This window comes from Neomonachus schauinslandi, chromosome 11 (genome assembly GCF_002201575.2).
Source record: "Neomonachus schauinslandi chromosome 11, ASM220157v2, whole genome shotgun sequence".
NCBI lineage: Eukaryota > Metazoa > Chordata > Mammalia > Carnivora > Phocidae > Neomonachus > Neomonachus schauinslandi.
In genome coordinates, this window is record NC_058413.1 from 100,609,102 (window position 1) to 100,680,532 (window position 71,431).

Consider the following 71,431-nt stretch of genomic DNA (forward strand, 5'->3'; position numbering starts at 1 on the left):
GAACCGGAGGCAAGGCCTGAATGGAGACTGATGAAGCAGAGCTGGGATAGAAGGGGCGATTCACTGTATCTTAGTTTAGCCATTTTCATTGCTTGTTACTGTTCTTTCTTTGTATGACTGTACCTTACAATTTATTCTGCTAATTGTCGTTTGAACTCTTTCCAGTTTTTGGCTACTACCCATAATGCTGCTAGGAGCATTCATGTGCGTGCGTTTCGATGCTCATGCGAGTGCATTTCTGTTGGCATGGAACTGTGAGCAGGATTGCTGGGTCACAGGGATAGAGGGCTGTGTTTTTACTAGGCACTGCCTCAGTTTCCCAATGCAGTTATACCAACTGAACCAGCCCCGCCCCGCCCGGGGCAGTTTATGAGCTCCAGTTGCCCCTTATCCTTGTCAAGATTTGGTTTTGTCAGTATTTTTAATCTTAGCCATTATGGCTGATGCGTGATACTGTTTTAATTTGGACTTGCCCACTAATGACGTGGAGCATCTCTTCATATGCTTATTGGCTTGGGCTATTCTCTTTTGTGAAATACCTACTTAAGTCTTTTGCTGACTCTTTTGTTGGATTTACTGTCTTGCTATGTATTGATATGTAAGGGTTCTAAAAAATAGCCGGTTTCGGAAACTTTTTTGGTTATAGGCATTGCATAGATCTTCTCGCCCTCTGGCTTTTCGCTCCTGATGGCTTGATGAAAACAATTTTTTAATGTTAATGTAGTCTAATTGACTCGTTCTTTTCCTTCACGGGTAGTGCTTATTGTGCCCTGTTGAAGAGATCATTATCCAAGGTCAAGAAGACATTCTGTGTAATCTCCCAGAAGCTTTGCTTTTTGACCCTTCCTGTTGAGCTGATGGACCCAGCACCATTTACTGTCTTTTTCCCAGTGCTGTTCCTTTGGCATAAATCGAGTGTCTATGTAGGGGTCTACTTCTGGGCCCTTTTGTTTGTTCCATGAGTATGTTTGTCTACTCTTACCAATATCACACTGTCTTAATTCATGTAGCTTTATCAGTCTTGATTTCCAGTACAATAAATCTGTCCAGTTTTGAACGTCCTCAAGATCATCTTGTCTAGGGGTACCTGGGTGGCTCGGTTGGTTAAGCGACTGCCTTCGGCTCAGGTCATGATCCTGGAGTCCCAGGATCGAGTCCCGCATCGGGCTCCCTGCTCAGCAGGGAGTCTGCTTCTCCCTCTGACCCTCCCCCCTCTCATGTGCTCTCTCTATCTCATTCTCTCTCTCAAATAAAATCTTAAAAAAAAAAAAGATCATCTTGTCTATTCTTAATCTTTTGTATTGTCCTATAAATTTTGGAATCAGTTCATCAGTTTCACCCACACACAGATTTCTGGGGATTTTGATTAGGTTTACAGTGACTATAGATAATTTGGAGAGAATTGACATCTTCTAATTTAGGAACACAATATAGCCTGTTTATGTAGGTTTTCTTTAATTTCTTTACAAAATTCTTCCATATCGTTCATAAATCGATTCCTAGATCCTTTGATGTTTTTCAAGCTATTGTAAATGTTGTCATTTTTGGAATTACACTTTTGTTTGTTGCTGGTATCTAGAAAAATGTGCTCACTTCAGCAGCACATACACTAAAATTGGAACAATACAGAGAAGAATATCATGGCCCCTGCACAAGGATGAGACAAATTTGAGAAAGAAATCGATGTTTTTATATCAACTCTGTATCCAATGACATTGATAAGTTCACTTACTAATTCTAATAGTTGATCAGTAGTTTTTAATATTTTCTCTATGCATAATTATGTTATCTGTGAATGATGACTTTTAGTTCTTTATTGCAAGTCCTTGCAACATTTATTTTTCGTGCCTGATCACACTCAAGGGCCTCTGATACAATGCTGAATAGAAGTGGTGATGGTGGGCATCTTTGTCCCCTAATATCAGGGAGGAAAGTTTTCAATATTTCACCATTAAGTATGCTGTAGGCTTTTTGTAAATTCCATTTATTATATAAGTGAAGATTCTATTCCTATTCTGCAAAGAGTTTTTTAAAAATTATGAATGGATGTTGAAATTTATCAAATACTTTTTCTATATCTATTAGAATGATTACATAGGTCTTCCCTTTTTTCTGTTCATGTGTGAATTACATTTATTAATTTTAAATGTTAAGCCAACCATGTGTTGCCAAAATACACTGATCATGGTATTTTTATATGTACATGGAATTTTTCATATTTTTAGGATTTTTGCATGTATATTTATGAGAGAGATTGGCCTTTTCTTATTATGTCCTTATCATGGTTTTGGTATTAAGGTTATTCTGGCCTTAGTGAATGAATTGGGAAATATTCTCTCATTTTCTGTGCTCTGGAAGAGTTTGGATAAGAGAGGAATATTTCTTCCTTAATGTCTGGAAGAATTCATTTTTGAAATCATCTGAGCTTAGAATTGTGTGTTTTGTAGGCATGCTTTTCATTATGAATTCAGTTTCTTTCATACAGCATTTTCATATTTGGGTGGGTTACTTATGTGAATTTTGGAAATTATTGGACATTTGTCCATTTCATCTAAAACTTAAATTTTACTGGCAGAAAGTTCATAAGACCTCATGATTTTTCTTTTCTTTTCTTTCTTTCTTCTTCTTTTTTTTTAATGACCTTAGGATCTCCGATGTTCTAGTGATGTCTCTTTTCATTACTGATACTGGGTGACATGAATCTTTTTTCTGGTTAGTATTATCAGGGGTTTATCCGTCTTTTCAAAGAACTATATTTTGCTTTTGTTTGTTTGTCTTTTGTAAGATTTTATGGGTTTCTTTTCCTGCTTTTTTTAATCCAAAGCTCTTCAGCAGTGGTTCTTAACCTTGGCTGCCAATCCAGAGTCAGCTGTGTCATTTAAAGAAAAAAAAACCAGCCACTGGGCTTCAACCCTGCAGATACTGACTTGTTAGATTTGAGCTGGGGCCCTGTTGTTCATGCTTAGAAGGTATCACAGGTGGATTTTGATGTACAGTCACAGCTGAGAGCTAGTCCTTCAAAGGACTTCTGTGCCTGCTAAGAAAGTGGCTTTTACAACACACCCGAATTTGTGGGTTCACAAAAAGGCTGTAGAACCTCCTTCAGTGAGACTTCACAGGATTTCATCCTTTTTGAACTGCTATATTTTAATATTCCTCATCTAGCACTTGACTTTGATAGAGCTATAGAATAATGTATTTCTATATAATTCACCTTTAATTCCCATAAATACATCAGTTCCTTAAAGTCTGCACAAGCTGAACTCAGCTACTTGTCATTAAGTTACTTTTTTCTGAACCTTGAAAAAAATTCTCCACATTCTTCCTAAGTTGTGGAACAATCCACTGACCTATTACTCTCCTGCCAGTCGGAGTAGAGCTGACTTAAGAGATTTTCAGGACATTTCCATGTCTTCCTCCTTTCAATTCTCTTGCTTGTTGCTTTGCCCATTAGGTTGTTGGCTAATTATGAGGATACCTCAACCTCCTATTGACCATTTACAGACAGGTGAATGGGTCCTATAGGACAGAGACCTGGTCTCTTCCCTTCTCACAATAAGATCAGCCTGATTGCTCCTATGACACCAGGAGGACGAGAAATTGTGTTAATAAGCGATGAACAGGAATATTAACTTTGAGTAGAAGTAGGGGAGAGACCTTGTATAGAATGTAGGTGACTTGGAATTGATAGGCTCGCACAAAAGTGGCCCAGGAACTACCAGTGGTGAGCTTTGAAAATTAAATGTGTGCTAGTCCTAGTGTTAATCATATTCATGTCTAGAGTCCTGATAGTGGGCTAGAGGTATCGTTGCATGCCAGAGATGGTCTTCCCAAATTAGCATTCAGATGTTAACAGTAAGGACAGATTTCCCAGTGATGACCTGGCAGTGGCATGGTCATTCACTAAGTCATCTTGACTGTCCCTGCTTAAGGAATAGCCATGAGGCCGAACAGGTCCCCAGCTTTCCTGATTTATAAGTCACTGCTGAACCAATGTCTCTTATAAGAAGAAATGGACCCTCAACTCTATGGTCAACTAATCTTCGACAAAGCAGGAAAGAATGTCCAATGGAAAAAGGACAATCTCTTCAATAAATGGTGCTGGGAAAATTGGACAGCCACATGTAGAAGAATGAAACTGGACCATTTCCTTACACCATATACAAAAATAGACTCAAAATGGATGAAAAAACTAAATGTGAGACGGGAATCCATCAAAATCCTAGAGGAAAACACAGGCAGCAACCACTTCGACCTTGGCCGCAGCAACTTCTTGCTAGACATGTCTCCAAAGGCAAGGGAAACAAAAGCAAAAATGAACTACTGGGACTTGATCAATCTGAAAAGCTTCTGCACAGCAAAGGAAACAGTCAACAAAACTAAAAGGCAGCCTAGGGAATGGGAGAAGATATTTGCAAATGACATATCAGATAAAGGGCTAGTATCCAAGATCTATAAAGAACTTATCAAACTCAGCACCCAAAAACAAATAATCCAGTCAAGAAGTGGGCAGAAGACATGAACAGACATTTTTCCAAAGACATCCAAATGGCTAACAGACACATGAAAAAATGCTCCACATCACTTGGCATCAGGGAAATAGATATCAAAACCACAATGAGATATCACCAGTCAGAATGGCTAAAATTAACAAGGCAGGAAAAAACAGATGTTGGCCTGGATGTGGAGAAAGGGGAACCCTCTTACACTGTTGGTGGGAATGCAAGCTGGTGCAGCCACTCTGGAAAACAGTAAGGAGGTTCCTCAGAAAGTTGAAAATAGAGCTACCCTACGACCCAGCAATTGCACTACTAGGTATTTACCCCAAAGATACAGATGTAGTGAAAAGAAGGGGCACCTGCACCCCAATGTTCATAGCAGAAATGTCCACAATAGCCAAACTGTGGGAAGAGCTGAGATGGCCATCGACAGATAAATGGATAAAGATGTGGTTCATATATACAATGGAATATTACTCAGCCATCAGAAAGGATGAAGACCTGCCATTTATGTCGACGTGGATGGAACTGGAGGGTATTATGCTGAGTGAAATAAGTCAATCAGAGAAAGAAGTGTATGGTTTCACTCATATGTGGAATATAAGAAGCAGCACAGAGGATCATAGAGGAAGGGAGGGAAAACTGAATGGGAAGTCATCAGAGAGAGAGAAAAACCATGAGAGACTCTTAACTCTAGGAAACAAACTGAGGGTTGTTGGAGGGGAGGTGGGTAGACGGATGGGGTAATTGGGTGACAGGCATGAAGGAGGGCACGTGATGTGATGAGTGCTGGGTGTTACACACAACTGATGACTTATTGAACACTACATCTGAAACTAATGATGTACTGTATGTTGGCTAATAGAATTTAAATTAAAAAAAAAAAAAAAAGATGTTCCATGGAAAGAATATTGACATCAGAATCCTACCCGTCTGAGTTCAAATGCTGGCTGAACCTGTTTTCCCGGTCTATAAAACTGGAAAATACTTACCTTGTAGTTATGTTTTAAGAGTCAAGGAGAAAAGAGAAGTAGCAATGACTCAATGTGAGTAGAGCCCCACATGCAGTTCTCAGGGGGAAATTTGTCACAGGGTGAGAATTTTAAGGATTGGCCTGGCCTGTGCAGGGCCCATAGGTGGGTTCTAAGTATGTGGGGCATAGGTAGGTATCTAGAGGGTTATGGGCTTCTGGCAAATAGAAGTGTTAGTATTGGCCAATCTGACTGGGAGAGAGAAATGTTGAAGGGATCAGAGCTTATGCTGGATAGAAGAATCACGGCATCTTCTATCTGATTCTTCTCCTGTTTTAGAAACATTTTTTCCTTTAATCATGTTATTGAAAAGCTTGGACTCGATAAGGTACAGCAAGTCAATGGCTTTCTTTTTGTTTCCACTGCCACCTTCCAATATGATCCTGTGGATCCTCTTCTTCCCTGCCCCTGACAACATCTCAGGAAGACAGCGTGGCTTTCTTGTCATGTGGGAGTGTTAAAACAATGATTTTCATGTATTGCAGAGCCCAGACCAATCTAGATCAAAAGTTTACTCATTCGCTTTTAGGTGCTTCTCCTCTCGCCTGAGCTCAGGCCGAGGCCTGAAGGTCAGGGACTAGCAGTGAGGAAGGAGCCGCAGGATGTCCTCGCATTTGCCCTGCTCTGTGCCCCTCCTCACCCCCAACTCCTGGCTCCCCAGCTCCAGGCTTTGCAAGAGAAGACAAAGGATGTTGTCTACTTTTTAAATAAAAACAGTAATACCCTCTTGGTTCTCAAACATCCTTTATTATGTCAGGAATGCAATTATTAGCTCTTGTGTGGGATATTTTATGGGTTCTCCAGAGAACCCCGTAGAAAACCTCCACACTGTCCTTTGATGTGGCTTTTGGACTTCCTGGCTGACCTCTTACAGACCTTCTAAGCCCCTAGTTAGGTCATTCACCCCTCCCAGCAGTGCTCTGGGACAGTGTCACCCAGACTGCCTCCCCTGCATCCACTTGGGCTGTGCAGAGCTCAGTACCCTGGCCCCACAAAGGCCAAGGGCACCTGCTGCCGCCGTGCCCCTCTCTGGCCAGCCTCCTGCCGCAGACGGCCTCGGTGGGCATCAGGCACCCTTCTCTTGTACCTCCACAACACAGATCAGGTTTTCTCAAGAACTTTCTTGGGCACCATCCTAAGGGCAGCAGGCGTGGGCCTACAGAGTTTCCGGAGCTCAGCAGGTGTGGGATGGGTATGTTTCAGATATTGTCTTCCTTCTTAGAAAGAACTCCTGTCTCTGCGTGGTTCTCTTGAGGTCCACCTCCACCCTATTCTTCACATGGAAGGGTAGGGAATATCACCATACCCACCAACTGCTATGAATTCCCTTCCAAGAATCCTCCCTAATGAATCTGTGTGCTTCTCTTATGTAGGCTGTTGGGTGTGGGCCTGGCCAGCTTGGCCCCTTCTGAGAAGCAGTGTGTTGAGCCTCTCTCTTTAGAATAGGGGGCACATAGCACCCATGGGCCTTGGCTTTGAGGCCTTATTAAAAATTCTGGGCAACAGAGAAGTCCATTCTACATTCTATAAACATGGATGAAGTAGCAAGAAGAATGGCTTAAAAAATAAATCCATCAAACAGAGTGGAAAGTGACCTCTGGGGTCTTTCATTCTATGTTCAAGGCCAGTGACTACAAACATTTTCCTAACTCTGTCATATTGTCTTAGTCCTGGCTGCTAAGACACATCTCCTGTCCAGAAGCTCATGAAACTATTTCTGACTTCTGTCCCATCCCCAAATGTGTCTAATCCACATCGGCTTCCCTTAGGACCTTTTCTCTAGATCTAGTCTCGGAGGCTCACAAGGGTAACAGATGAGTATTTTCATAGGGGCCTTCTGGAATGCCTTAGCTGCTAATGGTGAAGTTTTCAGACCCTGTTGAGAGAAGATGGCACCGAGACACGTCCAATTCCAAGGGCATCAAATTTGGGGAGTCCCTGAGTTCTTTTCTTATAACACTTTGCCCATAATGAACGCTTTTGACTTGGAATTCTGATTGACTGGTATTCTTTGCTGTTTCTAGTACACATGACAACACACAGCTCTCCCTGGGTAACCACAATAAAGAAATGTTCCTAATGTTAGGATAATTTGCTGCACGTCTTTAGGAGAAAAGGCTGAGTTGAAGCTAAGATTTAATTAGTTCTATTTTATTTCTCATTATTTTCCCTACAAAGCAGATAGATGAAAAGTGGTGGTTTTAAGTGAAACGCATCTTCTTCCTCAGACTCTTTCTCAAAACGTGGGTTCACACTCCCTTCTGGGAGTGACATGCTGTTGATTACTTGGGAATCAATCAACAATCCCCATCCCATCCCCATTTTTTTAAAAAAAGCCTTCGTGTCCTTTATAAGAAGAATTAGGAAGAGAAAATATTTTCTTAACAAATCTTTAGTTTGGAGTTTGTGTTCTCTCTCTTTTTTTTTGGCAGTGGAAGCCATAATCACATGCTGATGATAAGTATCCCATTAGCACCTGCAAACATGGGATTAGGCTGAGCTGTGAGCCCCCAGCAGGCACAGGTGAGCCGCCTGGCAACAGGAACCCTGTTTAGGCCTCAACAAAAACACGAAGGACAAGATTTTTCTTTGTAGGTCTTTGATTTTTTTTTTTCTTCTGCTTCAGTGCTAGTTTTTCCTTTGGTCTGGCAGATTGTCTCAGCTTCCCGTCTTCATGAAGCGACAGGATGGGATGAAGAAAGAATGCCCTGGCATCTCCACAGCCCTGGATTCTAGTCCGGAGCAGCTAATGACTCACAGTGGGCATGTTGCCCAAGGTTTCTGAATCTCAAATTCCTCCTTAGCAAAACAAAGACTATCGGTTCTCGCGACCTCAAAAAAAAAAAAAACCACTAAAAAAAAAACCTCTCAAGATGTGTTAAGTAAAACTACCAAGATACATGGAGGTATTTTGTAAACTCTGAAACCCTGCACAACCATGTCATCGGGAAACCTCATGGGGATGAGGTGTGAGAGGAGGAGAGCAGGTACAGCGGGGGTAACCTGGGGCTGAGTTCCCACTCCTGGCCACATGCTGGGCCTCCTGTGGTCCTGAAAATGGAGACAATGCTCCGTAAGGTGAAGGACAGACTCTGCAAGATCTGGCTTCTTCCTATGTCACTACACTTTTCTCTCTTCATCCAGAACTGCTCTCCGTCCTTCACCTTTTAGCCAGTTATCACTTCCTTAGGGTATCCATCCATGACTCCTTGACTAGGTTACAATTTCTCCTATTGCATGATCTTGTAGAAGCACGTAGCTTTCCGAATTTGTCACATGTGTCATGGTTACAATTTCCCTTTATCTAGGTGATTTCACATTAATATTTGTCTCCCCTATCTGCCTCTATGAGGGGCAGAGATAAATTTTGTCTTTTACTATTTTATTCCCAGTTCCTAGCAGAATGCCGGGGGTATGGTAGGTGCTTAGTGCATATTTGTTAAATGAATGAATAAGTGACCAGGTGGATGAATGATGAGATGGGCCCATCTTGGAGATCCTGTGGGATCCAAGGTTAACTCTTGGATATTTGAGCCTCACTCCTGAGAAGGAATAGTTGACGAAATGGGCATTGGAACCCTAGAAAGCCAGAATATGACTTTGGTGCAAACTGCCCCTTTATGCTCAGAAATTTATTTACCTAACTAAGGTCATTTGGATGTGTGGACATTGAGTGGGCATACACAAAAGGACATGCATAAAAGGGAAAGGAGCTTTCTGGAGAAAGCATGACTCCTAGAGAGAACCCCACTCTGGGTAAGAAGGTAAACGTTGCCAGAGATGAAGTTGCACCTGGGCAGACTTGTTTCCTCAGGAAAACAAACAAACCAAAAAACCCATATTATTTCTCTAAGGAGGGAACTGGCCTGGGCTATGCTGGCAAACTTGTTTATACTCGTGTTGGGGTGTGCATTCTTGCTTGAGCAGCGGCTATCTGAAGACGCCAGGGCTACTCGGTGGAGGTGCAAGAGGCGAAGGAGCACAAGCAGAGGACGCCTCACAGCTCATCAGGCGAAGTGCAGCACCAGCCTGGGGGGCGTGACTCTCCTCAGCTCTGCAAGCCATCCGGCCTGCCTCTGAGCTTGGGGAAGTGACCCGCTTGGGGACATTGGGAGCCAGCACCTTTATTCTCCTGCAGGAATCATCGACTCTTTCAACTGATTAAGGGAGTGGGGGACAGATGGCAGTGAGAGGAACAGGGTGGGTAACGCGTGGTGATTTCTGCCGACACACAGGCTTATGAGTAAGCGTGAGGCTCCTCCTTGAGGACTTGCACAAATGCCTGAGGAAGACCTGGGAGCGGGGTAGTCAGGCTGAGGGCCTGCCAGGGCAGGTGGGACAAGCAAAGGAACTGGGGTTAATTGTTGTGAAGGGGACTTTTATTTGTAGCCACAGCCTGGGTAGATCTGCTGACATTGGGGTTCCATTTTAAAGGATGCATAAAGTGAATTTGCCTGTGGTAGAAGACGTTTCTGAGAAGCTGCTAGTTCCCTCCACATCCATGCCCACGTTGGGCAGTTCCTGGGCATAGCCACTCTGTGGTAATCAATTTGTGCCAGTGTGCCTGGGACTCTCCTAGCTTTAGCACCGAAAGTGCCCAGTTCTGGGCAACCTGGGACGGTTGTTCACCCTATGACTCATTCACACTATTTCTTAACTTCACGCTGAGAAGACAGAGCCGACCACACACAGCCTCACAATATAGCAAAAACAAGAATATGTCTTCTTCTGGGATATTAAGAATCTACAGAACCAATAGATACTGTAAAGTCCCCTTCAAATTGTGTACCTGAGAAGGAAAATGAACACAAGGAATCTTCCTATGTTAAGGTGCTATCCTGAGCCAATAATTCATTTTACATTCTCCAGCATTTCTTTCTTTTTTTTTTTTAAGATTTTATTTATTAGAGAGAGAGAGATAGAGAGAGAGCGCCTGCACACAAGCCGGGGTGGAGTGGGGGGCAGACAGAGAGGGAGAAGCAGACTCCCGGCTGAGCAAGGAGCCTGATGCGGGGCTTGATCCCAGCACTCTGGGATCATGACCTGAGCTGAAGGCAGAGGCTTAACCCTGAGCCACCCAGGCACCCCCACAACATTTCTATTTATATCTACAGTGGCTATTCATACTAGATTTTCTGTGATAGATGTAATTTTGCAATATATTTAGTAATGAATCAAGTATATAATTAATGTTATGAGTTTAAAAGCATTTTAAACAAGTAAAATCTAAATCAGAAAAACATGTTTGTTAGAAATTCTGCCTTGATTTTTCATTCTGAAATTATGGATCACCATATCACCAAGACAGTCAAATCCTTAACAAATGGGACAGTGACTACCACCCCCATATAGGCAAATAAATAGAGCGATGAAAGATAAGGAAGAGAAAGGATTCTACTGACATTCCTTTGTTCCAGAGATTCCTTGGCAGAAGCAGTTCCTAGATTAATAGGTTCCTAGGTCTTGTTGTTAGATAGAAGGAATCATTGGACTCGTCTGCTGGGGCATAGAATGGTGGGGCTGTAGGGCCAGCCATCTGGAGAGAGGGCACATCTTCTTTTCCCAGACAGGCTGAGAAGATGAGGAATAATCCGCCGAGGGCCAGGAAAATCCCAGCAGCCCAGCCCAGGTAGAGGGCATCTCCAAACTCCCAGCGAGGCACAATCTCAGGGATGCTGTTATCCCAGAAGTCTTGGATTGTAGCATAGGCCACCCAAGAGACTGGAAAGAGGGTAGTGGCTGAAGCTGATGCTTCCAAAGTCCCTCCCAGAAGGCAAAGCCGCCTCTTAAAGACCCATCTGATCCTGGGAAACTGGAAGCATTCGGACCCAAAGCCAGAGAGCAGAAGCCCCAGTAGCCCCAGCCCATGGGAGGCTACCATGAGAATGCGGGATACCTGGAGCTCCTGGGGCAGAGACAAGAAGGACTCAAAGGCCTTGCACACGGCAACGTCCTCCTGATTCACGCAGACCTCCCAAAGCCCCATAATCCAGGTCTCCATTTCGTTCAGTTCCAGATTGAGAGTTTTCCACTGAGGCAGGATGGTGGTGACACAGGAGCAGACCCAGCCAAGGAGAGAGAGGAGCAGTCCTCCAAGCTGGGCTTTCCTGCGGAAACTCCAGGCCATGGCTGCTCCCACTGCAGAGGCAGAAAGCAAAGGACAGGCGGCTCGGTGACTGGTTAGCAAGGAGTACTTTTGGGGATGCCCAGTGGAAGGTCTTTCACATTTGGACAGGGCTCTTGTTTTAGTTCTTAGGCAGCAGCTGAAGCAGGTGCCAGGAACTTGGCAACGTGAGGTTCAGGGGGTGTGCCCAAGATTGGATGTGGGCGTGGGTTCTGGGGGAGGGCCCCATGAGAGGCAAAAAAAGCCAGATGGTAAACCATCAATATCTATTTGATGAGTAAATTCATAAACTTGAAGGTAAAATCACTCCCCTGTTCCGAGATGATGAGAATGGTGTTCTGGGAATATACATTGATGTAATCTTTCTGGAGGACAACATGACTTCATATTTCATACTTTTATTTTTTTATTATTATTTTTTTTAAGATTTTATTTATTTATTTGACAGAGAAAGACACAGCGAGAGAGGGAACACAAATGAGAGGGAACACAAACGGGGAGTGGGAGAGGGAGAAGCAGACTCCCTGCCGAACAGGGAGCCCGATGCGGGACTCGATCCCGGGACTCCAGGATCATGACCTGAGCCGTAGGCAGTCGCTTAACCAACTGAGCCACCCAGGCGCCCCATACTTTTATTTTTTTAAAGATTTATTTATTTATTTGAGAGAGAGAGAGAGAGGAGGGGCAGAGGGAGAGGGAAAGAAATCCTCAAGCAGACTCCCTGCTGAGCATGGACCCCCCCCCCCATGCAGGACTCGATCCTAAGACCCTGACATCATAACCTGAGCGGAAACCAAGAGTTGGACACTTAACCCACTGAGCCACCCAGGCATCCCTCGTATTTCATACTTTTAAATATGCACATACTTTGATCCAGCACCTTACCTCCAGGAACTGACCCTAATTTATTGTGAGTATATACAAAGATTATGAAAATGTCCATTGAAATATTGGTTAGTACTGGGCAGCCATTTTAAAATGATGTAGAAGAAATTTCAATGACATGAAAAATATTTTTGATTTGTCGTTAAGTGAGACAGGCAAGTGACTGACCAATCAGTATATAGAGCATGTAGAGTACAATTTCACTTTCAAAAAAGAGTGTACATCTATATCTACGTATATACATAGCATATATCACAAAATGTTAACCATGGTTATTTTAGTGGAAGGATTATGGATAGTTTTTATTTCCTTATTTGTGATTATCCACGTATTTTATATATTTTACAAGTGAATCAGTTAATATTTTTGTAAGCAGGAAACAAATAGAAAATGCCTCACCCGTGGGGCGCCTGGGTGGCTCAGTCGTTAAGCGTCTGCCTCCGGCTCAGGTCATGATCTCAGGGTCCTGGGATCGAGCCCCACATCGGGCTCCCTGCTCCGCGGGAAGCCTGCTTCTCCCTCTCCCACTCCCCCTGCTTGTGTTCCCTGTCTCACTGTCTCTCTCTCTGTCAAATAAATAAATAAAATCTTTAAAAAAAAAAGAAAGAAAAGAAAATGCCTCACCCGAAGAAGCAATCCAGACCCTGAATCCGCCAGGAGGGAAGCGCTCCCTCCCTCCCCCACCCCGCCCAAGCTCGCCGCTGTAGGACAGTAGCTGTTAAGAGGTGGTACCCATGTCAGCTTTCATTCCGATGTGTTGCTGTTGCCAAAAGGCAGGTTCTGACAGCAAAGGAAATAGTTTGCATTTACTGAGTATGGCTAAATGCCAGACTTTTGACCAGATACTTTATCCGTATTTAATTTTCACCCCACTGCTGTGAGAAACATGTTAGATAACGTACCAGGGTGCCCCAGCTGGTAAGCAACGGATCTAGCTCCTGAGCCATGTGGTTTCAGCCCGTGTCACTTCAGGTCCCTGTCTCCAGGCCGCCACGGTGACTCCCCCTGCCCTGCGTCTGCACACCAATGACATAGCATTTGGGCAAGGTTAATCTTTATGGCAAAACACCGAAGAAAATTGGGATTTCTTATAATGAAGACACACATGTTGACCAATGTATTCCCCTATTCATATTTTAAGCTACTGATTGTCCTATGGTGCACTAGGAAGGGGAAGCGGGGGGGGGGGGGGGGAAGGATCTAAGAAAACACTACCTTGACTTTATCTGAATGATGTCTCAATACAGTCTGATCAGATTATCAGTGGTGTGGGGATGGAGGGAGGGGACCAGAATCATCTCGCAGGCCCTTTTTTTTCTTTTATGTTTTATTATAGAACATTTCTTTTTTTTTTTTTTTAAAGATTTTATTTATTTATTTCACAGAGAGAGACACAGCGAGAGAGGGAACACAAGCAGGGGGAGTGGGAGAGGAAGAAGCAGGCTTCCCACTGTGCAGGACGTGGGGCTCGATCCCAGGACCCTGGGCTCATGACCTGAGCCGAAGGCAGACACTTAATGACTGAGCCCCCCAGGCGCCCCAATTATAGAACATTTCAAATACATACACAAGTAGAGCAAATGGAAAAAGAAATTTCATATACCCAGCTTCAGAAATTATCCACACATACTGATCTTATTTCATACATGCCCACATCCACCATCCGCATCCCTCCCTTCACACTGTTTTGAAGCAAATGGGGTGCTCTCTCAAATTGTAGGCTCCTTCTGCTGTTTTTGTAACAACCACATGTTCTAATCAACACAATGGCAAAATATTATGCATCCCTGGAAATGCTGTCTGCTTGCACCATATTCATCCAGGTTTGTATTTGATATTTTCCTTCTTGAACACAGCCATGCCACATGTATATGAGCTCTGATAAGTCAGGAGGAATTCTTTCAGACAACACTCCTTATTCCCTCGCCTTTTCTTCAGAGCCCTTTCTTTCCTTTTTCTTTTTTTTTTTTTTAAGATTTATTTTTCTGGGTGCTTGGGTGGCTCAGTCAGTTAAGCGTCTGCCTTTGGCTCAGGTCATGATCCCAGTGTCCTGGAATTGAGCCCTGCATCGGGCTCCCTGCTTCTCTCTCTCCCTCTGCTCCTCCCCTGGCTTTTATTTGAGAGAGTGTGCATGGTGGGGGGGAGGGGCAAGGGAGAGACAGAGAGAGAGAGAAGGAGAGAGAACCTTAAGCACACTCCCTGCTGAGCGCAGAGCCTGACACGGGACTCGATCCCATGACCCTGAGATCATGACCTGAGCAGAAAACAAGAGTTGAAAGCTTAACTGACTGAGCCACCCAGTCGCCCCTTTCAGAGCCCTTTCTTGACAATTTGTGAAAATCTGTGAGTTGGGAGACATATAAACCATGATAACTGTGAACTGTGGAGGAGGTCAGGTTAGTGAGGGAAAACAAAACCCACTCATTTTATTAATTTCTTTTTATTTATTCAGGTAGTCATTCATGCCTGTCTGCACTGTGTGTAGCAATCCCACTCCATTCCTTCTTTCTTCTCCTTCCTCAGTCTAACTCTGGCTCTTCCTGGCCTTTCCCTGCAAACTTGAGGGGCAGTCTGCCGCTTATCCGGTGCCCTCTCTGCCCAGGGAGGGGCAGAGCTCTGCAGTTGCATTTGTGGGTCTGACCCACGGATTGACTTCCTGGAGAAGATTCTAGAACCTCAACCTCAAAGTGGCATCTCCTTCCATTCTCAGTTCAGATTCCTTCTTCTTCGCTCTCTCTCTCTTTTTTTTAAGATTTTATTTATTTGACAGAGAGAGACATGGCAAGAGAGAGAGACACGGCAAGCAGGGGGAGTGGGAGAGGGAGAAGCAGGCTTCCCGCAGAGCAGGGAGCCCGATCTGGGGCTTGATCCCATGACCCTGGGATCATGACCTGAGCCGAAGGCAGACGCTTAATGACTGAGTCACCCAGGAGCCCCAGTTCAGATTCCTTCTTACTGTGAAACTTTTCTGGTTGAATCAGGGACTGGGTGCTCCTCCTCCATTATTTCCTCTGCCCTTTGTATCTTCCTCAGAGGTGGCTTCAGTTTTGGGGCCTGTTACTTGCACAGGCCCCTTCTCAGGCCTGCACCTAATTTTGTATTTATTTTCTATTCTTTTCCTTAAAGAGTCCTCCCCTTCCCAGCAACTGGATAAGACTTAGGCCCTGGACTGATCTGGATTGATCTCTCAATAATCCCATTTCCTGGGATTATTTATTCACACATTTGGATTTCCAGCCTAGCCCAGTGTCTGTCATACGTAGTTGCTCAATAAATATATAAGTTTTCAGGAATGTCCCCTGCAGGTCCTTCTTTCTCACTGGGCATTTAGTAGTAGTACCATTTAGAATTCAAAGTGAGGCTGACAGGTGTACTGAACAGAAGTTGATTTGGTTTTCTAGGGAGAGATGGCTTCCCAGCACGTTATGGCTGTTGTTTGTGCTTCCTGTCTCAATCCCAGTTTCATTTCCTTTGCTCATGTCACAGAAAGCTGCCCTTGCCTCACTGGGATAAGCAGATAGTCCCGTAGGCACTCAAAATTGACAAGGACTTTAGGGTCAGCATCTACGTGGGGTCAACCTTCACCAAATACCTTTTTAAAAAATTAAAGATGACATTTTAATCAAAGCAGTACAGAAAAATAGGAAAACAGGGCAAAAAAGAGAAAAAATACCATAAGTCTGCCACTCAGATAATTTGGTGTATATCCTTTACCACTCTATATGTATCTATATCTATTTATTTTAAAAAACAATCATTGTGTACATAGTATGTTGTGAACATCTTTCAGTATGTAACACATGCAAATAATGAAACAATTTTTTAAAACTTTTGATAAAGTTAATTTGTAACCTCTGATAGAAAGTGTTAAGTATCTTGCTCTAGTCTACACAATACTAATGTTATTTATGCTTGGGTAATATGAATAATATAAAAAATATAAATATGTAATGGGGGCACCTGGGCCTCAGTTGGTTCAGCCTTTGCCTTCAGCTCAGGTCATAATCTCAGGGTCCTGGGATTGGGAACCCACCTTGATCTTTTTTCGTTAAATATTCACCCTCAAGGTGACATTTTAATCAAAGCAGTACAGAAAAATAAGAAAACAGGGCAAAAAAGAGAAAAAAATACCGTAAGTCTGCCACTCAGATAATTGCCCCCCCCCCGCCCCCCAAATCAGGCTCTCTGCTCAGCAGGGAGTCTGCTTCTCCTCTCCCTCTGTGCCCCTGGGTGCGCTCTCTCACAAATAAATAAATAAAAATATATATAAAAATGTAATGTATTACAAAAAAGAAACACATGTGTATTTGTTACACAGATGTAGTATGTATGTACATAGATTGCATTGTAAACCATGCAACATAAAAGGAGTGCAATTTAGTCAGACTTTATGAGGTGACGCCACTTCGTTTGCACAACTCCAGAGGGCACTATTCATATAGATTCTGACGGCCGCTGCAGCCCTTGAGGGTGAATATTTAACGAAAAAAGATCAAGGTGGGTTCCTCGGGTATTCCAGCTCAATGAATTTCACAGTTAAGCGTTTTGAAGTTGAGAAAGGTTCATTTAGGACTGGTTTTTAAGTAAAAACATTTCATTTCTTCCAGCGAAAAACAGGCGGGAAGAGACAAACTATTTGAAAACAGCCAGGGAGGGAAACGCGTCTTCCCCAGTTTGCCAGCTACGAGACACCGTGGAAATTCCACGCTAGGACAGTCGCGGTGCCTGCTGGGAGTTGTAGTGCGTCCTCGCCTTCGGAGCCACGGTCTGGGCCCCGCGAGACTCAGTTTCCCGGCAGGCCGCGCGCCAACCCCGCCGGCGGGACTGGGGCTGCCGTGCTGGCCGCAAGAGTGACCCTGTCCGTCTTGGTTCCAGTCGTGGCGATGGCTTCGTTCGTGACGGAGGTTCTGGCACACTCGGGGAGGCTGGAGAAGGAGGACCTGGGCACTCGGATCAGCCGCCTGACCCGGCGGGTGGAGGAGATTAAGGTGAAGGCCCAGCAGCCGGGGGCTGACTGAAAAGGGACGCCGAGTCCGTTTGTGGAGGGACCGGGAAAGGAGTGGGGGCTAAGGGCAGAGAGAGGGGGTATGAGCAGAGTCCGGTGTAGGGGCTGAGTGAGAAGAATGTGAAGTGGGAGGGCTGGGAAGTGTGTGGTTTGGGGAGGGGCGCGGAGGGGAGCCCAGACGGTTGGGGAGTGAGGAAGCGCGGAGGCCTGGCGTCTAGGGGAGGAGGAGGCGGTGGCCGAGGAGGAGGTGGCCGAGGAGTGCTGGGCAGTGGGGTTAGGGTGGGGATCGGTCAGGTCGGGGGCTTTGCTCCACAGGAAGACTGTGGAGACCAGCAGAGGAGGTGGGTCTGGAAGCCCCGAGGTGTCCAGGGACGGAGCATGTGCGAAGGATAGAAATGCGGACAGGACCACCTTCCTGGTTTGTGTTTATCTCCTCCGCCCACTCCTTTTTATACCATTTGCTGGTGAATAAAATAGCTTTGGGAGAATGCTACCATTCTCCTCTCTGAAATTTTTGTTGTTCCAGTCTGTCAACATGTTTATGAAACTCTGGTCTTCATCCCCAAGTCCTTTGAGGCTGCTCTGAGTGTTGTAAAACAGGACCCTGCTGTCTTGAGGTTGATACCAACTCAAAAAGCACGTCGCTATTCACAGTTTCACTCTGTATTGGTATCCTTCCCTTGCCAGTCTTTGCCCACATCTTTGTTGCTTTCATTTAAAGTTGTGTGCACCTGCGTTAAGTGTGGATTTCAGGGAGCAAGTTTGGCACCCTATCATAAAGGCACAAGAAGTAGGTCTTCCTAACAACCCCTGATTTTACAAAAATGGTTTCCCGACTTGTGAGTATTCATGTTACGGCCATCTCTTCTTTAACAGGGCTTTAGGGTTTTTCACCATTTTTTATATGGTGGAAAGACTTAAGCTACCTTAGCATGGCACTCAAGGCTCCTACTGTTCTGGACCTAACTTTGCTTTTACTGGGTTTCTTTCCCTCACCAACTTGGATCTTCAGCCAACTGACAATTACTTTCTATGCTCCAAGCAGACCCAGTATTTTCCTTGGTTCCCAGATTTTGCTTATGTGGCCATCTTTTCATCTTTTTAATGTCCTATCTCAAATCTAGTTTCCTGCATATAAAGTATCTTCATTTTTCCCTCAAGCAGAGGTGATCTCTTTCTCATTTGTGTTTCTGGAGGACATTAACTCTTCCTATATTACATTTTTATATTCTGTTACTTTATAGTAATTTTTCTACTTACAAATAATTTATGGGCAGGCATAATTTTTTCTGGTATTTTCCAAAGCTTTCAGTGCAGAGTATTCAATAATTTGTTTATTGATGAAGCTCAAGTTAGAGTTTTAAGATTAGGCCTTAAAATTGTATAAGCAAAAAGATAGAAATTCATAAGTTGAAGTATATAGATTGTGGATTTAATTTATCTGTTTGCTTTTTCTAGTAGCTATATGATTAAAGTTGGTGGCTGCAGTCTGAGCTAATCTAGTTTAATATGAGAACTTCTGGCTCCCCCTTTTCTTTTTCAGCATTTGTACAACTTTTGGGCACTGGAATTTGGTGATCATTGTCTTCTTGCATCCTAATAATGTTATGGGATCCTTAAAGGTGGGAGAAATGTGTTTTTCAAAGAAACCCATTGGCTTGGAGGAAAAATGAAGGGGTGTGGGTAACTGGCCAGAAGGCTCCAGCATGGAGGATTCCTTATGGAAGATGAGCTGTATATATATATATATTTTTAAAGATTTTATTTATTTATTTGAGACAGAGAGAATGAGAGATAGAGAGCATGAGAGGGAGAAGGGTCAGAGGGAGAAGCAGACTCCCCGCCGAGCAGGGAGCCCGATGCGGGACTCGATCCCGGGACTCCAGGATCATGACCTGAGCCGAAGGCAGTTGCTTAACCAACTGAGCCACCCAGGCGCCCCGAGCTGTATATTTTTAATAGAGTTCTCTACTCATCTCACTGTAATTCTTCTGTCTTATTTTATAGGGTGAAGTGTGCACTATGATCAGCAAGAAGTATAGTGAATTCCTGCCTAGCATGCAAAGTGCACAGGACCTGGTTACCCAAGTGGATAAGCTATCTGAGGACATTGACCTGCTGAAATCCAGGATAGAGAGTGAGGTAAAAATGGTTCATTATATTGGTTAGGTTTGTAGGGTGGTAGTTCAGCTGCCTGATTGCTCAGACAGTTCAATTCTGTGTATAAGTTTTCAAGACCTCACTTTCCTTATTGGTCAGTGGAAGTTGTATTGTATAACTTTAGAGTAACTTCCAATTTTAAGATAGAAATATTTTCCAAAACTATCAACAATTTTCATAGTACATTTTTAAAGCTATAATAATAATGTCTGGCATTTGAATAGCACTTTATAAATTAGAAAAAAATGATCTTAGAATTTTATTGTCTTCAAAATAAAGCTGGGTCATTTGGACTTTTATCTGTTAGTTTAAAATGCTTAACATCTCTTAATGGCTAGCATTCTCTTATATCTATAGCTGGCCTCTACACATTCCAGTCTCAACATAATCTTGGTCGTTTGGCCTTCTCCTGGAAAATTGGCTCGATTTGCCAGCTACAACCACTCTGCTTCCTGTCATAAAGCCGCTCTATCTGGACACACAAAGAATCTTTGCCTGTCTTGTACCATGTCACTGTGTTGGGCCAGTGCTTGCTGTGCTTCTTATGGAAGGTCTGGTGGGGTTTAGAAATGCTTACTACATTTGCCAGAGTGCTGTCATCACAAAAAAAAGTAAGCCAGTGTGGAAACAAAAATAGCCACTTCAAAATTTTAAAAACATTTTTCACATATATTATTTCACCAGGATTTTTTTCCTGTATTTAACTTTTAGGAAACATAGTCATTTGAAGCAAGGAAAGCTGATATTAGAGGTTTAAGCAGGTGTAATCTTCGAGGCCTTCTACATCTATTGCTAAATTATTGGGCAGGGCTCATTGATACCCCAAATCAAGATGGTGAAGTGTTTTCAAAGTCCTCAAGGAAAGATGCCCAAGTCTTTTCTCTAGGTGATAGTTATTAAGGAAGGAAAGTGAGCAGATGTGTTTTTCAGAAGTTCTGTGTAAAACTTTAATCACAAATGGGGATTTCTAGATTTTCTAGAAAATCTGTTAACAGTTCATCAGTCATTCTGATTAGAAGTTTTAATAAAAATCTGTTACTCTACAACTCTGGCACAGTTCAAATAATATTTTCAAGGTGTATTTGTAGTTAGTTGATTGTTTGATCCATGAGTCAATAGTGCCATCTTAGACTGTACTATTAGAAATGCAGTGTCTGGAATAAGAGAGTCATGGACTGTCCGTACCAGATTATGGTTGGTGAAATTTATTCAGTTCTGGTTGTTGCATTTTGAAAGGTGCCTGGTCTAAATGAGAAGGTGCATACCTAAACATTGTATCATCGGAAGAACAGTGAAAGAAACTGAGGATGTTTAGCCCTAGTAAGATTCAAACTTATGGGGCGCCTGGGTGGCTCAGTTGGTTAAGCGACTGCCTTCGGCTCAGGTCATGATCCCGGAGTCCTGGGATCGGAGTACCGCATCGGGCTCCCTGCTCGGCGGGGAGTCTGCTTCTCCCTCTGACCCTCCCCTATCTCATGTGCTCTCTATCTCATTCTCTCTCTCAATTAAATAAATAAAATCTTAAAAAAAAAAAAAAAGATTCAAACTTATGGCTGGAGAAGAAGAATGAGATTTAATAGGTAGATTTAATCAGTCATTTGGTATACTTATTCAGCATCTACAAGGGGTCAAACACTGTGGTAGTTACTGAACATGACAGTTTTTTATTTCAAAATGTGAATCTCTTGCCTAATGTAGATGACTAAAATAGTACGATGCACATTAAAAAGGAATAATTCAATTAGGGAAAATACAGCTAAGCTTGACTTCCTATAGGAAATAGTATCAGACCAAAACCTGAAGTAATAGATAGTTAGGCAAAGAGGAAGGAAGAGTGTTTTAGGTGGCATAGGGGATAGCATTGCAGAGACATAGATGGAATGGAGAGATGTCGCTTTCGAAGAGGATTCCACATGACTCATGTGGTGGGAAGGGACACGAGATGAGAATAGAAAGGTACGCAAGGACCGTGTCTATCAGGTTAAGCAGTGTGGACATTATCTTGATGGCACTGTGGAAGCCATGGAGGATTTTAAACAGAGTAGTGACATCAGGTTTGAATTTTAGGAATCCCATTCCGCTTGCAGTTTGAAGAATGGACTTGGGGAGAATGAGACAGGGAAATGAGCTGGCAGTTAAAGCATTAGGAGGCAGTTAAACTAATCAGGGAAGAAAGGACAGGGTCCTGCTCTAAAGTCAGTGGCAGTGAGGATGGAGAAGAGGATGAGGATGAATCCTAGTGACATTTAAGAGATGGGATCTTTGGGACTTGATGTGGGGAGTGAAAGATGGAGGAGTCAAGGATCATGGAGAACGAGGTCATTGATGTGCCATTCACTGAAAAGAAAATCTAGAGAAAGGAGTAGGTTTTTGTGGGGTGCCTGTGGGATATGCAAATGGAGCTGCATGGTTGGAGTGTAATAAGACAAAGGCTAGACTGCAACAAGAAATGAAGAGAGAGAGAAAGAGAGAGACAGACAGACCTTGAAATGCAGTGGCTCAAATGGCTTTTTAATTGTAATAGTCCAGGCTGCCAGGCCGATTCTACACAGTCAAGAACTATGAGGGGCCCCGCATCGGGCTCCCTGCTCAGCGGGAAGCCTGCTTCTCCCTCTCCCACTCCCCCTGCTTGTGTTCCCTCTCTCGCTGTGTCTCTCTCTGTCAAATAAATGAATAAATCTTTAAAAAAAAAAAAAAAAAAGAACTATGAGGGAATCTAAGATTTTAATCTGCTTGTAGGTTAGCTAGTTAGCCTGCCACAGTTTCATGGATGCTACTAGAAGACATGAGATTCCTTGGGTGAGAGATGAAGGACAGTTTATTACTCACAGCAGTGGGCAGACTGAACATTTTGTACAGAGGTTAAGAACAAAGAGGGCACGGAGGACGCACATCTATTTTCTTGACTCAGACTTGGAAATGGTTCACATCACTTCTACTTATATTTCATTGGTGAGATCTTAGACACATGGTCACACTCCACTGAGCGAGCCTACAAATCTCGTCGGGTAGCCATGTGCTGTTACTGTGGGGGAATGGGAAAATGGCTTTTAGTTGTCAGTTTACACATCACCCATCCATATATGTGTTTGGAGCTTAGGAAAGTGATGTGGACTTGAGATAGAAGTCTTTAGAAATGGAAGCCATGAGCCACTGATTGCCCAGAGAGAGCGTGTAGAGCAGGATTTCTCAACCTCGACACTGTTGATATTTGGGGCTGGATAGTTCTTTGTTGTGGTGGGCTATCCTGTGCATTGTGGGATAATCCGCAGTATCTCTGGTCTCTACTCCCTAGATGCCAGTAGAACTCCCCCTGTTGTGACAACCTAAAATGTCTCCAGACACTGCCAGATATCCCTAGATGGGAGTGGGGGAAAAAATATGATTGTTTTTTGAGAACCACTGGTTCAGGGTAGGAGGAGGGCCAGGGAGAAAGGACTGTCAATCTGTATGAAGTGGTCAGAGGGAAAATGAAGTTCCCCAAAGAAAATGAATGGCCAAAGAACTAGGAGGAAAATCAGTGGAGAATAATTTCAGGGAACCAAGGGAAGGAAAGTAACTGTACTGATAAATAGTTAGACACTGATGATGTTTGCTTTGGATTTACAACAAGGAGTTGATTGGTGTTTGGGGCACTGTTTTGGAATAGTTTTAATCGAATGGTGGGGGTAGAAACCAGATCTTGGTGAGTTGTAGAATGAATGAGAAGTGAGAAAGTGAAGATAGTGAGCATGGATCGCTCTTGCAAGAGGCTTGTTTGTGAGAGGGAGGAGAGAAATAAGGTAGCCACTGAGAAATAGGGGTTGCTGAGGTGGAGGGAATTTTTTTCTCAAAGATGGAAATTTCAGCATGTTTAAACCTGAAGAAAGGAGCCTTGCTCTAGTAGGTATTCAGTCAGTGTATATTTCATGAATGAGGAATGAATTAGGAAGAGGTAAAAGATACAGAAAAGAAGAATTGATAGTGCAAAGTCCCTGAAAAGGTGGGACAGAATGGGAGGTGGATTCTGATTCAGCATAAAATCTTTCTAAGAGTTAGAGCTATTAGCTGTAGAATGAGTTGTCACTTAGCAGTGGGGATACCCCTCTAATCATCCAGGTGGTGGATGAGCTCTCTGATGAAAAATACTGCTTAAATTAAGGCTAGATTGTGACATGAGCCTATTATGTTGATGGCATATTGCTGCATAGGATAATGGTTTAGACTAAGTGAACCACTTAAGATCTCTTCCCAGTACATTCTGTGACTTTTTTTTTTTTTTTAGTTATTCCAGTCTTAACCAGCATTTAAATTTCAGTATGAATTATGTTCACCTAATAAAGCTTATTGATTAGCTATAAATGTTTTATTTCTTAGATATAGTATAACTTAGGAGTACTTATCTTTGATGTGTGGATTAGGTTTGCCGGGATCTTCATGTATCAACTGCTGAATTTACAGACTTGAAGCAACAGTTGGAAAGAGACTCAGTAGTCCTAAGTTTGCTTAAGCAGCTGCAACAGGTCAGTAAACTCAACACCCGTAGTGCATAACGAGTGGTGTGTTTTGCTGGTGAGAAAGTCATTTTTTTCCAGTTGGTCTTATTATTAAATGTGTATCCCTCTAAGGTATTTTTTAAATACCTTATTTTTTAAATATTTTAAAAATAAACGAGCAGACAGACTTGAAATAATAGGATGTATAAAATGAAATACCTAATAACAATGTTTATCGTTTTAGTTTTCTACTGCTATTGAAGAATATAATTGTGCATTAACGGAGAAGAAGTATGTCACTGCTGCTCAGTGTCTGGAAGAGGTACTAAATGCTTTCTCCACAGTATAAGCAATTAGTACTGTTCTTGTTTTTAGTAAATTTTGTGTTCCACGTATTCGTTATCATTATACCAGTATATTCCCACTGCCCTGAGGCTAGATGGAATGTCTAACGATGATTCCATTTCACTGCCAGGCGCAGAAATACCTGAAGTTACTGAAATCCAGAAAATGCTTTGATTTAAAAATGTTGAAATCTCTCCACATGGAGCTCACAATACAGAAACAGAACATCCTTTACCACCTTGGAGAAGAGTGGCAGAAGCTGATCGTATGGAAGTTGCCGCCATCAAAAGGTGCTGCTGACCTCAGGTGGACTGCTTTGCTTAATCTGCCTGAACCAGTGTGGCCTCTGAATATATTCGAAATATCTTATACTGGGGGATAAGGAGGTTTCATTTATCAGTCTCCACTGCACTGAGTTCTCCTGTTAAGCAGAATGCGTGTTAGGACTAGCTCCTCGCTTTACTTCCCTTGAATCTCTCTCTGTCCCCTTCACGAGGAAGGAACACAGCAGGGGAAGAGGACTGGGTGGGTGGGATTCACATGATGAGGGTGCGGCCGTGGAGGAGGTGGTAGCCGTTTAAGACCCCACAGAGTTTCCACTGCACTGTAGGCCCGCCCATCCCCAACAGCCCTAATCCCAACAGTTTACCATGGCCGGAAAGCTTTGAAAAGCTGTCCGACCATTTCCTCTCTTTTTGGAGGGAGGGGGGTGTCGGTCAGTGGGACAGGGGTTTGGCTCAGTTTTTTTCAGTCCTCGGGGAAAAATGGTGGCAAAATCATGAGATACTGGGTGCTTTGCAAGATGAAGAAATAGGATTACTTTGGCCCTGGCTTTGCTTGACGCTGCTTGGCTCTCAGGCTCTCTGCTCAGTCTAGGTGCCAGCTGTCTTTGATGTCTGGTTTACACAGAGTAGAACCTCTGAGACTGTATGTAAAGGACATGCCATTACACCTGGTATATTTTCTAGTATTGAATCTTGAAATTTAGTTTGTTTCAGTCTTCCCCCAACCCCTTTCCCGTATCCACTTGGGCCTCCAAATTCATTAAATACATATGTATGTACGTATATACACACACACACGTGTATGTATTTCAGTTATTTTGAAGGAAGTAATCTAGAAAATTTTGGGCTATATTTGCAGGCAGACTAAAATTAAGAGAAGATAGCAGGCATGTTAATTCTTTGTTATTATACACCCTTCTTGTTAAACTTATTAGGCAGGCTATTTTCTATACTCAGTAAGAAAAAACATTAAGGAGATCTTAAGTGAAACTGGGACCTCATGTGTCATTCTTTTTTTTTTTTAAAGATTTTATTTATTTATTTGACAGAGACACAGCGAGAGAGGGAACACAGGCAGGGGGAGTGGGAGAGGGAGAAGCAGGCTTCCCGCTGAGCAGGGAGCCTGATGTGGGGCTCGATCCCAGGACCCTGGGATCGTGACCTGAGCGGAAGGCAGATGCTTGACGACTAAGCCACCCAGGCGCCCCCTTGTGTGTCATTTTTTACCTCCACTCAATGCATATTTAATAAGCATTTATTAGGCACATCATCTTGCTTTTGCACTTAGTTTGGTTCTTTGAATATACCAGAAACAGTCATTTCTCGTTTTAAAGTGATGCCAAGGACACGTACGTCATAATAAAAATTTGGTTACATTGGAAGTGTATTGTAATACAACCACATATTTAGGAATCTCAATAGAGAATGAGCTCTGAGGAATAGAAGTGGGAATATCTTGTATTGCTGAGACAGCTGATGTTTTCTCCCTTTTTCTTAGATACCAGCAACTTGGAATCTTGCCTACAAACAGAACTTCATTTATGCATTGAACAGTCTCAGAAAGAAGAGAAGACCCCTGTGCCACCAATCAGTTCTGTCCTCCTGGCATTTTCTGTTCTTGGGGAGCTACAAATGAAGCTTAAATCATTTGGTAAGGCATACTACTTTGTTTCATTTTCATGAAATCTCAGAATATTCGGTATTAACAGAATGACAGGTAAGTTTATAAAATATTCTCTAGATAATATTGACGATGGATCCTAGGTTTGGCCTTATGATTCGTCAAATGGAATTCTCATAAATACTACCCTTTTTATTAAGGGCTTGGATCCTTTCTTGACTTTTCTTTTTTCCTTTTTTTAAAGATTTTATTTATTTATTTGACAGAGAGATAGCACAAGTAGGCAGAGAGGCAGGCAGAGGGAGAGGGAGAAGCAGACTCTCCACTGAGCAGGAAACCAGCTACTGCTATTTATTTAATTTGACTTTTTGAATGATTTAAATAAAAATCTGTAGACCGTCTAGGGAACTTCAGTGGGAAAACCTGCAGTGCGTAACGAGTGGTGTGTGATGTCACAGGATATATATTTTTATTGTTAAGTTCAAAGATCTTTTTTGGTGGTGGTGGGGGGGGGCATGCATGCTTTTTATAAGTTTGTTCCAGTGATTTCTGATGAATGTTCATATAATTTTTCAGGTCAGATGCTGCTGAAGTATATCCTTAGGCCTCTGGCATCTTGCCCATCCCTTTATGCTATTATAGAAAGCCAGCCTAACATCTTTATTATTCGTTTTGAATCTGTAATGACTGACTTGGAACATCCGTCACCGTCTGAAGTTTTTGCAAAGATCAGACTGGTACTGGAAGTGCTCCAGAAACATCTTCTCGGTCTGTATCCCCAAGGTAGTGCTTTTATAGTTTTATATTTGGGAAAAGTCAACATTGTTTTTAAAAGTAAATATTATTTTAAAGTAGATAAAAATGCCCCTAATCTGAATGTATAGAGGATTGGAGGTGAGTAAATTATGCTATAGGAGTAAAGTGATCACCTGCTTATTTCCTGCTCTGCTTTACATTCCTTCTCCTCCCTATATTGAAAATAGGGTCACCAGTGCTACCCCAGATTCTGTATTTGTAATATTTAGTTGAATTCTAGGATCTACTTCTCTCACTGGACTTCTAGTAACATCACATATTGGGACTCTTGCTTTAATTATGGGAGAAGCAGAGATGAACTAAGTACTCTTGTTTTTTTTTTTTTAAGATTTTATTTATTTATTTGAGAGAGAGAGAGAGAGCACGAGAGGGGGGAGGGTCAGAGGGAGAAGCAGACTCCCCGCTGAGCAGGGAGCCTTATGCAGGACTCGATCCCGGGACTCCAGGATCATGACCTGAGCCCAAGGCAGTCACTTAACCAACTGAGCCACCCAGGCGCCCTCCTGTTTGTTTTTTAGAGAGCGAGACAAAGAGGTGGGGGGAGGGGCAGAGAGAGGGAATTTTAAGCAGGCTCCACACCCAGGGCAGGGCTCCATCTCACAACCCTGAGATCATGACTGAGCCAAAATCAGGAGTCGGAAGCTTAACCGACTGAGCCCCCCAGGCGCCCTGAACCAAGTTCTATGTATTTCAATAGGAAAATCCCCATTAATCTGATAGAAACAAACGAAATTTAACATAAGAAATAAATTACATTCCGTCTTAGCCTATTGTTTAGATCTTTATGTATTCACGATTGAAATAGCCAGTTTCTGTATTGCTTTGAATAATTTTTTTGGTTGTCATGCTATTAAAAATAAAGTTTTTCTGGTGTTTTAATACTATTTTTTAGTTATTTGACTTATCTTCTTTTTAAAATATTTATTTATTTATTTATTGTTTATTTTGACTTTATGCTTTTTTTTTTTTTAAAGATTTTATTTATTTATTTGAGAGAGAGAGAATGAGAGAGAGCACATGAGAGGGGGGAGGGTCAGAGGGAGAAGCAGACTCCCTGCCGAGCAGGGAGCCGGATGTGGGACTCGATCCAGGGACTCCAGGATCATGACCTGAGCCGAAGGCAGTCGCTTAACCAACTGAGCCACCCAGGCGCCCCTGACTTTATGCTTTTCTCAGTTGTCTTACTAAATAGTCAAACATTCTTGATGTAGAAAAAATTAAAAAACTGCTGGTGGTGTTTGTATGCTTTCCTGGCAGTCATTTAGTTTATTTATATAAAATAATTTCTGTGTAAAGGAAGGAACTGGTTCTAGTTTTAACAGTCGCAGAGAAGGAGAAAACATCTTCAGACTTGTATAAACTGCAGAAATCCAAGGTAGTTTTCTTGTTCCTTCGCTTAGGGAAATAATACATAGGTATAAACAAAGTTGTAAACAAAGTACCCAAGGATTAGAAAGAACCAGAGATCTCTGATGCTTGAGTCTTCTCTCTATGGGTCACATAGGCAGCTTGAGCACTGTTAGTGAGGGGGAGGGCACTTCCTCTTGATGCATGCATTCTGTCCTGCCTCTGGGCAGCTCTGAGTTTTATGGAGTTTTTGTTTGTTTTTTTAAAAAAATCATGTGTCCTATATCAATAGTAAATACTATTAGCAAAGCCTGCATTTTGCAAATTAAATCTTCAAGGTAGTTGTTTAAAAAATTTGTTCAGAATACATTGCTTTGTAATGCCTACTTTATTGATGCTACTTCTGCTGTGTGTAGCATATCGAACATGTCTAATTCCTATTACACATGATAGATTTTTAAATTCTTTATGGTAGCTGTTACTTCCTTTGTATCTTACCACCAATATCAACATCCTTAGGTTTTTTTTGAATGACATAGTTTTAAGTTCTTATTTTCATTGCTCTTCTGTGAATATATTCCATTTTCTTCTATAGTTTTACTTAAAGTATGGTATTCAAAACAGAACAAAGTATTATAGTGTGAACTAATTCAGAGTAGTTTGGGAGCATTCATGCCCTCATTCTCAGTTCCATGCTTCTGTGAGTATAGCCAAAGGCTTTTTTTTTATTACACAGTTAACTCACTGAGCTTTAAATCTAAATGAAAATCCTGTGTCCTACTTAATGCAATGCAAACTGCTGCTCTCCCATCTTAGACTTGACTTTTTGGAATTAACATTAATCTTTGTTAAATTTTACTTGATAAAATTTTGCATGCAGTGTGTTTACTGTCCTTTCCCCTTCATGTCGCATGCATAATTGATACCCATGCTTTCATATAGTTTAATCTGAGTCCGTGATGATATTGTTGCCTGGGATAGGGTTACAGTCCAGAGGTGCTCTGGGGAGTTCTGGTACAGACCTCTTTACAGTTTTACTTTGCTCCATTAAAGTAATCAGTACTATACCTGTTGATCTCTTTGTAAGTTTTCTTGTATCTAGGATATTCAGAGCAGAAGATAGCTCATCTCTTTATGCATTTTAGGCTCTAGTTTCTCTTTTACCATTTATTGTTTCCCTTTCGGTTTAGAGATCACTGTCTTTGACAAAGAAGAGAATAAAAGAACGAGTTTAGGAATTTTGTGTTCTCTTTGATATCCGTCAGTCAGCATTCATTCCCTTCCTTCATCTTCTTGATCTAAATATAATCTGAAAATTCTATTTTGAGTCCTTAGTTCTTTTTGGAATCCTCTGTTTTCTTTGGATTTTAGTTATTCTGAAACTTCCTAAGGGCTTTTGCCCTTCCTCTTATGTTTGCCTTTGGTTATATGCTCTTCTTTTCACCTTTTAAATCTGTATTTTTCCTTCAAAGTTTTCTTTCTTAGAAAGCATTGTTATACCAACAACAAAGGAGCTTTAATTTTTTTAAATTTTATTTCGTTTTAATTCCAGTGTCGTTAACCTACAATGTTATATTAGCTTCAGGTGTACACAAAGGAGCTTTTATTTTATTTGTTTATTTATTTATTTAAAAAGATTTTATTTATTTGACAGAGAGAGAGAGCATGAGCACGGGGAGGGCAGAGGGAGAGGGAGAGCAGGCTTCTGGCTGAGCAAGGAGACAGATGTGGAGTGGGATCATGACTTGAGTTGAAGGCAGATGCTTAACCGACTGAGCCACCCAGGGGCCCCTCACAAAGGAGTTTTTATTTATTTAATTATTTAATTATTTATTTATTTATTTATTTATTTTTTAAAGATTTATTTATTTATTTGACAGAGAGAGAGACACAGCGAGAGAGGAAACACAAGCAGGGGGAGTGGGAGAGGGAGAAGCAGGCTTCCCGCCGAGCAGGGAGCCTGATGTGGGGCTTGATCCCAGGACCCTGGGATCATGACCTGAGCCAAAGGCAGACACTTAACGACTGAGCCACCCAGGCGCCCCACAAAGGAGTTTTTAAAAGAGGAAAAAGAAAATTTGGAAAGAATTTGGCAAAATATATAAAAAGTCTTAATATGTTTCAATCCTTTGAACCAAGATCTCAACTTATAGGAGTCTGCCCTACAGAAATAATCTTTTTTTTTTAATTAAGATTTTTTTTTTTTTTAGATTTTATTTATTTGAGAGAGAGAGACAGATAGTGAGAGAGAGAGCACAAGTGGGGAGGAGAAGGAGAAGCAGGCTCCCCACAGAGCAGGGAGCCCGATGCGGGACTCGATCCCAGGACCCTGGGATCATGACCTGAGCCGAAGGCAGACGCTTAACTGACTGAGCCACCCAGGCGCCCAGAAATAATCTTAAATATATAAAACTATGTATAAGGATGTTCATCATAATGTTACTTACAATACTGAAATACTGGAAAGTAATGAAATTTTGAAGAATAGGGAAATGAGTAAGTAAATTATAGAGCTATGTAATAGATCACTTTGCATAATTATGTCATACTTTATTGTATTGAATTTTTAAAGAAATGATTGGTTTTAAAACTAATTGCTTCTAAAAGCCAACAAAAAGCATTCTATTAAAGGATTAAAAACTTTATTTCCATTAAAATCAGTTGTAAGTCGGGAATGCATGCTACCATTAATATTCTTTGGTATTGTTTTAGGGGTTGTGCTAATGCAAAGAAGAGAAAATAAGTATGAATATTAAAATAAAGAGAAGAAATTATTTTTATGTATAAATGATATAATTGCATACATAGGAAACCAAAAGACTACTAAAACTTATAATTAATGATTATAAATTGTGTTAAATTTATAATTTAAATTATATTTTCTTTATTTTTAAATTAAAAGTATAAAAATTTTTTTTTTTTTTTAAAGATTTTATTTATTTATTTGAGAGAGAGAATGAGATAGAGAGAGCATGAGAGTGGGGAGGGTCAGAGGGTGAAGCAGACTCCCTGCCGAGCAGGGAGCCCGATGCGGGACTCGATCCTGGGACTCCAGGATCATGACCTGAGCCGAAGGCAGTTGCTTAACCAACTGAGCCACCCAGGCACCCCAATTTTTTTTTTTTTAAAGATTTTATTTATTTATTTGACAGAGACAGCGAGAGCAGGAACACAAGCAGGGGGAGCGGGAGAGGGAGAAGCGGGCTTCCCACCGAGCAGGGAGCCCGATGTGGGACTCGATCCCAGGTCCCTGGGATCATGACCTGAGCCAAAGGCAGATGCTTAACAACTGAGCCACCCAGGCGCCCCAATCGTATAAAAATTTAATCATTGTTTAGATACAGTGTGAAGGTATAAAAATCAATAATATCTTTGTGCGCTAATCAGTTATATTAAAATATAAAGATATTTATAGTGCTAACAAAATCTGTGAAATTCTTAAATATAAGTTTAATAAGAGGAGGACATATGTGAAGAAAACCATAAAACTTTGAAGGACATAAAGTAAAACCTGAGTAGAAGGAGGCTTTTGTGGATTAGAAGACAGTCTCATAAAATTGTCAGCTCATTCCAAAACAGTGTATAAGTTTAATACATTTCCAAATACCCATTATATATTTTCAAACTCAATAAAGTACTCTAAAGCTTATATCAAAAATAGATTTGGAGAATTGCCAATAATGATTTAAGAAACATTAGTGGGATAATTTAAAAATTAAAACTATGTTCTTGGTACAAGGAAATTAATGGAATGAAAAAGAGTCCAGAAGTAGAGCCAGGATAAATGAGAACTTGATGTTTGATCAAAGTCACATTTCAGTTTAGTGGGACAGACAGTTCATTTAGTAATGGTGCTAGCAAAATTGGCTATCTGTGCAGTAAAACAAAGTTAGATTCCTGCTTCATAGTTCATACTGAAGTAAATTCAAGATGAGTTAAAGCCCTCCATGTGAAACAACAACACAACAAAAATGTTAGAAGAAAATTTAGGAGATGTGAATAATCTGAGGAAGTTCAGAATGCATAAAGGGAAGGACTGACAAATTTGACTACGTATAAATGTTAAATTCTGTCTGGCAAACAGTACAGTAAACAAAGGCAAAAGACAATAGTGAACTGGGAGAAAATTCTTGTAAAATGTTTGACAGGCAAGGCATTAGTATAAGGACTTTTTTCCAAAGAAAAAGAGAACATTAGTAATAGAAAAATAGGCAAAAAATTTGAATAGGCAATTCATGGAAGAGAAGGTGCAATTTGTTAATAAACGTAAAAATGTGTTGCTTAACCTCCCTAGTAGGGGAATAGAAATCACACCGTCAAGGTGAACTTTCATCCTTAGGGCAGACATTAAAAGATTCTGAGTGAGACACTTCTGGTAAGAAAGTGGAAAGATAGTCTCCTTCATTGCTTTTTGTGAGTGCTTTGTAGAAAATACTGTGAAGCTCTACTATATAGTATATGTATAGTGAAATCTAAAATATGCATCCCTTTGACCTAGGTATTCCACTATTTAATTCTCTACAGAAGTGATACCAATAGGTTATATGTTTGTGTGTGTGAGTAGTGTTGTATCCTTGCACACTGGACTGTGCTTCATTTGAGGAATGGTTATATAACTTACGTTTGAGCTGTACTATGGCACATTTTGCAGCTATGGAAAAGAAATGAAGTAGAGCTGGATATGTTGATTTAAAAGATGGCCATGATCTGTTTTTAAGTGGTAAAAAAGTTAAGTGTAAAATCTATGGCATGAACCCATTTTTATAAAAAAGAAAGCTGTCCCTTATATGAGTGTTGTATTGGTTTGCTGGAGCCGCCATAACGTGCAACAGGCTGTGTGACTTAACGAATTATTTTCTCACAGTTTTGGAGGCTGGGAGTCCAAGATGAAGTTTTAGCAGATTTGGTTTCTCCTGAGTCCTCTCTCCTTGCCTTGCAGACAGCCTTCTCACTGGCCTGTCCTCTGTAGGAGTGCATCCCTGGTGTCTCGTCCTCTTATAAGGACACTAGTCATATTGGATTAGGGCCCCTCCTTAGTGACCTCATTTAACCTCCATTACTTTTTTAAAGGCCAGGCCCTATCTCCAAATCCAGTCACATGGGGGGTTAAGGCTTCAACATATAAATTGTAGGGGAGAGTGTACGATTCAGTCCATTTCAAGGGGTGTGTATTTGGCAATTCAGCCCATATCAAGGAGTGTGCATGTGTGTATATATGTGTGTAAAAACCATGTATATATATGGTTATGAATGTTTTATATATATATATATAGTATGAATGTAAGGGAGGAAGAATACAAACCAAAATCCTGGTCACTTGGGCATGGAGAGAGAAGCTTGTGGGTATGGATAGGGAAAATTTGGCTTTTTCTTTATAAATCTTAGTGTTTTGGGACTTGTCATAACAAGCAAGTTTTGCTTTTCCCATGAATGATTTTCTAGAAAGTGTCAGTTACAGATTTTTACCAAGGAGTAGAACCTCTGAACATAACAAATAACTGTAGAAGAAATTTGAAAGGTTGTTAAAGACTTGACACTGAAAAGGCCACCATCAGGCACAGAAAATTTGTAGCTAAATTCTGTGTATATTTCAGTTTCTGGATAATCCCCGTGTTAATCAAACTCTTTTGGTCATTAGAAACAAAGATGGATATGTCCTACTTAAGTTTTTAAAAACCAGCATAGGGGCACCTGGGTGGCTTAGTCAGCCTTCCGGTCAGGTCGTCATCTCAGGGTCCTGGGATTGAGCCCCACACTGGGCTCCCTGCTCAGTGGGAACCCTGCTTCTCCCTCTCCCTCTGCCCCTCCCCCCTGCTCATGCTTTCTCTCATGCTTTCTTTCTCTCAAATAAATAAAATCTCAAAGAAGCCCCAAACAGAATAAACTTAATACCAAAATGTAATAATGATAGTTTATACACAGAGAACACACTGTCGAATGATTTTACCTTTGGCTTATAAATGCAAACACAAAATATGTAAATTAAACCCAACAGTACCTTTAAAAAGGAGACATTGTTTATTCTAGGAGTACAGAGGTGTTTAGCATAAGAAAGCTATCAACCAGTTTATTATGTCAGCATATTAAAAGGAGTCACATCATTAGATATGGAAAATATGACAAAACTCAGTACCCTTTCTTAATAAAAAACTAAAATAAGAATAGAGTACTTTTAATAGTATGGTGAAATGTTTATGATACTAGCTGAAATGTCTCTTAGTATTGTTTACTTTATTATCTTTAAAAGAAAGGCAGGTTTTTTTGTTTTGCTCTGTGTTAGTAAATTGCAGCTGCCATTTATTGTGAAATTTGTGACATTTTCTTCCAGTCTCTCTTTTTTTTCCTTTACTGTTCCCATGATTCTACTCGCTTTTGCATCTTCACTTAATTCTGCATCAGTAGCATACCTTGTCCATAGTTATTTTTCTTAAACTTAGAAAAATAATTACATCATGATTAAGATAAGTATTTCTATTTAATTGCCTTTTACAGTTTATATAGGTACCATTGTAGCTTGTGCTGTATGCATAAATATTCAAATAAACGCATTACAGTGTTACATTGGTGCACAGAAAAAAAATAATTCGAATGGAATGAATCTGTTTACACTGATGGGATTGGTTATGTGTTCGTGTGCCGTGCCGGAAATGATTCATGTGCCTGCCATGAGCAGTACAGACAACATAATTGCTTATGCGGTACAGTGGTTCAAGTGACATTGCAGTCTTATCGAAACAACGAAGTTGTGCTTAACAGAAAACTACACTACTTCCTTTTGTTTCTTTTACTTTAAGATTTTTATTCAAAAAATGTACCGTGGTCCCATGTACCCTTCAGCCATTTTCTTCAGTGTTAACATCCTGTGTACCCATAGTACGATGTCACACCCAGCAAGCTGACGATGGTCCAATTCACAGAGCTTATTCCGGTTTCACCTGCACTCATTTGTGTGTGTGTGTGTGTGTGTAGTTTTGTGTAGTTTTATCACATGTAGATCCATGTGGCCACCACTTTAATCAAGATATGGACTATTCTAACACCACAAGCTGCTTTGTGCTCTCTTTTTATAATCACACACCCTTGCTTCCATTTTTTTAAAGATTTTTGTTTGTTTATTTTTTATTGGTTTGTTTGTTTAGAGAGAGAGCATGCAAGCGGGGTAAGGGGCAGGAGAGGGAGAGAGATGCAGGGCTCCATCTCACAACCCAAGATCACGACCTGAGCGGAAATCAAGAGTCAGATGCTTAACCGACTGAGCCACCCAGGTGCCCCCCTGCTTCCATTTTTAAAATGAAATTGAGGGCGCCTGGGTGGCTCAGATGGTTAAGCGTCTGCCTTCGGCTGGGGTCATGATCCCAGGGTCCTGGGATCGAGTCCCACATTGGGCTCCCTGCTCAGCGGGGAGCCTGCTTCTCCCTCTGCCTCTCTCTCTCTCTCATGAATAAATAAATAAAATCTTTAAAAAAAAAAAAAAATGAAATTGAAACCGATTAAAAATTTAAAAAATTCAATTCCTCAGTCACACTAACCACATTTCAAGTGCTCAGCAGCAAAATGTGGCCGGTGGCTGTGCAGGTATAGATTTTAGACATTTTAAGTTTCTCAAGGCTCTGAGATAATATGCTTCACTTTTTTTTAAGGTTCTTATCCCCTAAGGCCTTCCTTGGTGAATTGGAACGAGGTTAAAAATAGCTTGTCCCTTGGGGTGCCTGGGTGGCTTAGTTGGTGAAGTGTCTACCTTGGGCTCTGGTCATGATCCTGGGGTCCTGAGTTCAAGCTGTACGTGGGGCTCCCTGCTCAGCGGGAGTCTGCTTCTTCCTCTCCTCCCCGCTCCTGCTCTCTCTCGCTATCTCTGTCTCTCTCAAATAAATAAAATCTTTAAAAAAAAAATAGCTTGTCTCTTTTATGGTTCCTTTTCCCTCTTTGTTGGTCACTGATTCTTAACTATTATTTATGTCGTTAATATTATATTTTAAATAACTGTTAAAGTGTGTTGGGAAAAAAACCCATCATATGATATACTGTAGAGAGGCTTCTGAAGTATTCCGTTTGCTAGGTTAGGTATTACACTGTAATGTAAGGTGTTTATTGATATTTTACTTAGGATAAACATGCAGATCCTAGGCAGAGATGACAGAGGATGTTTATTCATTATTAAAGAACTGGGGTTTTATTCTAAATGAGTTTCAACTTGGTATGCAGAACTTCTGAGTGCTTGTCATATAATCAGATCAGTAGATTAGCAGTAGATGATTACTGTAGAGTGTAGATGGCTTAATACTTTATTGTAGAGTACAGGCAGTAATACAGTGCAGACTCTTCAGTTGAGCAATGAAAATAAAGTAATAATTGTATGTCATGCTTTGTCCCACGCAGGCACTTGAGATAGCTGTAAAATTATCTGTGCTGTTTTCTTCCCCATCCTAAAATTAAAGAATTCTAGAAAACTAGGGAACTTGAGCATAATCTGAACTGCGAATGGTGTCTTGTTTAAAGCTTTTTCTTTTGATTCAGATTTACCTCTTGATACTGACCTAGAAAATGAAAAAACATCTAAGATTGTATTGGCTGAGATGCTTGGTGACATGATCTGGGAGGACTTGTCTGAGTGCCTCATTAAAAACTGTTTGGTTTATTCTATCCCAACTAATAGCAGCAAGTTACAGCAGTATGAAGAGGTGAGTGCAGAGATACCACAGAAGGTTATAAGAGACTGTAGGTGAGTATTGGTGTCTGGTTTTTCCTGGGAGACCTTTTGCTCTTCAGCGACATCTTTAAGGAAATTATTAATAGGGAGTGGAAGCAAATTCCCTATTACTTATTTCTGTCCTTGCTTTCTCCCTTTTGATTGGGAAGAATGTTTTTCTTTTTAAGTATATTTTAGTTAGTGAGATACCTTTGCTTCTTTTTAGCATTTCCTTGAACACTGAAATAAGTGTATTTATTTTAGAGATCTTCACGCTTCTACTCAGTAGAATCCGAAGTTTATATTGAAGGTGCTGTTCCTAGTGAACTTAGGGCTGGAGGAATGTCTAATATGTGTATACCTGCTAACTGCTGGTCTGTTGTAAAACTTAAATGACCAGCTGGTCCTTGTTACTTTGGATTTGAAATTTTAACACTGGAATGGACTATGTGTATATAATTCTTTTTTTTCCCCTTTGTCTTTCTTCCTCAGATCATACAGTCCACTGAAGAATTTGAAAATGCCCTCAAGGAGATGAGGTTTTTAAAAGGAGATACTACCGATTTGCTGAAATATGCCCGTAACATCAATTCTCATTTTGCTAACAAGAAATGTCAGGATGTGATTGTGGCAGCTAGAAACCTGATGACCTCTGAAATTCACAACACTGTGAAGGTACTGAGGGTTATCTTAATGTGTATTACCTTGTCTTTGGGAAGTGGTGTGCATTTTTGAGACAAATTTGGTAGAGTGGGAGCTCTAGAGCATGACAGTTGCTGAGCTCACTGGGAGAAGTTCTCATCTTCCAACAGTAAGTTCTCTCATCTCTCAGGTGGTCCTGATACCTGTGTCTTGCCTAGGATACCATGAGGCCCCGATGAGATAGTTAGTGCACATGAAAGCGTTGTGTACATTGAAAAACCCATGTAAATATAATAGATTTCTGTTGTTGAAATTAGAACGTATATCAACCTATGTAGATTTTTCTCAACTTCAGTACTTGAGTTTTTAGGACACAATTTTGTGACAGATGTAATTGGGCTTCATTATGTCCAGAGATTATACCCTGTTGTGAAAATGTTGACTTCATCTCTTAAGCTAACAGAGGCACTAGTTTTACAGTCAAAGTAGTAAAACAAAAAAGATAGAGTCTTTGTAGGGTATCAACAATTATCTACAAAGTCAGGGGGCTCTGTAATTTGCACAAAGGGTAATTTACTTCTTTGACCTTAGATAAGTCTGTGTATTTTCTTTTCTGTTTTTTTTTTTCTCAAATTTTATGTACATAAAATATTTGGTAAATGTAAGGTATTACTTAGATTAAAGTAAAACATAGACTAACGTAGTCCCTTAATAGAAAATTCCTCAGCCATTTTTCTCCTGTCACAGTGATAGGAACTAGGCTCTTCTTCCCTCTATCCTTTCTCTTATGATCCTCCCTTTTCCTTGGGGGTACTCTGTTACTGTGTCCACCCAGCAAAATAGTTCATTAGCCCTTTGAAGTGCACAGATTTTAACACATTTTGAGGTATTTTGGGTTGTTGGGTTTTTTTTAATGAGTTGTAAGCATTTTTTTTTTTAAGATTTTATTTATTTATTTGACAGAGAGCGAGAGAGGGAACACAAGCAGGGGGAGTGGGAGAGGGAGAAGCAGGCTCCCCGCTGAGCAGGGAGCCCAATGCGGGACTCGATTCCAGGACCCTGGGATCATGACCTGAGCCGAAGGCAGATGCTTAACCGACTGAGCCACCCAGGTGCCCCTTGTTTTGACATTTTAATCTCACAGATACCAGACTAGATCTTATATTCTTCCATTATGGGTTCCCTCACCTTCCTCAAGAAATCACTTCATTGGGTCATGTGTATTTTGGGTCCACTGTTTTTTCAGACAAACATTAGCATCTTTTAATCATCTCTATAATTATATTTTTTCTTCTACTCTCTACTTTGCCATAAATTTGACTGCAGGCTCCCAGACATTTGTATTCTCATTTAAACTTCTTAATAGCCCTTTGAAATAGATACTTTTATACCATTTTGTAGATCAGGAAGGCAAATTTGATGACGTAAACATTTTTATTAGACTTGGAGCTTTTTCTGTTAGAAACTTTGTGGGGAAGTCGAGCATGTGCAGAGCAGGACTGCTGCTCTTGCGGTGGAACCTGCTGCTCCCACCTGCTTAATCTCTTTTATTTTTTGGCCCCTCTGGCATCTTCGGAAAACAAAGTTTGAAGACCATTATTGTAGTGCAATTTCTTCATTTTACAACAAGAAAATTGAGGTCCAGAGAGGTTAAATGACTTTGTTAAAAGTCAAGGTAAAAAATAATACTGATGTTTCCAGACTAGCAGCCTAGTGTTCTTTCAGTAGGTTTTGATAAGTCTAGGAATTTTCTTTTTTTTAAGATTTTATTTATTTATTTATTTATTTATTTATTTATTTATTTGACAGAGAGCACGCACAGGTGTACACAAACAGGGGAGCGTCAGGCAGAGGGAGAGGGAGAAGCAGGCTCCCCGCTGAGCAGGGAGCCCAATGCGGGCCTCGATCCCAGTACCCTGGGATCATGACCTGAGCCAAAGGCAGACGCTTAACGACTGAGCCACCCACGTGCCCCGGAATTTTCATTCCGTATAAATGTTAGGGAAGCTTTTTTGGTTTTGAAGTTTTTTTTGTTTAGTGGAGGTATGCTAGCCTGAATGGGTTATTTCTTAGACTAAGCCAATACATGTTGCTGGTGGGGAATAATTTGTTTAATGACAACAGAACACAAAATTATACTGGTCTGCAGTATTTTAGTAGTCTAGTCTGAGAAAGATGATTTTTTTTTTTTTAAGATTTTATTTATTTGACAGAGACATCGTGAGAGAGGGAACACGAGCACGGGGAGTGGGAGAAGGAGAAGTAGGCTTCCCATGGAGCAGGGAGCCTGATGTGGGGCTCGATCCCAGGACCCTGGGATCATGACCTAAGCCGAAGCCAGACGCTTAATGACTGAGCCACCCAGGCACCCCAGAAAGATGATTTTTGAAGGTCCTTTCATTTACCTGAAATCTTGGGCCAGTTTCACAGCTTTGCTCTTTCCACCAATATGATGAGTACACAGAAGAAATGGAAGAATGGCACAAGTAAAGGCAATTTTTTATTTCCTAGGACATGCTGTCACTCAAAATCGAGCAGTCATTAAAATAATTTCCGTATTTACTCAAATCTTTTGAATACTCTGTAGAGCCACAACTTGGTCGTCATGCAAGTCCACCAGCATCTTACTCCTGTCTGTATGCTTGCGCTTGAACTATTCTGAGGACAATACATTTTCTGTGTTTTATGTTTGAATCTTAGATTACTCCTGATTCTAAGATAAGTGTGCCAGACTTACCCTGTCCCGAGAAGGATGAGAAGCTAGAAGTACAGAAAATGTCCACAACTCAATACAACGAGGTGGTGAATTTAGAGCCTGAAAATACATTGGACCAACATTCCTTCTCTTTGCCCACGTGCCGCATCAGTGAATCTGTGAAGCAGTTAATGGAACTTGCCTATCAGACTTTACTAGAGGCAACAACCAGCAGTGATCAGTGGTAAGAGTTCTGAAAATGGCAGTGACATGGTTACATGTACATCTAAACTAGACATTTATTGTGAAAGTTAGCTGGAATGCTTTGGGTTTTCTTATCCCACTAGTTAATATTTTTTTTCCTTAGAAAAACAGTGCAGCACACAAGTATATATCGATAGTTCACTTTTATTTGCAATAACATGTACTTCTCACAGCATACATTAGAAATGGAAGCATGTGTATGGATGAACAAATGGAGTTTCTTTGACATTAAAGTTGTTAATCACTCTTTTATAAAAAGCTCTTTTAATTTTTGTTTAATTTCTACTTTTATATGAGTTGAATGATGTTACATGAAAAAGCACATGTAAAGAACTTAGAATACTACCTGGAAAATGATCAGTACTCAAATGTTTATTTTATTATTACTGGTGGCCATGGTAATAGTGGTCATAATACCATCTGCTCCAGCCTGCCCTGGCCTTTTAGCTTAGCATTCATTTTACATTTTGATTATAATTATTTTACATTAATTATAATTAATTTACATTTTTGTTTTTAATGCAATAATGGTTGGAAGGCCAAAGGTAGAAGGAAAAGCATGGAATGTCCTGAAGATCTGATTTTATCCTTTCAAGATGATTTCTCTTAATCGATACTGTATTCAGGGTACCTCCAACTCTAGTCCACATTTCGTTCTGAACCTCTCTTTGCTTCATGAGCCCCTCTCCTACCCCTAGACAAAATTGAGGAGGAGATGGCAGGCTGGAGCCCACGCTGTAGAGCGGAGTGACAAAAGCCTCTTCAGTTTGAATCTGTGGGTAGCAGTTCTTTACTCCTTGTCCGCACAGGAGAGAACAGTCCCAGTTAGGGCCTGACTCAACTACGTTGCCTCTCAGGTGGGCTTCCAGAGTTTTCATTTTTATTTCCACATGCAAACAAACCCCTTTATTTTATTCTGCTCTAGAAAGAAAGAAAACATGTTTAACCAAGATATTTCCATGACGTCAATGAATTGTTGTGTTCACAAGCCCCCCATCCAGTTTTAAATATAAGTAGGAAGAAAAAAACATGTAAAAAATATATATATTCCTTAAAAAAAAAAAAAGTATATATTCCTTTGGTAAAATAAATTTAGAGTAACCATTATTTCACCTGAAACATACTAGCCCAAAAGTTAGAGATGCAAGGCAGTATTTCCGCAATTTTTTGATAACACAGAATACTAAACAGTAGTTTTGTGTACTGCATATCTATATGCATTCTTTCCTCCAAAAGAAATAGTTTTAAACAGGACAAAAACACAACTACATTATGACTCACTTCCCCTTTACCAAACCTTGAATAGCAACACGTGCAACAAAAGTAAAATGAAATAATTTCATCAGGTATCATCGTAATCAAGTAGTAACAGTGTTTAGGGATATAGTAACCATGACTTGTTTTTCTAAATATTTGTGGAATTCCTGTTACTTATTCAAGGTACATAGTTTAAGATAGTCTTTTTCTAAAAATTTTTTTTTATTTTTAAAGATTTTATTTATCTGACAGAGAGACAGACATAGACAGGGAACACAAGCAGGGGGAGTGGGAGAGGGAGAAGCAGGCTTCCTGCCGAGCCGGGAGCCCAACGTGGGGCTCGATCCCAGGACCCTGGGATCATGACCCGAGCCAACGGCAGACGCTTAACGACTGAGCCACCCGGGCGCCCCTAGTTTAAGATAGTCTTATGTGGAAGTAAGCTGTACAGACCTTATATTTGCTCTGAGTGCATTTTAATAATAATCTTCAGGTGTTCTAAGGCCAGATTTAAAGGGCAGAAAATTTTGAGGTTAGATTCTATCCCAGAAATGTTGATTCATCTCCTTGCATTGGGGTAAGGAGGAGAAAAGGTGAAAGCTGAAAGTCAGACTGATTCTAAAAGAACCAAGTGAATGCCTTTATTGATACCTTGCCCTTTGCAGAGTGCGTCAGTGAGTAGGTGACATTTGCTTGAGGCTTAGCTCCATTTGTTACTGTAGGGATACTCTGGGTACTGGCAGAACACAAATTGATAATGGGAAAGAGGCTTTGGGTTAATGCTGCTGTTCTTAAAATTATTAATGGATCCAGGTTTTTAGAACTGCAATCTAGTTAGTAAATACTGGTTGAGAATATATTTCCATCTAGATTAAGGGTGTTTTCAGCAGTGACCAAAGCCAGGTGTTCTCTCGAACTGTAGTTTTGGTGATGACTAATGTGCACTTAGTTTGACCTTTTATCTCATTGCTAATATCCTTATGCATTTCTGTTGAAACTTTTTTTTTCTTCAGTGCTATTCAACTTTTCTACTCAGTGAGGAATATCTTCCATTTGTTCCATGATGTCGTGCCAACATATCACAAGTAAGTGCCACTGTTTCTGATTTCTGTATGGTACTCTATATCTAAAGTGTAAGTTGGATTAAAACCAGTAATTTTATATTCCCACCAAAAATATCTTGGTTACTGAAATTCACAATGAAATGCAATAAACCATTTAAGAAAAAAACATGTTGAAAGAATATTGGTTATTTATTCAAGTCTAAACATCTGTATGTTTTAAAATTTCCCAGGTGACTCTGATCTGTAGCCAATTTGAAAACTAGTGAATTAGAAGAGTTTAGTGCTTCACTGTCTAAGTGAGAAAGGAATTTGGCAGAAGGGCAAGCAAGTCCCTACTTGCATAGACTGGTCAGTGTTAAGTTTGGAGGGAATGTATACAGCTCTTCTGGGTTTATGTACAGAGAGTCGACACAGGTCAACATCTGGGTTCCCGTGCTCTTTCTCTTCTGTTAATCACTGGGATAGGATTATAGGATCAGGTTGCACTCAGGCAGAATGGTCTCACTCTGCTTGACTGGGGTGGGAGTGATGAGACCAGACCTTGTTATGTATTTGTAGAGGAGAGACAGTTCTTAAAGCCTAGAAGTACATTAAAAAAGAAGTAACTTTTCATCCACCTCAGCTTCAGTAACTTTTGGTTTCTTTCTTTTTCCACCCCTCCTCCTGGCCTAGGGAGAACCTTCAGAAACTGCCCCAGTTGGCTGCCATTCACCACAACAACTGTATGTATATTGCTCACCACCTGCTGACACTCGGGCATCAGTTCAGATTGCGTCTTGCCCCCATTCTTTGTGATGGCACCACGACCTTTGTGGATCTTGTACCTGGCTTCAGGAGACTTGGTAACGGATACCTTCAATTTAGGACATACTGATTACGCAGCTTCTCAGCGTCGTGTCTTTGTAATTTATGAATGAGGCAGTGAGAAATTAGGTGGTGGTCCTGAGCTATATTGGAAAGTGGGATAGCATTTAGTTTGCAACTGTTCCCGGTTATTTAATTTTATAAAGTGAATGCAGTCTTTGTGGAAGTACTACTTTTTCAAGACATGATTTCATGGTACATTAGAGATTCAAGCTGCATTGCTGGTGTGCAGTGAATTCACCAAATCAGAGTCCTGTCAGTAGAATGACACATAATGAGATTTGTATTGTGATAATTCTGTTAGCTTTGTCAGTAAGAGCTTACTAATGTCACTGCTTGTTCTTTTGCAAAACCTCAAGATAGCTCTCCGCTCTTCTTACCTAGCTTTACTTGGGATTATTAAAAATCAAAAGAAATGAAATGTGGGATAAATCAATATGTTTACTATAATGATATTCTAAGAAAAGCAGAGAACCTATATGATTCACTTAGCTTTTTACTTCCTGACTTTTCCCTTAGGTGGTGTAGATATATCAGAAAAATAAGTAGCTGCTGCTTCTGAATAAGTAATGTTTCTTATCTGACCCTGGACAGACTATTGGGAAAGACTTATTATCCTGAGAGTGGGTTTGGAGGGACTGGCTAATGTATTTTAGAAGTGATTATTTCTAGTAACCTTAGAGCACTTTATGATGTCATCTGGCAAGCAGTTGTTTTCAAATAAGCAGAATAATGTATGATTCATGCTTGTCTCTCTTCCTCCACCCTGGAGTTGTAGTGTGCACTTGAACAACTTTTAGAATTCTTTATTCTATTTCCCCACCATAGGGACAGAGTGTTTTTTGGCCCAAATGAGGGCACAGAAAGGAGAACTTCTGGAAAGATTATCAAGTGCTAGAAACTTTTCCAACATGGATGATGAAGAGAATTACTCTGCAGCAAGTAAAGCAGTCCGGCAGGTGGGCAGCTGCTGTTAGCTCTGGAATTTGTACTCTTTCTCCTGATAATTCCCCCTTGTGTTTTAAGCAGCAAAGAATATGCAGCAGGTAGTTCAGTTGATTCTCTACAACCCCCGTCAGAAAATATGGGTACCTTTTACAGTCACGCTTATGACCTTTCCCTTTCCTATCCCACCAAGCCAACAGGAAGCTATCTTTCTATCCACCCAATAACATGACTAGTTATTAGTAAGTCTGTCAGTTTGGGAAATCTGAAATATTAGCTTTTACCTCAGTGCCCCTCTCTCTCCTACACGATTTGTCATCTTCTTTTTTTTTTTTTTTAAATGAGCACATGGTTTTTATTTATTTATTTTTTATTGAAGTGAAAACTAACATTGCAGCTTTGTATTGGTTTCAGGTGTATAATATACTAAATCCACAATTCTATACATTTCTCAGTGTGTGTGGTTTATCTTCTTGCAGTGGTTTTCCCATCCTCAGATAAGTCTACTTTTCATCTAGTAGGGATATCACTAGGGTGACATATTCAAGAAGCTCATACTTTTGATAACTTTACCTCACCTTCCTATAATGCCTCTTTCCCCATAACCATGTGATAAATGTGAATGTGCAGAATAGGAGTTGGCAATAGTCAACTTCATGTCAGCAGCTGTATTCTCCTGACAGGTACTACACCAGCTGAAGAGACTTGGAATTGTCTGGCAGGATGTCCTGCCAGTGAACATATATTGCAAGGCCATGGGGACTTTACTCAATACAGCAATTTCTGAGATCATTGGCAGAATCACTGCTCTAGAGGTAAGGGCCATTAGATGCCTCACCAGACTTGAGATGGCGGTTCTTGTCTCAAATTGTCGCTTTACTAAGAAAATGATGTTGAAATCTCATTTCTAGTCAACACAGATGGTAGAAGAAATTGCTCGTGTTTTACGTCTAACTCATTATACTGTTATTTTTTTCAGTTCCGTCTTAATTCTGTTTTGCTGGAGACTTGCTAATTTCTGTCTTTTATACTTATATAAGAAAGTAGGATTATACTGCTTCTCCCTTTAGCATCTGTGGGAATTATGAATGAGAAGGCTGGAAACTGGGTAGTCCTTAGATGTGTTGTAAAGTATGAAGTCATATATTTATTTAATTTGCAAGTGACCTAAATAATTTGGTGAAGTGAAATGCACCCTGTTGCAGTTGGGATTGTATATGTGAGCCTAGATGCAGGTTGCCTGGACTCTGCCAGCTGATGTCTCTAAAGCATAGATTGGCTAAATCCTTGTTTATAAAAATATCCCCTGCTTTGCAGCAAGGGGTGCAACATTCTGCTGGAGAAATGGGCTCTTTCATGCAGGCAAACTAAATTATTGACAACCTGTTGAAACATATTTTGTGTTTCTAGCTTGAGGAGTGTTGTCAGAGAGCTGATGATATCTCATGTCTGTTAAGGTGTGCTAAGTTGGTTGGAAAACATGTTGCTGTAGCTGACCCCTTGGACAGCATGCACCAAAGATCTCCCCTTTCCTGACTGCTAAGCTGGCCCAATTCTGTTCTTTTGTGTTCCCTCTCTGCAAAACCAGGACATCTCTACTGAAGATGGTGATAGATTGTATTCCTTATGCAAAACAGTGATGGACGAAGGACCCCAAGTATTTGCACCTTTGTCTGAAGAAAGCAAGAACAAGAAATACCAAGAAGAGGTTCCAGTCTATGTGCAAAAGTGGATGCCATTCAAGGAATTGATGATGATGTTACAAGCCAGCCTGCAAGAAATTGGGGATCGGTGGGTATAACCCTTTTATAGAGGGTTATCTCTTCTCTCTCTCTCTGTATCTCCAAAGATGGAAAGTATTAGTGCCATTGATAGTAATGCTTTTCTCATTTTCTTAATTTTGCTCAGGAAAGAGTTTCATATTGAGTTGCAGTAGTTGGGGTCTTTGCATGGTCTGTAATAGTGTAGATCTCATTACCACTTTCTCCTATTTGATAACATAAAGACTTCTTGTTTCATATTATTTTGGTTTTGAACATGTCGTTCTGGCAGGCTGTACCAGTGATCTTACAGTTGTAGGAAGGACAACCTTCTGACATCTGGATGGAAGTTGTTGCCCATTTTAACCAACAGTGGATACATTTTAAGGTTGACTTTGATTTGTTAACAGAGAAGTGACTTTTATTTGTATGGAATATTCAGCATCAAACCACTGTTTGATCGACCAGCAATTCTTCTGCAGGGAGTACAGTGGCTTTAGAGATTAAGCATCATACACATAGAGAGGATTCATCTTTTCTTAAGTAAAGTGGATGATGTTTTTTCCCGACACCAGAGACCATCAGTTGACTTTGCTGTGCGCAGTAAATATATGCTTTATTGTATCACACTTGGTGTGCAGAGGTCATTGATGCTGCACAAAAGAGAATAGATATGGGTTAGTTACACATTCATGGATGCTTTGATTATTGTCTTGGTAAATTATTGATGAGTATGCATACTTTGCATAGGGAACTCCCTGAGTAGGCCTTAAGGTCCATCTCCATCCTTACAGCTACTTGTCTGCCTGTTTTAGCTTGGTTTATTAGTTTATTACAGATGCTCTAGTGTATTAGACCAGTCATCCCAGATGTGTCTGAGCTGTTCTCAGCATGTATTGTCCATCCTAAAACAATGAAAATGAGATTTCTGCTTGAGAAAAATCACATCAAAATACTTCCAACTATATTAGAACAAAATTTGATTTATTTATTTGTTATTTATAAGTCCTTAGTGAGTAATAAGATATTTTTAGGTAAGACTCCAGAGAGCAGCAAAGAAATTTTCTTTCTGCTGTTAAAGGACCCTGCTGCAGCCTAATAATCATTAATTCTTTGTTGTGAGAATAATCACAGTACTGGTGTATCTTAGCTTCTTGTTTTTTGCCTAGGAAGAATTTTTCTCCTAGAGATTCCAGTAAACCTAAGGATAGTAACTAATTGGGAAACTTCTTACTGAAGAAACTACCTCTAGTCATGTAGTTTAAATGTTTTAACATTATAAAATATACATATGAAGGAATACAGTATATATATGTGTGTGTGTATACATATATATACACACACACAACATATTTACATATTTACAATTTAAAGAAAACAAGTAAAATATTTGTGTACCCATTACCTGATTTAAGAAAAATATTACCAGTACTGTGAAGACTCCTGTGTGCCCCTCTCCAGACATTTCTCATCATAGGCAGCCACTATCTTGAATTTTGTGTTAATTACTTCCTTTCCTTTCCTTTATAGTTTTGCCACATTTGCACGTATCCCTGAACAATATAGTTTAGACTTGCTTATGTTTGAACTTTCTATAAATGGAGTCTTCTATAACTTGCTTCTTGTGTTTAATATTCTGTTTTTGAAATTCACTCATGATGGTATGCAGAGCTATAGTTTGTTTTCACTGCTGTATCATATTCTCTTGTACAGATATTTCATTGGTTTATCCTGTTGCTTTACAGTTTCACCAGTATTTGGTATTCTGAGACTCTGAAATTTTTGCTAGTTCCTGTGAAATGGTAGTTCATTGTCACTGTAATTTATATTTCCCTAAATTCTAATGATGTTGAGAATCTTTTTATTGATCACTTATTTTCCTTCTATTGTAAAATTCCTGTTCATGGTTTTTGCCCTTTATTCTACAGGGTTGTTTGTGATTTCATTATTGATTAATGGGAGTTTGCTGTGTATTTTTTATGCCAGTCCTTTGTTGGTTAAAGTTTGTTGCCTGTGGCTCATTTTTAAAAATAGTTACTGGGCGCCTGGGTGGCTCAGATGGTTAAGCGTCTGCTTTCGGCTCAGGTCATGATCCCAGGGTCCTGGGATCGAGTCCCGCATCGGGCTCCCTGCTCAGCAGGGAGCCTGCTTCTGCCTCTCTCTCTCTCTCTCTCCCTGTCTCTCATGAATAAATAAATAAAATCTAAAAAAAAATAAAAATAAAAAAAAAATAAAAATAGTTACTGATCCCAAGACTCCATATAACCACATGAGGATGTGGCCATAATTCTCAAGTTCAAACAGGACTTAGTATAGAATGAGGGGGAACAGTTTTATCTCCTAACCTGGTCTCTTCATCTGACTGTGCTGTTACCAAAATGTCTTGGAGAAGCAGAAATTAAAGAGATTGGGTGGTAGAGCCATCGAGAGGGGGAGGATGCCAGGATTTGTTTTACTTCCATTTAAGACAAATAAGCATTTGGGAACAAAGAAGCAGTTTTAAAATCTTGCTTATACAGAAACATAAGAGGAAATTGAATTTTATCTTTTATTTTGCAGGTGGGCAGATGGAAAAGGGCCCTTGGCAGCTGCATTCTCTTCCAGTGAAGTAAAAGCTTTAATTCGTGCCTTGTTCCAGAACACAGAAAGAAGAGCAGCTGCCCTTGCTAAGATTAAATAGCTGTGTCTTCCTAAGAAAGCCATGTCTTGACTGTGTGGATTTCTCTCTTGGCATAATTACTGCTTTAAAGACTAATTGGAATCATCCGTTGGTTTCGGTGAACTCTGGGATATCACGGAAGTCTGACTTCACCTAAGAACACCTTATCTTCTGGCTTGTATGAGGCTTTGTTGAGGAACTGGATGTTAAGATAAGCTGTCAAGTGAAGCACCTCAATTTGTTGACTTTCTAGCCATCCTCCCTTGATAAGAAACTGTAGGGTAGCATTATTTCATGTCGCTTCTGGGAACTGTATCCATTGTAGATGTAGGCCATGGCCTTGGATCAAGGAATCCAGGGGATTCCAAGAGTCAGGGTGAAGAATTTGTGAGCAAATGGGAGATATATTTTGGGGGGTAGGGGAGCAGTATTTGTCCTTGCCAGAATTAAGAAGACTTCCTTTTAATATTTCTTTCCAATAAATAATGCTTTTCAGAGTTAAGGGTGATTGTCTTTAATAACATGGGAGCTTTGACAAAAGAGACCAATGAGTTTTTTGGTCTTCTGTGCCATTCTCTTCACTGACATTTATGACCCTCACAGAGGACTCACTTGTCACCGTCTTTCTTCATAGCCCTCTGGTAATTTCTGGGACTCCTACGACTTCCTTTCAGTTTACATTTTTGTCACATTTTGCTATTTCAACTAAATTCTGTTTTCTTGGTTGGAATTTTTTTTTTTCACCCTCTTAAACTCCACTGTTTCTGTACCTTATCAAATGGCAAAGGTTTTAAATTGATCACGTTCCTTCAGCACATATATATGCCCCGAGATGCTAACTCTGGGCTCTGTAGCCTACTCCTTTATTTGCTGGACATAGGTAATTCTTCAGCTCAACTTAATCTGGTTTTAACTCTTTTCAGCCATTGGAGGTATGCATTATGTCTAGGTTATCCTGGACCTCTGTAGGACTCTTCATACTGAAATAAGGTTTCCTCTCATGAAAAGGGAGTAAAGGGTGTGATTTTTAGATGCTCCAGGCAGACCCGGCCTGGAAGAAGTTTTCAGTACAGTGGGCATGCTTCCTTAGGCTTACCCCCTTGATTCCTGGCACCCAAGAACAATGATTTTTCCTCCTGTCTTCCAAGTGTTCTGCCTTCCCCCTCAATTCTGGTCCAGCCCCTACCTACTTATTCCGGTTGTTTAGTGTTTCTTTTACCTACGATAGGGGTCGTAGAATAACAAAGAAGGCCGTTTTTGTTTTTAATAACAGAACTCAGCTGTGGTTAATGAAAAGCCCTTTGTCTATACTGAGCATGTCCTACAATGAGAACTCACAGAAAAAAGAACTGCCTGAACCAACTTTAGTTTTTTGAGAACAAAGGAGTTGTCTCCCTTGAGAGAGGAAGGAGCCATTTTCGCGGGTGAAGAAAATAATCTGTTTTTGAAAATTCGTACAATTTCAGGTAGCATTCTTCTCTCAGCAATTGAGGGAATGGGGAACTAAGGACAGAACTGAAATAAATACATCACAGGACTATTACACCGAATAGCAGATTTCTTTTGTTCGTAGAAGCTATTCCTGTTGCTTGACAGGTACAGCAATTTGGGGGTGGGATCTCTTGTAACTGAAAAGCACACTTCGCATTCTTTCCGTCCCCTCAGTAGCACAGAAAATTGCATTACAGTTCTTCTGAGGCTGTGTCGACTCCGTCTCTCAGGACTGTTTCCCCTAACGAACAGTTTGAACACCATGGCGCTCGGAGCAGGCACACTGTGTCTTCTTCTCTGGCCAGGGCAGTGGATAGCTGATGATCAGGTGGATGTTCGTTCTGGTCAGAGATGAGCCATCTGATTGAGCACGTGGGAGTTGGGTTTGTCTGGAAGCTCTTACAGGGACCTTGAAGGTACCTGTTCTGATTGGGAACCCGAGTTGGAATGGGAATGGAACCTGCTTTTAGAGAGCATGCAGATTATGGGAGGAAGGGAACTTTCAGAGGACTCATTTAGTGGCTCTGTGGGCCAACTAGAAAAAGAACCTCTTTCCAAATAACCAGAACTATACGGATGACGCTAAGAATGAAATTCAAGAAGGTTCCCCACGCTTTTAGGAGAAAGAGTTTTTGTTAAAAATGCGAGACTGCAAACAACTTGAATCTACTTGATAGTGACTTCTGTCACTATGTGGATCCTAGATTGTTGGATTTTCCTCCTGATTTTCCACGGTCAGTTTTGCACGAGGATTTCTCTCTAAAATGGAGATCCTCCAGATGGCACTCTTACCGCAGGCCTGGGAGCATCAGAAGGCATGTAGGTCTGGTCTGTGGAAACTTTGCCCTGGGTGTATATGCTGGCCTGGGTCAGCCCAGGAAGATCATTCAGACTCTGAACAACAACCTTACTTAACTAACCTGCAAAATGTTGCCGAACAATCACTTGTGAATAGATCAAACGGTATTTTCTTTGATCAATAACATTGTTACAGAGGGTGTGGATAGTCTGCTTCCCACACTTGCAAATACTTACGCTATCACTTAAGGCAATGATACCTGGCCTTTTGGGGGGTTTCATTCTGTTGTTTGATTTCTCAAGATTTTGTCTATCTTCTGAAAGTTCTGAGTGGTATGTGTATACACACACACACACACACACACACCCCCCACACGATAGTTTTGTTACAAGAAAACTGGCCCAACACACATACACACACACACACACACACGATAGTTTTGTTATAAGAAAACTGGCCCAAAGAAGTTTGCCCAAGTTCCACAGCTAGTTTGTAGCGTGGATAAATGAAGCTGTGTATAGGAGTAACTTCGTGGGGAAGGGGATGTAACTATAAATGCAGGAAGGGCTAAAGCTATTGGAAATTGCCTCACATAACAAAAAGTGGTGGCACAAAGTAGTCTTTTAAAATTGGGTTTTGATGCCCACATTCTTCCTAATCATAGACTTGATCATTGGTTTTGTGATGACTTCCTCCTAAAAATATGCCTTGTCCTAAAGCCTAACATTTCCTAAAAGCGACAAAGCCCCTCATTCTGAGTTTTCTATTATCATATGGCTTAGACAGAATTCCTCCCTTTGTCACGAGGAGTTTGGTTTAAGAATTTTGGGATGTCACATGACATAACTGGGGACAGCCTTAGATGTCTCAAAACCAAGTTATGAAATCTCTGCCTAGAGTTTGGGAGGAGGGCAGTAATTCTGACGAGCTATGTATAAGTTCTGCACTCCTCCTCAGAAATCAGGTGCCCTAGATTTCTTGTTTAGTGTGAAAGACTGGGGTGGGAGAAAACTGGTACCAAGACCACAGACACCTACCCCTGCCTTGTCTCAGCCTTCCATGCAGTTCTAAAACTTCCTGCATTCATCCCACTTAAGTTTATTGGCTGCCGAGCCTTGCCCTAGTCATTGAACAACCCCCGCCCCCCCCACATCAACTCAGAACAAAAATTCCTGTCCCTCTGGTGATTTAAATTCCAGTGACAAAGACAGGTAATAAACATAAAGTAAGTAGATTAGATAGTATGTTTGAAGATTGTAAACTTCACTATGGGAAAAATAAATGTAGAGGTGATAAATGTGAACTCCACCAGAGTTCTAGAGAAAGGAGAAAAGGGGAGGGAGCTGTCATTCTAAATAGGATAGTCAGAGTACATCTGGAGAAGGAGAGCAAGCTATGTGGCTACCTGGGTGCGGGTCATTCTGAGCAGAGAGAGCAGCCCTTGCAAAACCCTAGGATGGGGGGGAGTGTGCCTCGTGAACTCGAGGAATAGCAGAGAGTGAGGGAGAAAGTAGGAGGAAGGGAGGTTAGAGAAGTAACAGGAGAAGGTACGATTGTGTACGCCATCATAAGGGTTTTGTTTTATTTTGTTCCTTTTTAACTCTGAGTACATAGGGAAGCTCTAGTAGCTTCAAAAGAAAGGGTTGGGGGGGGGGAAGCATGTATAAAAGTATAGAAAATAGGGGCGCCTGGGTGGCTCAGTCGTGAAGCGTCTGCCTTCGGCTCAGGTCATGATCCCAGGGTCCAGGGACCGAGCCCCGCATCCGGCTCCCTCTCCCACTCCCCCTGCTTGTGTTCTGCCCATCTTCAACATTTATGATCATACAGGCAATATAACAACTGTGATCATCTGTACCCCCTCTCCGTCCTCCTTGCTCCCAGATTAACACTGGATGTTGAAGCAAATGCCAGACAGCATATCATTTCAAACCCAGGGCTCATTCCTGTGTAAAGTCTGAATTTTGTTTCCTTTGAAGCTTTGTCTGTTTGCATCCTTCTTTCAGCTCTCATCATTCCTCCTCTCTCTGCTGGCCTCCCTCCCTGTTTCCCCAACCTTACTTCTCCACGCAGGCTCATCCTGTTCCACTCTAATTCCCGTTCCCTGAACACTGGGTGTGAGCTCACAAACACCAAACCACACTTGACAGCTGACTCATCCCACCACTTCCCCTTCGAGTCCTCTCTGCCCCAAACACTTGCTCTAGCTACCCCAATCCCATAGTTTCTGGGTGTTCTAAAGGTGCCCAGTAAAGATTTTCCTCTTGCTGATTGTTTCATCAGAGGATGAACTCTGCCGTCTTAAAATCAGGTTTTCCTGGGTTTCCTTCACAGAGAATCCAGTAGACATGGTGACCCGGCTCCAGCTGGTGGGTCTGAGGGCTGGCTGTTGGCTGGCATCTGGGACTGGCTTGGTTTAAGGCTGGGCAGCCCCCTTTCCTAAGGTCTGTCTGGGGGTGGGGAGTGGTATGGGGTGTGGAGCAGCCTCTACCTGGCTTCTGTCTCCCATTCCCATTTCTCTGACTTTAGAAATGCTGCTTTAAAAGAACAGTAATTGTTTTCATTTGCATGAAGGGCTCCATTTATGCTTGATTAACATGCAGGATGATAAAAATTTTGTATAACATTAAGTATGTCAGATAAACCCTGTTATCAATTTCATTGCATTTCAATACCAAGCTCTGTCCCTAAATGCAAAGTCCAGGTAGTTTGCCATATCTGTATCTACAGTATTATTACTTAAAACTAAAAAATTAGGACTTGTTGTTCACCAACCGTCTGTTTAGTAATGTGTCCTAGGACCTTTTGTAAAATTAACTTCGACTGCATTGGTCTGAAGGACCAGTAGATCTTTTGTCCCCTTTTTCAAAGTCGGGGTACTTGCTCATGCTCACAGATAGCACAGGTTTGTGATTACATGTGCAGTTTCTTGTATTAAGTCCCATAAGTCCCATGGGATAGAATTCATCTGAGGCTAGAATTGTGAGCTTATTTCAAGCCCAGTTTTTCTTTTTCTGTCTTTTCACCCACCTCGGGCTTCATTTTCCTGCTGACTATGTTTTTATTCTATCCTTTCCAGGCCAAAGAGAATTCTCCTTGCTGAGGGATATGGAAGCACAACTGTGTTGGAGTTGTTCAGCTTGCTTTCTGTTGGTTTTTAATGTCACCCTTTCGGCTCCCAGCAGAGCCGAGCTCTTTCTGCTCCTCTCCTTCGCCGACTACACTCCCTCCCCAGATTCCTTGAGATAATGTTTTTCTTAAACTTCAGCTCATTCTGGGCTTTGATCTTCCTGACACGATTTTCCTCTGTCCCGACCATTCTGCTATCTTAGCATATGAAGGGCCCCTTTATTTTTTGCTGTTTTTGTTGTTGTTTTGTAGAACTCATCGCTGGTTTCCATTTGCAGCCACACTGCTGTTTTTGTATCAAAGCAGCGTATTTTTTTATATTGTCAGATTTTCAGTTTTGAACTTCCCCTCCCCCCACTTTCATCCATAGTATGATGTCTTTCTTTTAAAGTCTACGGCCATGAAGTATGCTTCTGTGGTCTTTGAAATATGCTTTCCTAAAGCCAGGGCCTGTGTCTAGGCCACATCATTTCTTCCTTGCCTGTTGTGAAATTTGCAATTGTTCTCTAATGGGTATTTTGGATAAAAAGTTCCCCTTTTTGCTTCTTTGACTTTCTGAAAGCAATTATTAGCAAGGCTACTAGTTAACGCTGGGTTTTAGCGGAGTGGGACTTCTCGTGGGCTTACAGAGTGCTGAAATCCCCTACAGCTCTGTATCAACTTCATTGGTTCATTTAGGAGAAACCAGCCGCCTTGTCCATCTAGCTGGGTGGCGCTGTAGTGCATGCACACGGCAATGTTACTTTTTTTTTTTTAAAGATTTTATTTATTTGGCAGAGAGAGAGAGTACAAGCAGCAGAGCGGCAGGCAGAGGGAGAAGCAGGCTCCCTGCGGAGCAGAGAGCCAACGCGGGGCTCGATCCCAGGACCCTGGGACCATGACCTGAGCTGAAGGCAGACGCGTAACCGACTGAGCCACCCAGGTGCTTCATCCTTCTGATTCTTTTTCTGTTTCCCTTTACCTCCTGTGCCTGGTTGCTTCACATTCACTTTATCAAGCTATAACCACTTCACTCGGGGTCCCTGAGGACTCCATAGAATCTTAACTTTCTGGCTTTTGTTTGGCTCTTCGTAATTTTTGCCAGCAAAGCAGTGAGAAGGAAAGAGGGTTCGGTTAGAGGAGAAGCAGTTTTCTTTTCATAAAGGCAAACTCACAGTCTCATTAAGAAAACAGTATTATTCTTCCATGAAGCAAAGATAGTAAACACCTTTTTAAATTTGCACTGAACTATATTTTGCCTTGGAGTTTGCTTTACAGTAGAAGAAAGGAACTCCTGAGAAAGCCTCTAGTCTTAGTTTTTCTGTTTCATCTTATCTTGGGGAAGATTAGTGGGTACTGTGGATAAAAGGGAAGGGAAGAAAGACTGAAAGGGACTTCATTCTGGTCATTTGGCCGATCTTCTTGGGGACCAGGTGGTCTGGCTGGACTCGGGAGGAAGGAAGGGCAGAAGCAGCACCGTTGGAGGGTGGCTGTGTGGTCACACTGACCTGGGTTAACCCAAGTCTGCATTTCTTTAGCTCTGTGACCTTGCACAAGCTATAGATCTCTCTGACTCAGAATCTTCGTTTGTAAAGTGGGGATAATAATGTGACTGAGCTCATGGGCTCGCTAAGAAGATTGAGATAATCTATGTCAAACGCACAGCACAGGGATCATAGACCCATTAACATCAGTGTTCAATGCACACAATGTAGAGTTTAATTACGTAGGCAGTTCCTCAACTAAACTGGAACTCCTCTGAGGGCAAGAATGGTGTCTAATACCTTTCTTGATATGGAGCCGGGCAGAGTAAGCTTAATGGATAATCACGGAGTGATTTGACGTCAGCCCCACACAATATGTGACATGGTGGCCCACATAAAGAGAGAAAGGGGCACCTTTGCCGTGTGAGCTGGAGTGTCCTTGTGAATAACCCGTGAGGCCTCTAACATGGGCAAGGGTTGATTTTGGGTTCCAGGGGGACTTCTTCCCTAGGCTGTGTGTGGATATTTGTATTTACGTATAGGTTTAAAAACCTGTTTTTTTAGAATTTATACCACCGAGAGACACAAATTACCTTCAGTTCTTGTTATCAGGAGTCCTCAGCATTAACTGAAGGCCTGACAGGGTCCCTGAAACATTGCCAAATTCTGCAAGGCTTCTGGACTGGCAAAGATCAAACCATCCTAGCGCACTTGGAGTTTAGCATATGTGATTTATGTTTAGTTCTTTGGAAGTTGGTCTTCAACTTTGATTGGGCAACTTTTAAATAGAATAAGCAGTTAACCCAAACAGTCAATTTGCCAACTATTCTGGACAAATAGGGCTTTATCATATGAGCTTATTATTATTATTATTACTACTACTACCAGAAGTAGTTTTCCATTCAGTTTTATTACAATGATGATTATCTTTGGGTGGAGGTGGGAGGATTTAAGTAACAAGGTTTTTGTTTTGTTCTGTTTTTTTAAAGCAGGCAACAACAACAAATTTTTTTTTCAACGTCTATATGTCTGTCTCCAGAAATGAGCATGAGAGGGAGTGATGAGGGAGAGAGGCCTTGGGGGCTGCAGAGCAAACTCCCCTTCTGTTCCAAGTCTGGCAGGAGAAATGAAAGAGGGGGACTAAGGAGCAGAAAGCTGAAGTCTTTAGTCAGAGGGACAGAGAGAAAGAGCAAGTGTGCAATAAATTCAGTGGGGCAGAAGGAACCGAGACGGGAAGTATTCATCATAACGTTCACAGAATCCCGTAGGGGGCGTGGTAATAATCAGGGTCATCCTGGGGCGCCTGGGTGGCTCAGTCGTTAAGCGTCTGCCTTCGGCTCAGGTCATGATCCCAGGGTCCTGGGATCGAGCCCCGCATCGGGCCCCCTGCTCAGCGGGAAGCCTGCTTCTCCCTCTCCCACTCCCCCTGCTTGTGTTCCCTCTCTCGCTGTATCTCTCACTGTCAAATAAATAAAATCTTTAAAAAAAAAAAAAAATCAGGGTCATGTGCACTTTGTAGTAATTTTACAAAAGTGACTCATGATCGCTCCCGTCAGTATTTGCTGGGTGGTCAGAATTTACATTGGCGACTGTGCCTAATTGCTGAGGGGCCGTGGGCAACCTGGGTCTGTATAAGCCAAAGGCTGTGTTTTCACATTTAATCCTAAAACCGCTCCTTTGAGGAAGATATTATTATCCCAATTTTACAGAAAGGAATCAAGGCGCGGAGAGGTTAAGTCTTGCCTAAGGACACACAGTGGGTAATACAAAGTCAGGGGCCCAGCCCAGGTTTGTTTGAGTCCAGAGCTGGTCTTCTTTTTAGTGTTCTCATGAAAAGTCCTCACTCAGGGGTCTTCCTGCCTCTCAGATGTCTCCAGATGTATTAGTTGGCCAGAGCTGCTATAACGGTACCAGAAATGGGGTGGCTTAAACAGTAGAAATGCATTGTCACAGTTCTGGAGGCTGGAAATCCAAAATCAAGGTGTTGGCTGGACTGGTACATATTGAGGGCTGTGAGGGCAGGACCTGTCCCAGTCCTCTCCCCTTGGCTTGCAGATGGCCATCTTCTGTCTGTGTCTCTTTGTATCATCTTCCCTCTATGTGTCTTTGTTCAAATTTCCCCCATTTTTAAGGACACCAGTCATATTGGATTAGGGCCCATCTTAATGACCTTCTTTTATCTTGATTACCTCTGTAAAGACCCTATCTCTAAGGAAGGTCACATTCTGAGTTAAGACTTCAACATATGTATTTGGGTAAGGGGGGACCCACAATTCACCCCCTAGCATGAGACACATCCACAGGTCACACACTCTGGCAGCTGAGCTCCTCGCACTTTGTTGACAGGACTTTTCCTATTGCCCATCACTGTCTGTGTCTGTTTTATTTAATCTGTTAACTAACAGCCATGAGCATAGTCACCTTTTAAGTGGGCCTGCTCACTGGAGTGAGTTTCAGGTCAATAAGGCATTCAGTGGGCTCTAATTTAATTAGTCAAGTTACAGTGACAGCTGCTTTGTAACCCTGGTTCACAGACTGGCAGAGGACAGAGACGAGACTGGCAGAGCTCATTGTTGATTCCACGCAGCCCCGATGCAGCCCTGGGCCCTAGGAACTTTGCTGCTGTTTTGGCAGGAAAAGCGAGGGAAGCTGAAGGGGCATTTGGGGCTCTCTACCTTTTAAAATTAAATGGGAACCAGAACAAAAAGGCAAGACCCCACAGTTTCATTCCCCTCTTTCCTCGTCTTGCCATATAGCAAGTCAGTTCGCCCATAACTTAAAGGCTTCCCGAAAATCTCCTCCACTGTGGAACCTGCCTGGGTTGATGCTGGATTTGTCAGCTGCTTCCATCCTTCTCCCCCCATTCAAGCTGACATGGTTCCTCAAACCTCTCCCTGTCTCCCCCACCTCAGCCCCAGTCTTAGACTTGCCTCTTGCTCCGAGGGGCCCTGACCTTGTCAGTCTCTCACTGGCCTTCCCCGATCTGTGAGGGGCAGGGCAGCCCTGGAGACGGGGAGACAGCTCTGGATGCAAAATCAGAAGACACGATTTTCTTCTTGCTCGCATCACTTGGCCCAGCCATGTGAACTTGGGCAAACCATTTAGCTCCTCTGCTCTCTAAGTGTGATCACTTACCAAACGGAGAAGTCCCTGTCTTGCCCACCTTCCAGGATGGTCGCGAAGAGGGAATAAACTTAAAGGAGCTGCCCCTACACAAGCCAACGTGAAAATGAAGAAGACTCTCACTTTGGTTACGTTGTATTTACTGTACAGTGTATTTCCCAGGTCATGATGCGGTCTGCGTTCTGTATGTGTTGTGTCGGGGCTGGACTGGATGCCGAGGAAGCAGAGAACCCTGGGTGGTGCCCCACCCACCCTGCACAGCCTGCAGTCAGGCAGGAGGGGGCTTCGGATGATTGAAGAGGGCCAATCTTGGAGAAGAAAGGAAAGATCGGTGGGTGACAAAGTGGGTGTCCAAGCAGGTTGCACACGTAGAGAGGGACTTAGTTTCTCTGAGTCACAGTCTGATCAGTTGTTAAACATTGATTTAAAGTGTCAGATGGCTATTGCTGAACTAGAGCAGATGTTTGGGAAGTTATTTTTAATCAACCCGATGATTGATATTTTTCGCTACTCCTTTTTGTCTCAATTAAAGCAGATGAAAAATGTCCTTTATGTCCAGTAGTGACACACACCCCCACTCACCATGCGGGGAATTCTTCCCACAGTCCGGATCCGGCTGAGTATTCCACAAGCCTAAGTCTTTGGATAGAAATTTGAATGGCTCCCAGAGTAAATGGCTTTTAAACAAAGTTTGAAAAAAAGTCGTTGCTTAACAAAATGAGCAATTTGGGGAGGGGGGCATTTTATTTATAGTATGTAAATTACAAACTTCATATTTTATGAGATTGAGAAATCATCCAGAAACAATGGATGGATCTTTGTAGGCTTAGAAATCATTTCCTAGAATACAACTTGGGTAACTTTTTGTCTGAATATTTGAACAAGGGAGGCCTTGTTTCCGTAGCCTCTTGGGAATGCGTGCTCCTGTGTGGGGAGGAGAGAGCCAGCCGCTTTGTCTGTCCTTCCCACTTTTTATGGCTGCCACGGTGGCTGATGCAGGGGGAGTTCAGGGCAGGACAGAAGGGGGCTAATTTTTTTTTATTTTTATTTGAGGACTATGATGTGCTGGTTACTGGGTAAAGTGCTAGGAATAACTCTCTTTATGCAGGCATACCTTGTTTTATTGCACTTCGCTTTATTGTGATTTGCAGGTACTGTGTTTTGTTTTGTTTTGTTTTTTACAAATTAAAGGTTTGTGGCGACCCCCCATCGAGCAAGTCAAAAAGGACACCATTTTTCCAACAGCATTTGCTCACTTTGTGTCTCTGTGTCACATTTTGGTAATTCTTGCAATATTTCAAACTTTTTCATTATTATTATATTTGTTAGGGTGATCTATGATCAGAGATTACAGCTTGCTGAAAGCTCAGTTGATAACATTTTTTAGCAATGTTTTCTTAATTAAGTTATGTGCATTATTTTTTAGACATACTGCTATCATTGCACACTTTATGGACTACAATAGAGTGTGAACATAACTTTTATACGCACCGGGAAACCAAAAAATTCACTTGACTCACTTTATTGTGACATTTGCTTTATTGCTATGGCCTAGACCTGAACCAGCAATATCTCCAAGGTACTCCCGTACAAAAAGAAGCCGCTAATTCTGGATTTGGGGGATTAGGCGAGATGTTTGGTGATGGGTTGGCAGTTGAACTATATCGTGAGGTGAGGCACCTGCAATTTTCTCCTTATGAAAAATGAGTGAAGGACATTCTAGGTTGTGAGCACGGTCTAAGTGAAGAGTGGGAGTGAAGGTCTACTTGAGGAATATTCTAGGACTTTGACTGTAGTTGGAATATAGAGTACAGGAGGAGAAAGGATGCAATGCAACACGAGGCCGAAGAGATGAGTTTGAGATTAGATCATGATGTGCATTGAATAGTTAGACTAAAGAATTTTTTTTTTTTAAGATTTTATTTATTTATTTGTGAGAGAGAGAATGAGAGACAGAGAGCATGAGAGGGAGGAGGGTCAGAGGGAGAAGCAGGCTCCCCGCCGAGCGGGGAGTCTGATGTGGGACTCAATCCCGGGACTCCAGGATCATGACCTGAGCCGAAGGCAGTCGCTCAACCAACTGAGCCACCCAGGCGCCCTAGACTAAAGAATTTGAATTTGATCCCAAGGGGAATGGGGAGTCAGTGAAGGTTTATATAAGGAGCAGAGTGGCCTGGTTTGACCTTTGTTTAGGGAGGAACCCTGGTAGCCACATGGAAGATGGGTTGTTTGGGGTTGAGAAGGAAGGCAGGGAGATTGTTTAAAAAGCAAGAGATAATAGGAGTCTGAACTAAGGTGGGGGTGGGGAGTGGCGGGTAGAACTTTCCTGACTGGACAGGATGGTGGAAGAGAGGTATAAAACAGACTGGCACGTGTTGATCGATTGCTTCAACAAAACTTTACTGGGCACTTACCACGTGCCAGACACTGTGTGCAGCTGAAAGGACAAAGATGAAGGGACAGTGTCCCTGGTCTTGAGGACTTACCACCAATTAGCCCTCAACCATGTCCCACATGAGTGTGATTCATGAGCTACTACTGTGGGGGTTGTTGGGGGAAGGTAGAGGGACATTTAACTTGGGTCTTAAAGCATGGTGGCAGGCTTATTATGTCCCTGAGCTGCTTTTTAAAAATGTTTGTCATGGGGCTGTCCTGGGTGGCTCAGTCGGTTAAGCGTCTGCCTTTGGCTCAGGTCATGATCTGGTCTTGGGATCAGCCCTGCGTTGGGCATCGTGCTCAGTGGGCAGTCTGCTTCTCCTTCTCCCTCTGCACCCCCTCCACCCCCCGCTCATGCTCTCTCTTCCTCTCTCTTTTTCTCAAATAAATAAATAAAATCTTTATTTTATTTTATTTCTGGTTCTGGGGATAAGGACCGACATTTACCTTAGCTCTAAAGGCTCTGCCTAATCTGGTCCACCCACTGTTCCAGCTTCCACTCCCATCATCTCCTTTCTGCTATCTGGCTTTCACTTCTTTTAGTCCCTTGGTGTCAGCAGACTCTCTTCTGCCACAGGGAATTTGCCCGTTGTCTTTGCCTGGAGCACTCTCACCTCTCCCAGATCCCATCTGAATCATCTCTTCCTTGGAGATGTCTTTCCTGAGTCTTCAGACTCAGTCATGTCTCTGAGAGTTACATGCTTTCATTAGTACCTTGTACCTCTCTCTCATAGTACTTTTTTCAGAACTGTAAGTGTGCATGCTATGTGGTCCTTTGATTCATGTGTGTTTCCTCCCACTAAATGGTAAGCTCTTTAGGGCACAAATTCTGTCTGGTTTTGCTCAGCATTGTTATCTTCAGTATTTGCACAGTGCCTGACACATAGTACACTCTCAATGAATGCATATTGGCTGATTGATGGGCTAAAATAATTAATTAGTTAAAGGAGGAAGGGCATTTCAGGAATGAGGAGCAACATGAACAAAGGTGCAATGGTTTATTCTGGGGATATTCTAGAAACAACCAGTGACTGGCTTATGGAAGGGAGGTTAAAGGGGAGGAAAAACGAGGCTAGAAAAGTATGTTGGGTAAACTTGGGAAAAAACCCGTACCATGCTAAGGACACCGTGGGTGCAAGTTAGGTGCACCCATTACACCCTGTTCTTCCCCCATCAGAGGTTGCATTCTAATGGTTGGCTTGATAGAACGAGCCTATGAGCTCCTTGAGGGCAGGGGCTGTGCCTGACTTATTCGCTGATGTAACTCCAGAATCTAGGAAAGTACCTGGCATTTGGTAGGAACTTACAAAACACTTGTTGAATGAATGAATGAGCAAATGAATCAATGCTTTTATCACGGGAGCTACGGTGAGCTATGGAAGGTTGTTTTTTTTTTTAAGATTTTCTTTATTTATTTGTCAGAGAGAGAGAGAGAGAGCACAAGCAGGGGGAGTGGCAGGCAGAGGGAGAAGCAGGTTCCCCGCTGAGCAAGGAGCCCGATGCGGGACTCGATCCCAGGACCCCAGGATCATGACCTGAGCCGAAGGTGGCTGCTTAAATGACTGAGCCACCCAGGCGTCCCTGGAAGGTTTTTAAATATTTTTAGTTTTGCTCTAGGAAATGTTACTTTGGCAGCAGGGTACAAAAGAGGAGGGTCCATTTTCACTTATTTTATCCTTCTGTATTGATAGTTGAGCAGTGAAGGAGGATCACTTGGGCAGCTGTTACAGCAATTCTGGGGAAGATGCTGGTGGATGTTTAGGGTAGTGGAAGAAGGGGTAGATTTGAGAGCTGTCCTATTTGAATGACTGGGTGGAAGGTCAGGAGTTGGGAGCAGGCAAAGATGACCCCAAGATATTCAAGATTTCTGTTTGCCAAGGAAGAGTCAGACTTCTTGCCAGTGAGGTCTTGCTGGGGAGAAGAAGGGGGAGGGAAAGGAGAAGATGGAGTGGGGGCCATCTCTAGGCCCTTCAGAGGAGGGTGCCCTCCACACTTGCTTAGGCATCCCCTATTTTAGATTTTGGTCAGAATAAGACAGAAGAGAGTACTCAGACAGCAGTATGCTAATGAGTAAGCAACTGATTACCACAGGAGACCACATAGCTATTCTTTTCCTTCTAAATATACTCTTATCCATTTCTTTGTATTACAAGCAAGCAAAATGGCAACAGACAGTCAGGGTTTCTTCACTGCCTATTAAGACGCAGTAATGGTCTGGAATAAGTTAACTGCATCTCGCATTTTCCCAATTTTCACTTATTAAAGCTTCTCTTTTATTAGACTTAGGAATCATTAATTTCTTCACTGAGAAAACCACTCTCCAGAGGGCTGGTTGGAAGGAGGTATGTGGTTGGGTCTCATTAGGCTGTGGGATGGCATTAGAGGGTCTGATGGCTTGAATGAACCCCAGTGGGATGGTCTGAACCCAACTGGGAGGGGCTGGGACTTGTTTGAGGGGACCTGGGGATATTGTATATACAGATGGACCGTGCAACAGATAGAGTCTGAGAGTGAGAGATGTGTTCTTGGTAGAGATGAAGCTAAAGAGAGGAATGGGATGGCACTGAGGGGATATATAGAGCTGTTCAGAATCTTGATCCTGCATCTCATCCCACGCATGCTTTCACAACCTCCACTGAGAGCACCAAACTCCCTTTCTCTGGGAGAGAAAGAGTGAATAATTATGGGGGCTATCTAAGCAAGTCTGAAATCTGTAGGGCAGGCAGTCAGGAAGGGAAGGTCATGGGCAGGCTTAAATCCACGAAGAAGGGCTGAAGCTGTCATCTACCGGCAGACAGGAAGGGAGCATCATGAGCAGAATGGAACTCAGTAGGCACTAGCTAGAGCAGTGGTCCATAGGTGGAACTTCTCTCGGAGCCTGCATGTTCTGTGAATACATGACTTGTGGGGTGTGTATGTGTGGTAGGAGTGGGAGAAAACCCCGGACCAGATGTTGGGAGGCCTGGGTTTGGATGGCCTCCAACTTCCTGCGGCATAAATGGTAGATTCTTTCAACAAACTTTATAAGTCTGAGAATTCTGTATAACTTGAACTCAGGTATTTCCATTTGCATAGAAGAGAAATACAACAGTGTGATCTGTCCGAAGGACAGCTGAGAAAGGCCCTTCTTGTTTTTGAGAATAGTGACTGAAGGAGGAGAGAAAGCAAAATTTCAAGGTTCATGAGTCGAGGCTTATCCTGGTCCTGGGAGTCAGGGAGTTGTCAGGGGGGAAGAAGGTAGGGGAGCAGGGTCCGGACTAGGATGAAGCTACATATGAGTCACCATGGTAAAAATAGAGATCACAGGGCCTTCATGCAGAGGGGTCATGCTTCAGTTGGCTTCAGATAGTGCCCACCACGGCACAAAATTTAAGGAGGCATCACCCTTAGGGTATTCAAGTACTGACACTCCACTTGCTAGTGAGTGACTCCTTAAAGTTTGCACTGTAGGCCCCTGCTGCCTTTCCCTGGAGGTTGGTATTCTCTCCCTGCCAGGGAAACGGCCAGGGTACTCAGAATAGCTCACCTGTAATGGAAGGAGTCCAGAGAGAAAGAGAAGAGCCTTCCTAGGTAGCAAAACAGAGAAGGATGGCCAGAAAGAGACCAGTCCCAGTTTAATCTAAAACACACTCTTTTTTTCCCCAGCTTTATGGAGGTTTATGATTGACAAAATTGTGATTGTAAAATTAAAGTGTATATCTTAATGATTTGATGTCTATATGCGTTGTGAAAGGGCTCTTCTCATCTTGTTCATTAACACATCTATCACCCCACATACTTATTTACTTACTTTTTGGTGAGAGCATTTAAGTTATATACTCTTAGCAAATTTTAATTATACATCGCAGTGTCATAAACTATAGTCACCATGTTATAACTTATATGAGTTATAAGATGAATAAGGTGCTCAGGCCTTATGGTGGTTACCATGCATGCAAGCTCCATTCACTTTCAGGACTAGGTGTTTTGGGAGCCTGTCCTTCAGGTGGAAGTCTTAAAAGTTGGAGTGCAAGATGTGGAGTCCAAACACTTCCCTCCTCAGGGAGAATTTGAGAATTGTGAGTTCCCTCCTGATTATATGTTGCTGTGCCATGGGTGGAGTTTATGGCAAGAGTGTGTCTCAAACTTTTCTGCCAGTTTTGGTGTGGAGATTTCCTCGTTTGCCCTACTGGAGGAGTCACTCAGCTAGTTTCTGGATTTCTTTCGGAGAGGATCGCTCTGTGCGTAACTGTAGATTTGATGTGTCTGTGGAAAGAATTGAATTCAGGAGCCTTGCATGTCATCACCTTGAACCAGAATCCTCTATTGATTCCTTCCCCCCCCCCCCTGTATATGGGCCATACTTTCTTATTTTTTTTGTGTGTGCCTCACAATTTCTTACTGAAAACTGGGTTTTAAATAATATAATACATCAATTCTGGAAATCAGATTCTCCCCATTCCCTAGTGTTTATTGTTGTTGCCGTTTGTTTAGTGACTTTTCTGAATGAATTCTGTATTCTTTGTCGTGTGTGGCCACTGAAGTCTCTGCTCAGTTAGTTTGCTTAGTGGTCAGTGAAAGATTGGACAGAGATTTGCCTCCGATGCCTAGAACCAGTAAGTCTCTCAGTCTTTGTAGAGGGGCTCTATGGACATGTTGGGGCATGCCTTCAACACTCAGCCAGGAAGTTTACAGCTGTGCCCTAGCCTTCATTTCCTGCTTTTTCAGGGCATTGAGCTTAGCCAGAAATGAGAGCTTAGGACCTTCTTGAAGTCTTTTCTAAGTATGTACACAGTCCTTGGTATGTGCACATTCCTGTTCATGTGCTTACTTTCTAGATTCTCTGGAATATTTCAGAGCCTTTCAAAGTCCCTATGGACACCTCATTCCCTAGCTTTTTATTTTAAGGTTTTTGATTAGCTGATTATTTGCCCCAACTCTTATCCATTGCCTTAGGCAGCCGTAAAGTCCAACAACTGTCTTTGATTATTTTCAACAAACCTCCTTAGAGAAAAAGCTGTTCATACTGGCAAGCTCAGAATCCAGTCAAATTAAGACAGTCTCACAAAAGGGATCTTCCAGAGAGTTCAAACAATGACAGCTCTCTGGAAATGAGTCTTTGAAGGAACCCCAACCCTGTTCTACCTGTGGCTGCCAGGCTGCTGGTTTTCCTTGTGATTGTGGGATATTGGTTTCTAAGAAAGAGGGTGATGGAATAACAACAAATTAAAATGCCACAAAGCTCACTGTTCTTACCAAGATTGCGTCGTTTTTCTTGAATAAACAGTTTCCATATTGCTGTAAGCCTCTGGTTAATTTCCAGACTTTTAAAAATTGGATTCTGACAAAATTTCGTCAGTTTTCTCCTTGCTTTTATGGAGAAGAAATTTTTCAGAGGTCTTTACTCTGGCATTTTCACTGACATCACCTGTAGTATATTTAGAATGCCCTTCTATGTGATTGCCTTCTCATTTCTCAAAACACAGCTCAAATGTCTCCTCTCCTGTGAAGCTTTTTCTGTGTCCTCTGGGCAAAGGAGTCAGCTCTTCCTTTATCTTCCTATACCTCTGTGTTTATGCCCCTGTTTCACAAATAATGGTTATTGATATCTGTTCCTGTGTCTTGTCTCAGCCTGCAGTTTCCTAGCTGGTGACTTATTCATTCTCCATGCCCGAACTAGTTCCGGACACACGGTAAGTATGCGTATTTGTAGGCTGAGGGGGTATTTGTTTTAGGAGATCTCAGAGCCTAGCCAGGGGATTCTCAGCTCCAGCCACCAGTTCTCTCCTCCTGCTTTTAGGATTCATAGCTGACTTCTGTGTCTTCATTGTATTAGAAGTGTGGGGAGCTCTGTGTGATTACCATAAGCTCAGAGTTGACTGAGTGCATGAGGGAAGTAGAGGGCAAAAATAAAGCCTGTGTGGATGAGGTTCAACAGTAATAATAATGATAGCAGCCAATATTTACTGAGTACATTCTATGCTAGATACCAGGCTAGGAGCTTTATATTCAATATCTCATTCATTTCCAGCACCAATTCTATGAGATGGGTACTATTATCCTCATTTTTCACGTGAGGCTAAGTAAGGGAAGTGGCAGAACTGGAGTTAGATGAAGGCCTGACTTCTAAAGCCCACATTCTTAACCATTCTATCTGAGGGATCCGTGAGAAGCATTTGGAGGAGGGGAAACCACACAAGCCTTCTTCCTCCCTGGCACCTGTTCTTCCTCACTGAAGAGATGTGGTTCCCAGGTATGTTCAACCCACCCTGGGCTCAGCTGGGCCACCTTGTAGTTTGAAGCAAGATAGCGCTGAGGCCTCCTGTAGTAACTGGCCCCCAAGAAAGCTGGGTGGAGAGGCCCCATTTCCCCAGCATTAGGGTGACAGGCGTAGCCCTGAGGAGAGAAATGACAAAAATTCCTCATTATCATCCCAGTTCCAACATGGTGACAGCCCCAGACTGCTGGGAAAGCCAACCCACACAGTGATGAGATGTAATCCAGAGGGCTCAGAAACATTTCCACAAATGCTAATATCAGCCCCTGTCAGCAGGAAGGGGGAATTGTGCGAGCACGCATGGGGCACACTGTTTGGCACAAGGGACCTGGTTGCTAAGCAACTGAATCTGGCCTCACCTCCTCCCTGCAACCTTTTCCTCTGTTTCTAAGCTTCTAGTTAGCAGATGGGAGGGGCTGAAGCTGCCCAGCCCAGCCCTTGGCCCCCTTTCCTGAAACAAGAGGTCTATTCATGGTTTCTGAGCAGATTTATTGTCTCTCTGATTCATGTCTGTGTGGGGGGGGGGGCCGGGGGGAGAATAAAGGGATAAAGGGAGGGGCCTATGTGAACTAGGGAGACCTCACTCTCCAACCAAGCTGGCTGAGCTATTTAATCACTGCTGATCCAAGAACAGGAGCAGAACCCTGCCTAGAGACCCCGAGGGTTTACTTCGGTGCCGCTGAGCCGAATGGTAAGACTCTACATACATCTGTGCCATCCCTGACCTGGCCTCTCCCTCTTTCTCTCTCCCTGCCCCCACCCTTGGGCTTCTAGGCTAGATCCTAGAGGAGGCCCTGTGTGGCCAACCTCCTATTTTTTCCCCCAGGGACTGACTTCTATTCTCCTCTCCTGTCCCCCATAGGCCTATCCAAGTGCTTTGCACATAGACAGTGTTGAGCAAATCACTATTACACTGAACTCCTACTCAAAAGGAGGACCAGGAGATCCTGAACCATTACAGACTATTGTTGCAGGCTACTGCATGAGCTCAAACACATGGATTTGGAGGTAGAGCAACTCCTGGGGTGAGGCCAGTTAGTCCAGAAGCTGAACTGAAAGCCGAGCTCCCTTGATACTGAGACAGGAGAAAAGCCTGGGTATGCCCTGGAATTCTCTCTAGACCAAGCACTGCCTCTTTGCTCAGAAGGACATCGGTTCAAGAGAAACCATGTTCCCAGAGAAGAAACCCAAACCCCAAATGCTGTTGCCACTTCTCTGCTTTTTTATGGGTGCTTGACTGACTCTTCCAAGCCTGTGGTTCTCCAGTCTCATTGCTTGTGCCCTTGAGCCTCATTTCTAGACCTAAGAAAGAGTGTATATGGTAAGGGGCAAGGCAAGACCCCATGTTTCTCCTATTGTTGGTGGGAGGACCAGCCCTATAGATCCTGGGCTGTAACTGGTGTAGGGGATGGGGAGTAGGGGTGGTGTCTTGCTTCATACGGAAGTTTGGGCTGCTGCCCTGCTTGTGAGCTGAACTGGCAAGGGTGTTCATGGGTCCAACAGAATGATTTCCAGGGTGATTTAGAAGTGACTGATCTGGGCGAGTCTTCAAAGGCCTTTTTTTCTCCTAGCCTGAGGGTCAGGAGCACGAAGTTCAATGGAACACAAAGGCAGGACTGAGGAATGTGACAAGAACATTCCATGTGACACATGGAAATCCCATCTAAGCCAACATTGTCTTGGAGTCAGTGTTTCAGGTTTTTATGATCATTGGGCACAACTCTAGGTGTTGACAGGATAAGCTGTAATCTTCAGAGGAGACGAGTCATACTAACTTTTATTTTTAAGAGAGAGAGAGAGAGTGCATGTACACTTGCGGGTGAGGAGGTGGTAGGGAGGGGCTGAGGGAGAGGGAGAGAGACAATCTTTTTTTTTAAGATTTTATTTATTTATTTGACAGAGAGAGAGAGCACAAACAGGGGGAGTGTCAGAGGGAGAGGGAGAAGCAGATTCCCCGCTGAGCAGGGAAGCCCGATGCGGGACTCCATCCTAGGACCCTGAGATTATGACCTGAGCTGAAGGCAGACGCTTAACCAACTGAGCCACCCAGGTGCCTGAAAGAAAGAATCTTAAGCAGACTCCATGCTCATTGTGGAGCCCAATGCAGGGCTCGATCTCAGAACCCTGAGATCATGACCTGAGATGAAATCAAGAGTCGTATGCTTAACTGACTGAGCCACCCAGGCCCCCCTGGAGTCATTTTAAGTTTTAAGGGGTCTTGTCTGTTTTACTGGATCCTAAGTTCCTTGAAGAAAGGATCCACTGCTTTTACATATTTCTTATTATTATTATACTTAGCATTTGCATTGAACTTTATAATTTATAAAGCCCTTTTGATCATATAATCTTTTGTGGTCTCCCCGCCTGCCTTCCTCCTTAACGTACATTAACTGAATTCCCACTTCGTGGCAGGCCCTGAGCTAGGCTCTGGGACCCTAGACCAGTGAGGAAGGGCAGAGAGAAAGAGAAGTAAATGAGCACAATATAGGGTCACAACAGGTGCCTTATAGATTGAAGACAGCTTCTTGGAGAAGTGACATCTAAGCTGTGTCTTAGGAGTCAGCTACATGGGGGAAAGGACAGCAGATGCAAAGTTTCTGTGGAACGAGAGCACGTTAAGGCCCAGAGGACTGGCATGTGTGTTACTATGACCGAGTTCCACTGTAGAGGGAATCATGCTGGCAGGTGTGGATGGAGAGGTGAGGAAGGGTGAGGGCACAGAGGATTTTGTGGGCCGTGCCATAGGACTTTGGATTTTTCTTAAAGAGTAGGAAGTTTCATTGGGTACTTTATTTATTTTTTTTTCTAAAGATTTTATTTATTTAACAGAGAGAGACATAGCGAGAGCAGGAACACAAGCAGGGGGAGTGGGAGAGGGAGAAGCAGGCTTCCCGCAGAGCGGGAAGCCCGATGTGGGACTCGATCCCAGGACCCTGGGATCATGACCTGAGCCGAAGGCAGACGCTTAACGACTGAGCCACCCAGGTGTCCTCATTGGGTACTTTAAAAATGGGGTGAGCCTTCTCATGTTTGAATTGTAGGAGGATTGCTCTGGCTTGGACATTGAGTGGAGATAAGATGCTAGAGGAGGGAGCTGACTTGTTGGGTAGTAGTGGTTATCACTCTTATTTTCCAAATGAGAAAATTGAAGTTTGGAGAGGTGTTGAGTTAAGTTCACATAGTAGGCTGCAGACCTAGCTTTGAACTGCTGGTCCGGTATTTCTTCCAAGATCTTATTTTCCATTACTCTTCTTCATGGCTCATGAGCATCAGGCAACATATAGCGTCCTCTGCTCTATGCTTTCCCAC

General features: G+C 42.1%; 3 protein-coding genes and 1 non-coding gene across 4 annotated transcripts in view; 3 read left to right on the top strand and 1 right to left on the bottom strand.

The window, feature by feature from the left end:
- The first annotated feature begins 1,585 nt into the window (after window positions 1-1,585).
- Window positions 1,586-1,692, top strand: LOC123326248. The gene has a single exon (XR_006540960.1). It is a non-coding gene; the product is annotated as a U6 spliceosomal RNA (small nuclear RNA).
- Window positions 1,693-10,970: 9,278 nt separating this feature from the next.
- On the bottom strand, window positions 10,971-11,657 carry CLDN25 (claudin 25). The gene has a single exon (XM_021696549.1). The coding sequence runs from the start codon at window positions 11,655-11,657 to the stop codon at window positions 10,971-10,973; it is 687 nt and encodes a 228-aa protein (XP_021552224.1).
- Window positions 11,658-17,348: 5,691 nt separating this feature from the next.
- On the top strand, window positions 17,349-49,932 carry ZW10 (zw10 kinetochore protein). Its single transcript, XM_021696263.1, has 16 exons — window positions 17,349-17,527; window positions 19,552-19,686; window positions 24,105-24,206; window positions 24,424-24,501; window positions 24,655-24,814; window positions 26,307-26,459; window positions 27,006-27,197; window positions 37,107-37,270; window positions 37,771-37,953; window positions 40,621-40,859; window positions 43,150-43,221; window positions 43,873-44,042; window positions 44,893-45,023; window positions 45,693-45,824; window positions 46,598-46,800; window positions 49,329-49,932. The coding sequence occupies exons 1-16, from the start codon at window positions 17,423-17,425 to the stop codon at window positions 49,447-49,449; spliced, it is 2,340 nt and encodes a 779-aa protein (XP_021551938.1). The 5' UTR covers window positions 17,349-17,422; the 3' UTR covers window positions 49,450-49,932.
- Window positions 49,933-70,797: 20,865 nt separating this feature from the next.
- The window catches only part of TMPRSS5 (transmembrane serine protease 5), a 14,566-nt gene continuing 13,932 nt past the window's right edge, over window positions 70,798-71,431 (top strand). Inside the window, exon 1 of the mRNA XM_044919794.1 lies at window positions 70,798-70,821. Within this exon, the coding sequence (XP_044775729.1) occupies window positions 70,798-70,821 (24 nt within the window). The remainder of the gene's footprint in view (window positions 70,822-71,431) is intronic.

Bases quoted from the DNA above. Each gene is read 5' to 3' on its own strand.
- ZW10 (XM_021696263.1), top strand. From the start codon at position 17,423: ATGGCTTCGTTCGTGACGGAGGTTCTGGCACACTCGGGGAGGCTGGAG. The intron at 45,024-45,692 runs GTGGGCAGCTGC...TTCTCCTGACAG, and splicing joins CAAGTAAAGCAGTCCGGCAG to GTACTACACCAGCTGAAGAG. The intron at 45,825-46,597 runs GTAAGGGCCATT...CTGCAAAACCAG, and splicing joins GCAGAATCACTGCTCTAGAG to GACATCTCTACTGAAGATGG.
- CLDN25 (XM_021696549.1), bottom strand. From the start codon at position 11,657: ATGGCCTGGAGTTTCCGCAGGAAAGCCCAGCTTGGAGGACTGCTCCTC.